Raw genomic sequence first — 70419 nt, 5'->3', positions numbered from 1 at the left:
TGGGGCTGGAATGAGCGGGAGTGGCGGGGCATCCGGCCAGGGCTCAAGCTCCTCCCCAGCTGCCTGCTGCTTTGTGCACTACTATATCTCTTGGGACTGCTGGTTTTGGCCAATCCCCGAAGGCCAGGCCGAGGGACCCCACCAGTGCACGAATGCGTGCACCGGGCCTCTAGTATATGAATAAAATAAGTGGGTTTAGGATAGTTAACAGTCAACAATTAACCGATAACAGTAACAATAAGGGAATTTGTGGTCGCCCTGGAGCATTGGTTGTGTTCTGAGGGATCCAGAAAAAGGGAAGTTTACAAGTTATCCCCACATTCCAAAAATGTGTTATCATAGATGCAAAAAGACAGTAGGCTCAGTAAATGTCAGAGTTGATCTTTGTCAGGGAAGATACCGGCCTAGGACATGACTACCCACCATAGACTGCTTTTTAATTAAAATGTTTTAATTCCAGGCCATCCTTGTGGTTACTTTAGGTCTCCACACAGTCCTCCCCTGAGCTAGTCAGGTTAGCACGTGACCCCTTTTCGTCCACAGATCCCTGTCCTTGAGAAGCTCATAGGGAGAGACATAGTAGGGGGTAATAGATGCTTTGGGAACCATAGAGCAGGAGAAGGGAACCAGGGATACTGATAAGAGAAGGGAGGGAGAGTGATTTTTAAATATGGTGGTCAAGGTGGTCTGAGGGAGCTAGCTACCTGGAGGACTGCAATGTAGTGAGGGGCTGTGGGAGCGGAGAGCAGTGCCCTCCCACCAGCAAGTGAGAATATATGGAGGGCTTCCCGGAGGAGGGCCCGGTGAAGTGATTCTTGAAGGGTAAGATGAGGAGTCAGCCGACTGAAGACAGGGAGAAGGGTCTTCCAGGCAGAGGAAGCAGCGTGGTCTTACGGAAAATTTCCCAGGGCCAAGAGATCAAAGAAAGAAGCTGACAACTCCATCATTACATCAAGAGTTTATTAGGGGAATTTATAAGGCACGTCTTGGGCAGCAGCAAGAAGCCATGTGGCAGGTGCTAAAGGATTGTGTAGAATAGGGCAGGATAGATGGGGTACTGGGGTGTGATGCGCCCCCCTCACCCCCCAATAAGGGGAAAACACCTTCATGCTCGCCCAGGGCAGGGCAAGGGTCTGTTCCAGGAGTCAGCATGCCTGGGGCAGGGAGGAGGGATCCATCAGATAGTCTCTAGGTGACTTACATGAGGCAATCTCTGATCTGGCCCAGATCTAGCTGCATCTAGCTTGGAACTCCTGCAGCGGTCACATCATGGAAGTGTCTCTCCACACATAATGGGCAACAGCCCAAAGGTGATGGAGAGAGTGGCTCCGTGGAGCACCACAGACAGGTCATCTGGTGGGAGAGCGGGGGAAGCATGAGTGAGAGGTGTCCCTCCCGAGGCCAGTGAGAGCTGCGTGACAATCACAGGATGTTAGGCCACAGGTGGCCCCTCAGTACCTGCATCTGCAACCCTGCTCTGCCCAGAGTGATCTTGTCCATCCAGGGCCCGAGCTGCCCCTCACCAAGCATCAAGCTGGCTGCCACTAAGCCTACCTCCTAAGACAGAGCCATCCCTTGGGAAAGGCTGGGAGTGGGGCAGTGGGCCTCGTGTGTCTCTGAAGCCAAGACTAGTCTGGGCAGTTGCTGAAACTGTGACTGTGGCTTCTGATCTCAGAAGAAGGCAGGAAGCTGTGGCCAAGGCCCCAGCAACAATATTTGCTCATATAAACTAAAGAAAGTGTGCGCCAGGAAACGTGTGCCGCAGCCCCTCCCTGGCACCAGTGCCTCAGTCCAGCGGAGCCCCGGGTTGAACCAGAGGCTCATGGTAGCAGCAGTGGAACAATGCCTCCCAGATGGCATCGCCTGCCATCAGGGCTGCAGGAGTCAAGGCAGTCACTGGCACCAGGGACTCTGGGCCCCAGCAGATGTGGAATCTGTGACCAGAAGCCTCAAGGTGATTCAAGACCTGCCCACACACAGCCCAACCCAGGGCTTCTCTGAATTGGGGCTTCCCATTGACTGTGGCCACAGAGGTTTCTCAGGCCCTTTTTCTCTGACGCTTTTTCTCTGAAGCTAGGGACTGATGTGAGCCAAGATCTGGAGCCACAGTACCCAAAAGCCTCATGGATTCTCCCCCACGCCTCTCATCTGCCCCTGCACTCTCTCTCTCTGCGCAGAAGTCTGACCGAGAACTCTGGCTTCCGTTGCCGTGGGGCAGAGAGTCCCACCGTGGTGAGGCCTCGACCAACCTCTGCTGCTGTGGTGGCCACAAACATTGCTGGAATGCACACTGGGTCCAGACGCAATGAATGTTAGGTCTCAGGATACAGCAGTAACAAAACTGTATCCACACAAGATAATTTCAGGCAGTGATAAGTGTCATTAAAAGAGTTAACTAGGTGGGCACCTGGAGCCTGAGTCCTCAGGGAGGGCCACCATGAGGAGGGGCCAGGCAACCATTGGAAGCGTGGGGATACAGAAGAGCAGTGCCGAAGCTTTCCATGGGGGCTGGGGGAGTCTTTAAGGAAGAGGAGGCCAGGTAGTTGGGGAGGGGGCAGTGGAAGGGTGTAAGCCAGGAAGGTAGGCTGGGCTAGATCGCATAAGAATTCTCAATCCTATTTCAAATGGGAAGGTTTTAAAGCAGGCTAAGGACATGATCTATTATAGGTTTCTCAAAGATTCGGCTAGCAGCTGGACAGCAGTGGGACAAGGGGAGGCATGGATGGACTCCTCCTATATTTTCAAAGTGAGGCTGAAAGAAGTTGCTGTCAGACAGGCCATGGCGGGTGAAAGTCTAAAAGGAGTCCGGGATGAGTTGAAGGATTTTGGCTGAGGCGCTGAATGGATAGGAGTGAACTGAAGTGGGGAGAGCACAGAAAAGCAGGTCTTATCGTCCTGGCTGCTCCAGGGAGACCTGGGCCTCAGCAGCCTGGGGAAGAGAGGATTGACTCACGGGAAATACACTGTAATAGGGGTCAGTATGATTTTTGTGGCAAAGGGTATTTCTTTTGCTTCCCTCCTGTTATCTGGATCCCACTTTTTTTTTTTTAATTTCTTTATTGATTAAGGGGTCACATATTTGTCCTCATCCCCCCATTCCCATCCCACACCCCTCCCCACGGATGCCCCAACCCCCTGTTGAACTTAACCATTGGATAGGCTCATATGCATGCACACAAGTCCTTTGGTTGATCTCTCCCCCCTCCCCCCACCCTCCCCTATCCTCCCTCTGAGGCCCGATAGTCCGATCGATGCCTCCTTGTTTCTGGTTCTGTTCTTGTTCCTCAGTCTATGTTGTTCATCATTTCCCCTAGATGAGCGAGATCATATGTCACTAGATATATACTTATAAGAACTGAATGTGAGACGAGCAATAATAGTTATGCTGACAGGCAAATGAATGAGTCTGTAGTGAGTTTCTTTCTGGACCAACAGTTCTTTTGAGACCCAATTTCAATGTCCACCAGTTCCTTATGTGTACGTGTCAGCACTGACCCCTCTGCTCTGGATGATGGACAAATGGTGGTAACGGAGGTCCGACTCCCTCTGGTTTGGTCTCGGCCGGACCCAGGGGCACGGCTTCACCCGGACTAAGGGGCACGTGGCCTCACCCAGACCCAAGGGGCGCGTGGCCTCACCCGGGCCCAGGACCCAGCCTCACCCGGATGGATCCAGGGGCACACGGCCTCACCCGGACCCAGGATCCGGCTTCACCCGTACCCAGGGGCGTAAGGCCTCACCCGGACCCAGGGGCACATGGCCTCACCCGGACCCAGGGGCGCGTGGCCTCTCCCAGACCCAGGGGCGTGTAGCCTCACCCGGACCTAGGTGCGTGAGGCCTCACCCGGATCCAGGGACACATGGCCTCACCCGGACCTGGGGGCGCGTGGCATCTCCCAGACCCAGGGGCACGTGGCCTCACCCTGGATCCCACTTCTGCTGATGGGGGAAGCCCTGTGCCCCCTCACCTCCATTCCCAGAGCCACAGCCCAACCTCATTCTGCCTGTCTTCTCTATGACAGTGGACAAAGCACTTACAAAAGAAAAAAAGTTCCTTTTTGAAAAGCCATATTACATATGTCTATTTGCATTCTTTGAGGGGAAAGAAAAGGGTGACATTTTGGTTTTCATTCTGGCCACAAATGTAGTATACATTTATTATAAAAAAAAAAAGTTGGAAAAGAGAAAAAATAAAGAAAGAACTATAAAATAAAAGTTTGGAAAACTCAGAAAAGCACCAAAAAAAAAAAAATAGTAACAATAATCATCCTGAGTCCCAAACTCAGAGGAAATCACCTTTTTTTGTAATCCTCACCTGAGGATGTATTATTTTCCTCATTGATTTTTAGAGAGAGTAGAAGGGAGGTAAGGGGGAGAGGGGAGAGAAAAGGGGGGGGGGGAGAGAGAGAGAGAGAGAGAGAGAGAGAGAGAGAGAGAGAGAGAAAGAAACATTGATGTGAGAGAGTTGCCTCCTGCACACATAGGGGTTGGGATCAGGCCTGTAACCCATGTATATGCCCTTGACTTGGAATTGAACCCGGAAGCTTCCGTTCACAGTCCATGGGCCGACACTCCAACCACTGAGCAAAATCGGCCAAGGTCAATCACTCACTTTTGACACATCAGTTTGTGTCTTTCCTGACGCTCTTCCAACTGAATTTACTTTTTTAAAAATTGGAACCATACCTTACATTTCAGTTTACAAAATTTATAATGGAATGTTCTATTCCATGAGAGCAGGAGTTTTATTTAGTTTGTTCACTGCTATTTACTAGCGTATGGTAGTCACTCAAATAAATATTTGTTAGAAGAATGGATTTTGTAACTTTTCATTTGATGCAATGTAACCATTTTCTGATATCATATGTCTTATCTTTGCCATCATTATTATTTTTTCACTTCAGACCAGTAATGTGGTGAAGTCGCAACAAGGTTTGAGGGAGGCACATCTCACACAAGAGCATGAGTACCCAATCATCACACTTATGAACTACAAAAGAATCTCTTTGCCATTATTTTTAATGGCTGCATAGTATTTTGTCCTATATGTATTTAACCCACTGCTGTTGATAATGAAGTTTCCTTGAATTTTTTATACTTTAGGTAACATCATGCTGAACATCACTGAATCCTTTATATTGTACTACAGGCCCGGTGCACAGATTTGTGCACTGGTGGGATCCCTGAGCCTGACTTGTGGGGATCAGTGGACCTCTGTGCAGCTGCAGCCTAGCCTTACCTGCCAGCTCCTCAGCGGGGAGGGACGTGCAGGGGGAGTATCTGCAGGGGAGGCTCGCTCCCCGCAGCTGTGCTCGCCAAATGAGCCAGGCATCTGGCACCTGTGGGTCAGCTGAGTGCGCTCCTGCTGTGAAAACGCACTGAGCACTAGGGGGCAGCTCCTGCGTTGAACCTCTGCCCTGTGGTGGTAAGTGAGCATCATAGCTACCTGCCGGTTGTCCGGTCGTCTGGTCGTCCAGTCGCTTAGGGTTTTATATATATAGATACTATTTCTGCACATTATTTCCTGAAGATAAATTCCTAGAAACAGAATTGCTGGATTGAATGTGCCCACTTAAAATGCTATACATTTTGCCAAATTGCCCTCCTCCCCCCTCACCCCCCAGAAAGGCTGATCAATACCTATGTCCTCAGTCCTTTCCAATAGAATCTATTATCATGTTTTCAACTTTGCTAATTGATAGAAAAAAATGTACCTTATTTTTATTGAATCATTTTGATTACTTGTAATATTGACTAATTTTTATGTTTATTAGCCATTTGTATTTTTTTCTGTATTGCTTAGCATCTTTTGGGGCAAGGATTAACCTTTTTGGGTGTGTTTTTCTTTTAGGATGTGTTTTTTTCTAATTGACTTGTAAGAGCTCATATAATAAATATTTGGGGGGTTGCAAAATTTTAAAATTTCATGTAGTATCTTCATTTAGTATTTGAGCTTCTAATGAATTGGCCTACTTCTGTGCTGGTACCACTTAAGTTTGTGTTATTTATTAATTATTTATTGTGGCATTTTAATTTTTAGTATTATTCTCCTTTCAAAAATATCTCTTGGCCAGTACTATACATGTATGTTCTTCAAATTAAATTTAAATCCATTTTTGTTAAGTTTAAAATTGAGATGGCATTAAATAGAAATAACTTTGGAGAGAATTGACCTTTTTTTTTGTTAATTCTCACCCAAGAATATTTTTTTCTTTCCCCGACCTGCGGGGTCTTCTAGCGGGGGTACCGAGGCGGCGCACCTAAGAGAATGAGAAACAGACAAGGGACGCAAAGAATGGAGGCAAGACAAAAGGGATTCTGATCAAGCCTCAAAATTTTATTTTTACAGCGTTCCTTATGTGTGATTTCTAGAAGGGTGGATGCCTAGGAGGGGTGGGGGCTGACCTAGATAATCGGCTAAAGTCGTAACTATAGATAAAGGGTGTGGCGGTTGAAGGGCGGCTACAGAAGAAATGCTTTGTCCTCAGGCAAGAGGAAGTGGGCCTAGTTTCAGTAACTTACTGAAGGTCAGAGTTAATCCTTTGACCGACTCTTGGTTCCTGACATTTTTCACTGGTTTTTAGAGAAAGTGGAAAGGAGGGAGGGAGGGGGAAAGAGAGATCTGAGAGAGAGAGAAACGTTGATGTCAGAGAGACACATTGATTAATTGCCTCCCATACTCACCCCCATTGTGGCTGGGGATTAAACTTGCAACCCAGGTACATGACCTTGACTGGAAATCAAACCCATGACCTGAATGGGATTAGAGTTGTACAGCACATGTATGGGGGATGCATTGGTATTTTGGGTGGATTCCCTGCTATCATCACCAAGAGCTTATGGTTAGTGTTATTCTATTTCCTTTGGTGGGTGGGCCAATGCTTTAACCACTGAGCATACCAAAAAAGAAAAATAATTGGGAATTAAGGTATGTGCAGGATCTATATGATGAACACTCTAAAACTTTATAGAAGATGTAAAAGGACACTGTGAATGGAGAAATGAACTATATCCTTGGATTAAAATACTAAATATTGGTCCTAGCCAGTGTGGCTCAGTTGCACTGAAAAGTCACTGGTTTGATTCCAAGTCGGGTCACCTGCCCAGGTTGCAGACTCGATCCCCAGCGGGGGTGCATGCAGGAGGCACGGGTCGATGTTTCTCTCTCTCCCTCTCTTTCTCAAAATCAATTTAAAAACATATTTTAAAAATGCTAAATATTACAAAAATGTCAATTCTCACCCTGGCACCATGGAAAGGAGTGGAGGAGGTGACGGCCATCAGGCCTCTCCTCCATGGAACAGGTGACCCTGTGGGTTTCGGTCTCACTATCCTCGGGTGTTGGTGGTTGAGTCACCTCCCTCACTCTTTACTCCTCGGTTCCTGGGAATTCACCCTCTGAAACTGTCCTCTCTTCCCCAAACACTTGGCCCAGCCTGTCTGTCCTGGGTGTTTTACATTCTATTACCTTTTCCTTTTTTTTTTTTTTTTTGGAAGATTTCATTCTACAGATTAAATATATAGTTTTTATATTCTTTTGAATGGGATTGGAGTTGTACAGCACATGTATGGGGGATGCACTGGTATTTTGGGTGGATTCCCTGCTATTATCACCAAGAGCTTGTGGTTGGTGTTATTCTATTTCCTTCCCTTCGGGGTTTGCCCCCCGCACAAACCACAGGGAGGCTTCAGGGAGGAGAGGAAAGACTCTGGTTGCTGGGCTCACTCACACTTGCCACCTTTACCCACTAAAAATAGACTGGCTCCTGAATTCAAATCTCTTCCCAAGAAATTAACTCTTGCTTTCCTTTCCTTTTTTTTTTTTTTTTTACATAAGAAATCCTCAACTCCTAATCTTAAGAGATTTTATTGAGAAACAGTGTTGACTTGTTGTGGATTCCTCTTTATATGATTTTTTTATTGTTTAAAGTATTATAAATAGTAGTACATATGTCTCCTTTTTCCCCCCATTGACCTTCCCCCAGTCTGGGGAGGGTTGTGGGGGGAGGTAAGAGATCAACCGAAGGACTTGTTTGCATGCATATAAGCATAACCAATGGATGCACGGCACTGCGGGAGGGGGGCGGAATGAGGGCATGTGCAGGGGGTAGGGGTGGCCCAGGGAAGGTCTTTATATGATTATTGCCAATTTTTCTATTAATAAGTAGAATGAAAAGAACACAGGCTTGGGAGTTGGATGGCTTTGGGTTCATATCTCAGACCTGAGGGATCTTCAGCTCTCTCAGCCCCAGTATCCTCATCTGAAAAATTATGTATATTACAAGTGACCACAAGCAATCGTAACCTACTCAAGCCAGCTACAGATTGATCAGAGGGTCACTGGGGAAGTATCTCATATGCTCCAGATGCAGGAACGCAGCGGGGCCTCTGCACACTGGGCTCAGGGATGTGGGTGCAGTCAGAAATGAGGGCCATCACAAGCTCAGGCTCCATCGTGGACTGGCTCAACGTCTCTACCTGGGACTTGTTTTGAGATGCAACGTAAGAGACCCAGGAGGTTAGCAGTCCAGTAGCACTGAGCCCTCTTCTAGTCTCGTTTATTTATTTATTTTTGTGCTGACTTCCTCCACCTCTCCCTGGCCCTATAGAGAACTCAACCATGAATTCCTCTGTTTCTCATCTCTGCATGCACCCTCGCTGGGATCAAGTCTGCAACCTGGGCAGGTGACCCGACTTGGAAACAAACCAGTGACTTTTCAGTGCAACTGAGCCACACTGACCGGGGCCAATATTTAGTATTTTAATCCAGGGATATAGTTCATTTCTCCATTCACAGTGTCCTTTTACATCTTCTATAAAGTTTTAGAGTGTTCTTCATGTAGATCCTGCACCTATCTTAATTCCCATATTTGCTTCATTTTTCATGTTCTCTGCACATGTGCCCTGACTGCATAAAAGGACTAAAATTCTAATTTCATATTCCCAGGGAAGAGCTCAGGTGGGTCAGCTCTTGGGCCAGTTATTGGTCACCCGGATGAATCATCAATGACCAGGGGACAGAGTCACATTGTGTGAATACGGCAGCTCCTATTGTAAAGCTGTGGATGGTGAAGGGATTCAGAACAGGCCTCCCCCAAATGTGCCACTTTGGCATGTGAATTATTTTGAGCTGAAGGCATTCGTGACCCTGTGGGCTCACAAGAAACTTGACCTCTCCCTTAAAGAACTTAAGTTAAGGGCCTTGCCCATAATAGGCATTATCACCATGAATAACTTAGGGCAGGACAAACTTCCTATCACCCGCAGTGACCTTCCTCCCACCTGAAGCCCCAAGGCACCATACCTCCTCCTCAGCTCAGAACGTCACAAGTATCTCATTTAACTCTGTCCCTGAACCTCTTGTGTATGTGGAGTTTCATGCACACATATGTAATTAAATTTGGTCATTTTTTATTAACCTGTCTTGTGTTGATTTAATTATTTCCTAGGGAAAAAAGAACCTAGTAATGTTTCTTCTTCCCCCTCAGCGGAGTGAAGGGCATAGTGAGGGCTGCTGCAGAGATAATCCTTACTACCTTAGATAATAATAAATAATGCTTATATCTTAGAGTTGCTGGGGGTAGAATATGCAATCCCACCTGGATCATGCTCAACAAATCTTTAGGTATTGCCCTGGTGCTTATTCCATATCATCCTGGCACCCTGGAGATAGCTTCTCCTTTATTTTAATGTAATTCATCTTACACATTTAATCCATTTGTTAAAATTTCATTGAAAATTGTGTGCGTATATTTATATCTGATATTGGCCTATGTTTTCAGTTTAAAATATTGATGTCACACCAAGTTTTGGAATTCTCTATATTTACCTCAGAAATAAATTGAATTGGATGACAAATAATGTTTCATATAGCTTTAAATAATTTATATAATACCGGGATTATTTATGTTTTCAAATTTTAAAAAATTCTCCCTAGGGGTAATGGATGGTACATTAGGCTGGGACTCAGAATGCCGGAGTTTCAGTTTGGTCTTCCTCTTAATTTGCTGTGAGACCTTGAACAAGTCCCTGCCCCTCCATGGGCCTCTGTAGGGTTAGGGAGGACAGGACAGCTGGCCTGGATGTCTCGGCCCCACCCAGCTGGCCTTTCCGGGTGATCAGCCTCTGGTCCTTGGGGTCATTTCTTTTAGGCAGAGGGCCTTCTGCACCTTTCTGGTGCCACCAGCAGATTTCTTTTTTATTCATTGATTTGAGAGAGAGAAAGAGGGAGGGGGAGAGAGAGAGAAAGAGAGACAGAGAAGGAGAGAGAGGGAGGGGGGAGAGAGAGAGAGAAAGAGAGAGAGAGAGAGAGAGAAATGTAGTTCCACTTATGTATGCATTCATTCATTGATTCTTATATGTGCCCTCACCGGGGATTGAGCCCAAATCCTTGGTGTATTGGGACAACACTCTAACCACTGAGCTACCGGGCCAGGGAAGGCCACCACCAGCAGATTTCTAGCCAGTGGTTTTCCCCACCTTTGAAGTGCTTTGGGTTGTGCTCTGTTTCTCTCTTAATTAACCCTGAGGATGCTCTTCCAAGCTCTGCTTTATTTCCCTCGTAGGTGATGTCCTAGGGATTGATGTTTTGGTTCCCTGTAATGAGCTCTGAGAATCGGAGGTGTCCCTCCTGTCTCCAGGGAACGCACCATGCTCTTCTGGACATTTTCTCCTTTGACTTCCCTGGCACCTGGCCCTCCTCCAGGGCTCCTCCTTCTACCAACTCTAAAAGGGTCTGCCTCTGCCCTGCTCCCCTCCTTCTCGAACACCTTCCTGAGGTACATGGGTCACTCTGAAGGTCCTCACAGCCCTGACCTCTCTGCTCAGGCCCAGCTCAATCATCTAATGGCCACGAGAGAAGGGGGAGCCTGGGGCAGATGCCAAGAGACCCAGGAGGTGAGGGTCCAGTAACACTGACCCTCTACTCAGACCCTGCAGTTCATGCCATGGGCAGGAACATCATTTTGACTTACCTAATGATCTTCCCATGACCTCTTTCTCCCTGTCCAGCACCCCAGCCCTTTCTGAACCAAGAGAGGGCTCTGGAAATGGCTTATTCTAGACTTTTGCTTGTTAAATGTCTGTTCATTTTAGAAAATTTGGAAAATACAATTAAATGCAAAAGAAAAAAACATACTCTCCCACCACTCAGTGATAACCACTATTAACTTTTTCCACGTTTCCATGAATATGTAAATGCTTGTAAACATAATTGGAATCACCTTGAATGTCCTGTTTTATAGCCTGTGTTTTTCAGTTGGCCACATGCCACAAACATCTCTCCGTGTCACTGTGCAATCTTCTGCATCATCATTTTTATGGGGAGCAGAGCATACACTATCCCATGAATATACAGAAGTGAATGCTGCTTTGTGATTGGACATTTGGGTTGTTTCCAACTTGGCACTATTGTAAGTAATATTGCAATGGCAATCCTTGTGAACAAGTAAATCCTGATTTTTTTTCTCCTTCGAGTGAATTCCTATGCAAACTGGCCAGTGGTAGTGAAAGGTTAAGAATTTGTTGAGGTTGTAACACACCTTGCCAAGCTGCCCTTCAAAAGGGTTTGCAGGTGGTCAGGTCCTCAGATGCTCACACATTCTCCTGACCTCTAACCTGCTTTTATTGTTGAGATCATCTGGCCAAGCCCTAGGCTGAGCTCTCTCGGTGGCCACCCTGAGAACTAGTCTGGATTCTGGGTAAATGAGGATAGTGATGGTGGGGCTTGGGGCTCCCAGGTGAGTGAGGTGGGTGTATGGAATGTTGGTCCTCCCTCCTCTAACAGGGATCAGCACCCCTGTGACATGTCTAGGAGTGGGGACTCCACCTCAGCCTTCGGAGGAAAGAGACACAAATCGGTGGTGATACTCAGGCAGTAGCTTCATCATTCCCCAGGTGGGCAGCCAGGCAGAGAAGGACAGCATGTCTCTCTCTCTTCTCTCTCTCTCTCTCTCTCTCTCTCTCTCTCTCTCTCTCTCTCTTTGGTTTTAATTGCCTGTCCATGTCCTTTGCTTATTTGTCTTCATCTTCTTGATTTGTTACATGTCAAAGCATTTTTCTGTGGCTGGTAGTATAAATCTTTTTTATACTATCAGCCACAGAATAGATACCAGCGAGTTATCTATTTATCTTTAAAATTTTTTAATGGTGGTTTTTAACATGCAGACATTTAAATAGTCAGATCTTTTAATCTACTTGTCTTTTCCTTTGTGGTTTCTGCCTTCTTTGTTGTGCTTAACAAGATTTGCCCTACCTGCAGATGGTATAAAACTCATCTGTTTTCTTCAAATTTTTGTGCATCATTTGCAAAGCCTTACAAATGTGGTATATTTCCCATTAAATCCTGACCTTGTGCTGGTGGGAGACACATGCACAGGTAGGTGTCTGTCTCCTCAGGGACCAGTGCTGGTGGCTTGGTCAGCCCTAACTCCCAACCCTGTGGCCTCAGGGCAAATTCCAAGGCCTTCATCTTTGTCCTTCTATGGCTCTGGGGAAATACCAGGAGCCCGCTAGTTGTTTTATTAACCTTTAAAAAAAAACACAACAAAAGACAAAAATAAAGTGGTTGCTTGTGTCTGTCTGGTTGGCTCATCAGAGAATTTTTAATTAAAAGAAATCTCACATAAGTGGGTTAATTCATGTCTGACAGCTGGGCAATGGAATTTCAATAGAGCAAGTGCACTCCACATGGGCAGGGCCTTCTTTGTTTGGTTGTTCACAGCTACATCCCCAGTACATACACAATCAAAAATTTATTTTCTCACAGTTTTAGAGCCTGGAAGTCTAAGATAAAGGCATTGGCAATATTGGGGTCTGCTGAGGCCTCTTTCCTTGGCTTGCAGATGGCCATCTTGCTTTGTCCTCACATGGCCTCTGCTCTGTGTGCACGCACTCCCCAGTGTCACTGTCTCTTTTTATGATGATACCAGTTCTCTTGGATTAGGACTCCACTCATAGGAGCTCATTTAACCTTAATTGCCTCCTTAAGACCTTATCTCCAAATATAGTCACATTGAGAGTTAGGTCTTCAACATATGAATGAGAAGACACAATTCAGTCCATAGCACATATGTAAAATCCTAGAAATAATGCCTGGCACACACTAAACACTGTGTAAATGTTTGATATTATTATTAGGAAATGCACAAAATTGCACTGGCCATTATCCTTGGGGAATGAAATTGCAAGTGATTTTAGTTGATGTTTTTTAAGTGATTTTAGCTTATATTTTTCTGTATTTTCAAACATTTCTACATTGAATAATTTTATTAATCGTGGGTGGGAGACACTACTATTCAATAAAAGACATGGGTTGAACGTTTGCTTATAACTCTTCAATCATTTCATCATATATTTAAAGACTTTGCTCTGGTAGTGTTTCAAGTTCTTGGCTCAGCTCTCCAGATTGGTGGTTGTCAGAGTAAAGAGAAACAAAGGCCTGGCTCAGCTCACCTAGGCACACCGGCCAGAGCTTCCATCTGTAGCACTGATGGGGGGGGGAGTGCAGCACGCTGTGTGCCCTGCCCATATTCACACCCTCTAGAGGGCTGGGAAGACGTTTAGCAGTAGGGTCATGAGTAGGTCAGTCTGAGTTCTTGGTTGCAAACAAAATCTATATTGACTATTTTAAGCAAAAAATGAACATATAAAAGAATGTTAGGTAGTTCTACAGTATTGTTGGGAGGGTTCCAGAAACAGGGTCAAACCTTGGTTTCCAGGAACAACTCCCCCAAACCATCCACTCTTCATAGCTTCTGCTACCAGCCTTGTGCCAGCAAGATGGAGACCACTTGCAGGACTTTCTTCTGTTCATTGCTGACTTTGGAATCAAAGGCTCATGGGGCTTTGTCTCATTGGTACTGTCTAAGTCACTTATCCACCTCTTCCTGCAAGGGAGGCTGGAAAAGAGAGTTTTCTGGGTTTTACCTTGGGAAGAAGGTACTTACAATGTGGGAAACTATCAAAATATAGGAGAGGGTTAAAAAATGTTGACAAGTTCAATAACAGAGGCTCCACCACTGTTAGAGAAGCATGGCACAGTGTCCTAACTGTAGGAGACCTGAGCCCAGAGTGGCTGAGGCCATCCTTGGCTGCCTCTTAGGGCCACTGGCAGACTGGATACTGGGCCTCATCGACCAGAGGGTGGTCACTTGTGGTGAAAAAGAGGCAGCAGAGTCATGGCAAGTTAGTCCTTACACTCAGAAGCCTCTAGATCTAACTTGTACCAGTGAACATAGAGAGAGGCAAGGGCTTGCCCAGGGTTGCACAGCATAACCGAATCAGAGCCAGGTCTGGGAGTGGTGTCCTTGGCCCACTTGAATATTTCTTCCTCCAGGAGGTCTTCTTTGGGTTAGGTTTGTGTGTCATCACCTTCACCACCCTGGGTTGCTGTTACTTCTGCTTTCTTTTTGTCTCCCCACATCCTAGATTAGCTTAATGAGTGTTTGGGGAAGGAAGGAACTTATTCCTATCCCTCTAGGTTCTTCCAGCTGGTCTAATCATGAAAACAATATAAAACAGATTAATAAGAGAAAATGACCAAATTTCATTGGAACCCCACATACGTGAGAGGTTCAGGAACAGGAAGTTAAAATGAGATATATGTGACATTCTGAGCTAAGGAGGAGGTCAGGTGCCTTGGGGTTTCAGAGGGGAAAAAGGTCATTGTAGAATGATAAGAAGAGCAGCTGTTCATTAAAAGTTTTCCCTGCCATAAAATAGGTCACGAGAAGTACTTCTGGTGATAACTCTTATCATGGGCAAGGCCCTTAATTTAAATTCTTTAAGGGAGAGATAAGTTTCTCGTGAGCCTGCAGGGTCTCCAATGGCTTCAGCTCAAAAAAGTTTACATGCCATAGTGGCACATCTTGTATTTATTTACTTATTTATTTTTTGGAGAGAGGAAGGGACAGAGAGAGAGGAAAAAACACTGATGTGAGAGAGAAACATTGATCATTGCCTCCCGTACACACCCTGACCAGGTAACGAACCCACAACATAGGTATATGCCCTGACCAGGATTGAATCTGCAACTTTTTCGTGTACAGGGTAACGCTTCAACTGACAGAGCCACCTGGCCCAGGTCTAAGCGGCACATCTTGAGGAAGTCCCTGGAACATGAGGGACTCCTTCAGGTGCATGAGTGAATGAATGAATGAATGAATGAATGAATGAAAGGGAGTCTGGAGGCCAGAACTGCTGGTGACCTGAGACAGATGCTCTTCTCTCTGGACTACAGTCTACAGCTCTGTTGAATGAATAATGTTCTCCAAATTCTCTGGGCAGACCCTGTGCTAGGGCTGAAAACATGGTCAGGATCAGCCTGCCCACCCTCTCAGAAGTGCTGATCTGGGAGGATATAGGTGTGAAAAGAGATACCACTACTGTGGCTGACCTTACTAAGAAGTTCAAGGACCCTCCAGCCTAGCCTCCATTTCTCTGGGCCCTGGGTTCTGTCCTGCTGGGTTCCATGGCTGCCATGCTCATGCAGTCTGTAGGCTTCAGAGTCACCACTGCCCAGGCCAACAGATGGTCCATAGATGGAGACCCACAGAGCGGAAGGAGACCTCAGGAGCCCAGGAAAGGAAAGAATAAGTCCCCTTACACTGGTAGTAACAGGCCTAGAGAGGACAGATACCTGGCCATGATCCCACAGCCAGACCCAGGGCTTTCCTGTCCCCATCTTTCAAGTGGGGCAAGCCAATGTCAGAGGAAAACAGAAATACTCCGTTAAGCTGTCATGTGTCACAGCTCCAGCACAGGTTTTTGAATTAAAATAATTACAAGTAGCAGAGACATCTGAGGAAGAGTAACTGGATGCATCCTTCTGCAGGAGGCCAGGCTAAATGTGTCCCATGACATCACTCTAGAGAGGAGGCTGCCAGGAGCCATGCAAGGGCCTGGAGCAGTTCTACGGCTGAGTGCTGCAGAGGAGGCCTGGGCCTGGGCCTTGCTGCTTGGCTCCTGGGCCTCCTGTTCTGTGAAGAAATGCTTTGCTGGATCCTGGCCTATGGAGAAATTGTCTGCCCACTTCTCTATTCCGATCTAGTCTGCGGAGATACCTTCTTTCTGCCCAGTCTTCTGGTTCCCCATGGGTCTCCTCCTGAGCACCAGCAGGTCTTCAGTTAATGTGCTGCTAGTGGGGGTGGAGGGGGCATTCTGACAGTCATGTGACACCCTCTTGGAAGAGCCCTGCCAAACCTGGAACATGAGGGACTCCATCCAGATCTTGACCCAGACTGTTAGAGATCCAGCAGGAGCAGCTTTCCCAGGTGTCCGGACCCTGGGACGGGGAAGTAGTGGAGGGTCCTGTTGTAATTACGGGAAGGGTCTCATAAGTGTACATCTGCATACTTGCACCTACAAGGTGGACACAGACAGCCCTGGGCACACACATGCCATGTACTGGCACTGCAGGCACAGGCCCCTTCACAAATTCGTGCCCCAGCTGTTGAGCTGTGAGCACACATGCACACGGGGTAGGTGGCCTCTGGTGGGTCTGAAGGGACCCCTGGCTCTTCCACCCTCTGATGCCCGACCTTTACTCTCTGGCCTCCTGGCCTCTTCTTCCTGAGTCCGTTGATGCCTGCGCGTTGGAGGACTGTAACATAGAGCTAGGATTGGGCTGCCTGAGCACTGTCCTTGGTGCTGGAGGCCTAGTGGACATGCATGTTTTGAGAACAAGCACAAGTGTAGGGAGGAGTGACCTTGAAATTCAGGTGTAGGTCGGGGCCCAGCAGAATATCTACACTTCATTCCGAATAATGTACAATTGGGCTTCCTCCTTTCAATCACAGACACTGGAACAGAAGGTATCCAACCCTTCAGCCAGCAGTGTGCCCGTCTGTGGTAGGGGATGACTGTGTGGCCATTCACTAGCTGTGAGGTACATATGATTGTGTATAAAGATCATGATTGCTTGTGTCCTCTGAGACACCTGTGGTGTGATTCCCTGTGGCTTCCTGTGACTACATGGAACCTCCTCTGACCTTGGGTGGCTTCAGATCTAATCTTCGCATAGGGGAGATGTAAGGACTCTGCCCCTTTCCTGGAGCCTAGATAGAACCTCAGCCCCTTTCTCCTCACTGCCTTGCAGTCTTGACACCCAGAGGATCCTGGTATCTGCAAATTCGGGTCCTCAGGTCTGCGTCAGCGGGCGCCGGCCCACAGGCATGTGTGCTTCCTAGGACAGGTGACCGCGACCCCTCTGCCACCCGATCCTGCCCAGCCATAAAAGCCAGGCTCGCGCGGGGTAAGATGCGCGCATCGGTGGGGTGGTGCGGCGTCACGCTCCCGCACTGGTCGCCCATGCGCTCCCCTCCTGCCCGTTTCCCCAGAACGCCGCCGGGCCCTGACGTTGGGGGCAGGGGCGGGGCGGAGACCGCAAGTCGGCGCTGCGGCCCTCCCCCGCCTGCCCGGGGCCTCGGCAGTTCGGCTGCGCCTGCGATCTCGGGGCGCCCTAGACCCCCCGCGGGCTGCGGGCAGGCAGCGGGCTCCCAGCGCAGCGCGCGGCGCCCTCCCGCACTGGGCTGCGGCGGCGCGGGGAGGGGGCGCTGTGGAGTAGGGGCGGGGGCTAAAAATACCCGGCGGCGGCGCGGGGAGGGGGCGCTGTGGAGCAGGGGCGGGGGCTAAAAATACCCGGCGGCGGCGCGGCGACTGCTGGGCTGCGGAGCTGCGGAGCTGTGGGCCAGGGAGGCTGCGCCGGGCCAGGCCGGCCCCGCGGACGGACATGCTGACCTTCTTCCTGGTCTCGGGGGGCTCTCTCTGGCTGTTCGCGGGTAAGCCCCTATCCTGTCCTTGTCCCTTACCCCCAGCCTCAGCTGCGAAGGCGTCCCTTCGCGCCCTCCCTCCCCCAGGCCTCCCAGGTTACCACCCCCCAAATTCTGGCGGGCGCCGGGCGGGTTTGGGAAGCAGCTGGGGTGGGTCTGCAGAAATTAGGGGCCTTGCTCTCTGCGACCCCACGACAACGTCCCTCCAGTTCTCGCGGTCCCCCCGCCTTATGGCGAGGACCATCAGACTAGGCCTTGAGCCCACTCGTCCCCCAAGGCCAAATCCAGGGACGGACCTAGTGCCTCCTTATCCATCTCTAGGGTCGGAAATCGAGGGTGTTGGTCCCAGAGGTCCTGCAGAAGGTCAGCAACGTAACCAGGACTGACCTGGGCCTTCCTGATCCCGGTAAGGGAGTCTCCTCACTACCCCTCCCTGCCCACCTTCAGCCAGAGTACAAGATTTCAGCAAAGCCGGATCCACTTGGCTCCTGAGTTTTTCCCAGGGCTTGTGTCCCCATCACCCCTCACAGGAGTCAGACCCTCACGCCTGCAGTCTCTCAGGAGGCTGTGAGGACCTCTTCTGTATCCCTGCTCACTCCTCCCCCTTCCCTCCGCACACACCTGGGGTCTCCCCACAGGCCCATTTATCCACCAGTTCTGCGGCCTGCACCAGCCCGCCCCACTGTGAGCCTTCTGTTGTATCACTAAAGGTCCCCCCACCCCCACCCCATCACCCTCCTGTGCAGATTCAGCCTGATAATGTATGTGAAATGCTTGAACCTCAAACTGGTCTTAAACCGGAGCTAACCCAGAGCAAATGCTCTATGAATTTTAGTGTTTATTATTTTTACATTCAAACAGCGGCATCAGAGGAGGTAAAAAGATTCCTTTTGAGCCAAAAAAGCGGGGGAGTCCACCCTTTGGAATTCTTACCTGAAACTTTGCATGTTATTTAATATTCATAGCAAATCCTAGGAGGTTGGTGGTGCTTTCTGCTTTTTACTGAGGTTCAGAGATTAATTGATTTGCCCAGTGTTCCACAGATAATATCTGAAAGACTGGGGTTCCATCTGAGGTTTTAACTGATCAATCATTGCTAAGTGTTTGGCCTGAAACTAGAACATTTTTGGCCCAAGTTCCTCCCACCCACTGACCACTGCCCCGAGTCAGACCACAGGGACACCTCCCCTGAGCTAGGGAGCTGGGGAGGCCTCTCTAATCCCCTTCTCTCCCTAAGCGCCTTCTGTCTGCCAGTGTCCATGCAGGGCCACTCTGGGCCTGATGTGCTCATCCAACAGGCAAGGTCAGGGCTGGAGCTGGGTCAGGGGTAAGGAGTAGGAGTTATCAAAAACGATGATGATAGTAACAGCCACCATTTATTGCCTGGGTGATAGTCTCAGAGCGTTTCCCAACATGGTCAGGTGCCTCCCCGAATGGGGAAACTGCCTCACTGAGGGACTGGACAGGACCATGGAGTGGTCAAGCAGGGCGACTCTTGGCACAAGTGGCAGCTGCCTCCATAGGGGCCAAACTTCTCAGTGGAAACAGGAATTTCCTCAGAGATGCCACACTTGGTCTAAGAGACAAGTGCACTCACTGGATAGAACACCCAGATGCACACTGGGGCATGCCCAGATCACGTGTCCACTTTGCTTGGGACTTCGGCCTTTCTCTGGGGGCAGAGGGGATTCCTAAGCTAAAACTGAGAACATATTCTGCCTTGCTGCTCTCACAATCCTTTGGCTCAGCCAGAAACAGGAGACTCCCAAGGTGATGTCATCTTTTAGAAGGATTATGTGCTTTTTTTTTTTTTTTTTTTTTGCCACAATCTGGCCCCAGGGAGACAAGACTGCCCGTACGGAACCACAGGGAGAGCATGATGGACAAAAAGGGTAGGGGGAGCCGCCAGAGGAGGAATGGACTATCTGGGAGAGGAAACCATGCGCTCTGAGCCCTGGAGAGCCAGGGCTGCATCTGTCCTGCTCCCACTGCGGACGCCAGCCCACATTTCACCTGTGCGTTGAGTAGTAAACAGGGAAACGGATGAAATAGATCCAGCATGAGTCATGCTGTGCCTGGTCTCTGTGCAGTCAGCACTCAGAGGACTATGGGAGCAATGGACGGACACTCCTGCCTGCCTATATGACACCACTGTGTAAAGTGGGTGAATTTCTGAGAGGGCTCCCCTTTCTCTAGGCTGATGAAGCCCCATGCCCTTGTACAGGGCCCGGTCTGCTCAGCAGTGACAGCTGAGTGGACTTTTGCAGCATCGAAGGGTGTTTGTCAGAGGCAGGGAGGCCAAACTCCAGGTGGAGAAAATCAGGCCATCGGAGGTGTGGAGTAAGAACCATGGTAGGGGATGGGTCTTCAGGGTCCCGTGACTGGGGAGCCTAGGTTGTAGGTGGAGGATGGAGTCTGGGTGGGAGGGGGGTTTGGAGGAGAGGCTTTCATTTAGGGGCAGAGAAACTCTCGATTAAGCTGTAGTGGCCAGGCTGAGCCAGCAAGGGGAGAGTGCAGCCTGGGAGAGCAGCGGGAGGCTGTTGTGATGTGTGTGAAAATAGAGGTGGCCCAAGGGTGGCCCATTTGAGGCTGAGCTCCAGGAAAGGGAAGGTGGGAGGCCTCAGCTGTGACCCTGGGGGTGGCCCTGGGGACAGAGTCTGGTGTGGAAGTCAGCTGGCTGTAGGTGTCCAGGGCAGGTGCAGACTTGCACAGCCTGGCTCAGCTCAGCCCTATCAGATCTCCCCCCCCCCCCGCCCCCCACTCCCCAATCCTGAGCTCCCATAAGGGTGGAGGATGGTATGAGGTCTGGGGCCATGCCAGAAGGCCCAAGAAGGCAGCTAGGACCTCGATAGGTGGTGGAACTCCAAGCAGAACAACTGAGAACAAACCTCACAAAAGAAAGCCTGGATTTGCACGTGGTATTACCACCATGTGGGAGAATTCTGACCTCAGCGCCTTCTCATCCTACCCAGCCTGTGGTAGGATACAGGGGTGGTTCCAGTGAGAGCTCACTGACACCAGGGGGCAGCAGAGCAGGCCATTTCTGCTCTCTGGATAGTTTTCTGTTCTTGTGATAAGGGCTCAGAGGTTGACCTTCAGAAGGCTGAATTTGGCTCAGCCGCAGTTGGGACCCAGGACTGTCCCATACACACAGCAAGCAGGATAAGTGAGCACGAAGCTCTGGCTTATTTGCAAAAAGTGGCAAAAGTTATAGGTGTTTGTATGCTAGAAGCTGCACTGCGTAACCAGCCAGTGCCTGGCACGTGGCAGGCACTCAGATACTTGCTGAATAAAGTACTATGGGTGGGGGGAGTTTTTTTTATGGGGGAAGTGTTGTTGCAGACATGCTGACTTAACTGCTGTTTCCCTGAGCACCTACCATGTGTCACACACTGCGTTCTACAATCCCCCAAGCTTTCCCTTCATCCTCCCCACAACACTGCAGTGCTGTTATCCCCATTTAATAGATGAGGCACTGAGATACAGGGAGTTTCACTGAGGAAGCAGCTCCTAAGAGCTGTGAGCCAGGCCCCACTGTCAGACTCCCAGTTCTGGGAGGGGCCACCAGGTATGATCAGACAGCATCTGAGCCCCTTCAGCAGGCTTGTCAGTGGGCACAGGCGAGGGAGCAGCGGTCCTTGGACAGGGGAAGGTTTAAGAGAAGACAGGTGTGAAGTGACAAGAGCAGTGGCTGGCACACAGGAAAGGACTCATTGGTGTTAGCTAAACTTATAGCAACGTGAATCAGGCCTTCTTGAAAGGGGGTATAGGCTGCCCAGAAAGGAAAGGGAAGAAAAGGCATTCCGGGCAGACAGACCCTTGTGAGGAAAGATTGGCAATAGGAATGAGGGACATACTCAGGGTGGTCACCAGGGCTGGTCTCTACAGGCCCTAGAATGCTAGGCCAGGCAGCATGGACTTCCTTCTGTGTAGTGAGTGCATCAAGGACATACAACCCAAACTGGGCACGTGGATGGCTAAGGTGACACTGTCCCTGCACCCCATGAGCCATATGCATCCCTGGTGGCACACGTCCCACTGAACTACAGCCTTTGGCCTCCTCCACCAGCCCTTTGAGCTTCTTGAGGGCAGGGCCAAGGTGTCTCCTCTCTATGCCCCAACCGAGGGCTGGGCACATGGTGTGCATCAGCATAATTGTATACATGACTAATATGAGAAGTTCCCTGAGAATAGCTTATTTTAATAACCAAAGGCCTGGTGCATGAGATTTTTGCATGGCGGGGGGGGGGGTGGGGGGGAGTCCCTCAGCCGGGCCTGTACCCTTTCGCAGTCCAGGACCCCTTGGGGGATATCCCCCTGCCGGCTTAGGTTCAATCCCTGGTGGAATCAGGTCTAAGCCAGCAGTCAGACATCCCTCTCGCAGTCTGGGGCTCTCGAAGATCGGGACCCCTCACTCCTTACCGCCCGCCTGTAATGGAGGCAGGAGAGGCTCCCACCGACGACCACCGCTGCACTCACCAGCCATGAGCCTGGCTTCTGGCTGAGCAGTGCTCCCCCTGTGTGAACGCAGTGACCACCAGGGGGCAGCCCCTGCGTTGAGCGTCTGTCCCCTGGTGGTCAGTGTGTGTCATAGCGACCGGTTGTTCTGCCGTTAGGTCGATTTACATATTATGCTTTTATTATATAGGATTATATAGGATAGGATTATGTATTTTATAAGCTGTTTTCTCACCACAAGTTGATTAACAAACAACAAACCTTGAGTGTGCTCCTCCTAAGGGCCAGGCTCTGTGCCAGATGGGTGCCGATGCCCGTATGCTAGAAGCAGTAGGGGAAAGCAGGTGTGAACTCCTGGCAGGTCAGCCTTCACTGGACAACTCTTAGTGCTGAGAACCCAGAACAGAGGAGGAGCTGTTTGATGAATGAATGAATGATGGAACCTGCAGCTGCAGGGTGACTGGTTTCATCATTCATAGTGTCTCTGAGGACAAGATCCTGTTGTTTCCTTAGAGCTCCAAGTTTCCAGTCTCCCCGTAGGCTGGGAGCTCTGGCCAAGCAGAGCTGAAAGGAGGCCCCAGTCAAGGTCTACAGCTCACTGGATGGTCTGGTGGGATGACTGCACTCCCTGCCTTGGCCTGACCAGAGCTCCTCCTAACCACCCCTTGGGCCCAGGATGGGAGCACTGTGGGTGAGATGCTACTTTGGGCCCCGGGAGTTACTTCAGCATGCACAGGGGTGGTCACCATCATCTCCCAGCTACTCTCGGAGCCCATGGTCGGTGTGGTCATTCCCAGACCTGGTTCCTTTGTATGGCTTCTGATTCATGTGAGGCTTGGGGTCTGTGACAGGCCGAAGAGGGAAGATGGGAAGTGGGCTGGGACAAATTCTGAGCCAAGCTGAGCTAGCTATTTTGAGACCCAATCTGTAATCTCAGAGCCTGAAGGATTTCAAATTCCAAGAAGTCCCACCTGTGTCTCTTCACCTGCTCTTCCTGGAGACACCTTTATTTTAGCAACGGCTACTCCAAGCATTTTGCTAGGGGTGTCTGTGGAGAGTTGGGGGTGGCTGGCTTCCGGTTTGCCATCTGCCCATTCAGGCATGCATTCTGAGATAGCTATCTCCCGGGGCTTTAGAGCAGGAAGCCAGGCCAGGATGGTGCCAGTGAGGGAACAATCAGCATCTCAGTTTCAGATCCTGGGATAAGCAAATCTGGGTTGGCACCTGTTGGGCCAGGAACAGACCTAGTGATTGATGGCTATTGGAGGAATGAAGAGAGCACAGGTTGAATGAGCAGCTCTGGGACAGATCCCACTAACGAACCCTGCCAGGAACCCTGCCTTACTCCCAGGACCCTGCAGCCTGGCCCACTCCCAGGACCCTGCGGCCTGGAGGTGGGGCCCAGCAGCATTTGGTCCTGTGTCAAAGTCCTGTTTTTGCCTCCATTGTTGGGTCTAAGATTCCCCTGTGGGGCTCCTCCTGACCACCAACCCCTGTCCCAGCCGTGGCAATAAACAATCCTTGGCAGATCCTGCCAAGTAGGCAGAAGGGCACTGGGAGGGACAGTGAAGTCAACCAGAGATAGAACAGCAAGGCAGCTAGAGGCTACACGGCACTGACGGAGATGGGGATGAGAAAGCAGTCAGAGCTTGGACAGAGAGAGCAGCAAGACTGGATGTGGGCCAGCCAGTGAGACTGGACAGGGAGATGGCTAGAGGGTGGGATGGCGAGGCCCTAGAGTCCGAAGAGAGGTAGACAGCCATCAGCACAGACAAAGGGCCCTCAGCTGGGACCCACCCAGGCCTGCAGTGACCCCTTCACTTTGGAAGGGGCAGTGCTCTGGCCCCTAGAACTTGGCCTGCATGAAGCCACCTAGACCCAAGGACCCTGTTTAGTGGCTGGAGAACTGCAGTATTAATGGTGAACTTTAGTACCTTCCAGCAGGTTGGATGTGGTTCTCAGGGGACACCTTCGACTCACCTATCCTCAGCCCCCTCCCTGCCTGCAGGCTGTCTCCCAAAGCCTGGCTCTGTCTGGGGTGGCAGAGGGAAGGGGATGTGGTTGTAGGGGGGGGGGGGGGCGGTCTTCCCCTGGCCAGTGGGCTGGTGGAAGAATTGGGTCCATGTGTCTCCGATATCCTTGCCATAGGTCAGACAGCAGGGGAGCCTGTGACCTGTGAAGCCCCCTTTCTGTCTAAAGTGTCCTTTCTCCTCCTCCCCGGGGCATGAACTCTCTGCACACAGCGTGGCCCCAACTAGTAATAGGAAGATCCGAGGAGAGGAGCAACTGGCTGGTCATCAGAGATGGGCACTTTTTTGGGCGGAGAGGCTGATGAGGCCGTTTCTCCTGGATTGCAGGTCTGTGGTGTCCGACCCTCCTGTTGGTTCAGAATTCCCTCTTAAGTGGTTTTGTCCTAGATTGCCTCTCAGACTGAATGGTCTTGCTGTGTCCGTGCCTCCTATTAACCGGAGTCAGCAGCATGCTCCGTTGGGTACAAGATTGTGGCTAATGGACAGCTCCTGGTGACCCAGGGTGTCAGCAAGGCAGCACTTCTGAATGAGATTGACATCTGACCTTGTCGTGCTGTCTCTGTTGGGGATGGAGGGTTCCAGAAGCTGGTGATGGCACACACAGGGCTCTGGGTTACCACAAACCCCACCCATGTCGCAAGGGCACTGGTGGCAGCAGCACTGTGAGTGGCAGGCGGAGGATACATGTGGCCTCCATCCTAGAGCCCTCTCTGTGCACTGCAAGGCCTCGTGTTTAACATCACACTTTCCTTCCCAATTCCCTCTCCCCATTTACCATCAACACCATGAGACTTACCCGAGTTTCCTCACATAAAAATAAAGGTTGCTCCCTCAGACCCATCCAGCCTTATTTCTGAAAAGGACAGAACCAACAGAGCGTCCGAATGGGGCCCTCCCATTTCCTGGTCCCACTGCCCTGTCCTGACGGGGTGCTTTCCTCGGAGGCCACAGAGCCTCCAGCTCCCTCCGGTAAATAGTGGGCCAGTGAGAATCCAAGTGATGGGTGCTCTCGGCGGGTCAGCGGGAGCAACGCCTAACAGCCTTCGCGGGCCAGCCAGGGCCTCATTTTGCTTTGGTCTGAAAGAGATTTTTGTTTTCCGGTGAGAACAGCCCAGCCTGGACGGGCCGGAGCCAGTGGCAGGAATACAAACCCTTTCATGTGACAGGCCCAGAGTGGAGAGACGCAGGCCTGCCAGCATCAGGCCCTCCCCTGCCTCTCCTTCCTTTCACCCTGGCCTGGAAAAGGAGGCCCGAGTCCTCAGTGCTCCCTGCCCAGCTTAGGGCTGGGCTGCTTGAGCCTGGCATTAACCCTGTGGATGCCATGGGTTCCTACCGGCCAACAGCAGGACCCGGCAGCCGGAGGGCAGTGAAGGGGGCAGCAGCTACTGTGTGGCTCTGACCTGCTGAGGGGTGAACCAGGAGGTGGCAGAGCCTCATCCACCAGCACAGTGTTCGCTGAACTGAGTGAGATTCACACTTGTTTCTGCTTGTGGCATTCAGGAGAGGAACTTCCCCCTTGGGGAAGTCAGAAAATGAAGCTGTATCAAATGTGCAGAAAATTTACCTTTAACCAAAAGCAAAACTCTCTTTCCTCTGCTCATTGCCTAGTCTATGAAAAAACGACGATACCTGGGATGGTGGGTATAGGACCCTTGTTGGCTTCTGGCTGCAGCAGCCGTCCCTTAGGCAAGGATCTAAGGGCACAGCTTGCCTAGGGCACGCTTGCATCCTGAAAGCCCAGGGTACGAGGTCAGGTGAGTGCCATTAGCTTGTGGCTCTGATTTCAAAGGCATGAGGCGCATAGACAGCACCCACCATAACCTTTTTCCTTCTGCAGCTAAATGGCATCCTCCCGGCCTCAGCTTCCTACCCCGGTTCTTAGTACAGCCAGACCTCTGCCTCCTTCCCAGGAGCCCACCATTTTACAGGCTCTTCCTGTGACTGAACAGCCCACTTCTGTCACTCTGTCCATTTCTCAGAACTCTCCTTCCTACCCTGCTCCTCATCCTCTCTTTGCTCCCCGTCTCTGACTGGGGATGGGCTTCAGGTTTTGTCCTGTGTGTGTTTCTCCTCAAACAGGGCATTTCCAGATGCTCCTGAGTGAAAAAGTGAGCAAGCAAAGCCCTCCCTTGCTCCCCCAGCTCAACGGCCCCAACCATATCTGAACAGGACTCTCCCTGCCTTAAGGAGCTTCCCACCAGCTGGAGGAGGTCACATCCTGTACCCTGCGGCCTGGCCACCTGCAGTTGAGCTCTGAGAGCCTGGCCCTGCCCGGAGCAGCCCCGTGTTCCCTTTACTGAGCTTCTACTTGTAAGGGCCTGCAGTGTGTCATCAGTCTGGCCCAGTGGTGGAAACGGATCGCTGCTCCTGAGGCCAGGACCCTGGCAGCCCTAACGTGGACCAGCTGGTGGGAAAGAGGATCACGTTGCAGCCCAGGATTTGGCTGTCCGCATAGTGGGGCCTGGCCAGGGGGTTCCCGCCTGCTTGTGTGGTGCCATGGCCCTCGATAGTACCCCAGGGGCTTGGAGTGGAAAGAAGGGCCATGAGGCCGACACTCGTCTACACCCATCAATCCTGGTCATCGGACCCTGAAAAAATTTCCAGAGGGAGTGCTGCCACTGTCAGCCTCTGCTGCTCATCTTTGCTCTGAGAATTGTGTTGGGCCTGATTTGTAGTAACGTTTGTCCCAGAGCTTATGAAAGACGCTGTGTTTCCCTTTGCTCCTCTGTTCTCAAGGCTGTTTATGCTTTTCCATTCCTGAAAGTGAGCCTGGCTTCCCAGTGCTGTGCTCATGTGGGCTCCTGGTCCCTGACCAGGTAGGTGTTAGGGTGAGTGAGAGTCTGGAGTCGTGCTCGTATGAGGATGTGGGGATGGGACGAGGCCGTGGAGGCTGCTTCCCACGGCGAGTGAATTGCTATGAGGAGGCATGTTCCCAGAGAGTTCGAGCTGGCTGGGACAGTGGCCCTGCACAATGGTCAGATACAGCCAACCTCAGTTGGGCCTTTCCACACTCAAGAGGCTTAATTGAACCTTCAGAGCTATAATCAGGCTCCTCGGGGAGGATCTGTGGGTGAGCCACCCTGTAACCCGGCAACCCTGGAATCATGGGCCCATCTCTCCTGGGGAATGTGAGTGGGGCTCAGGGAGGCTCTCAGCCCAGCTCTGCCCCAATCATTTGTGGTTCTGCGACTCTAATTAAAACCCAAGAGGAAGGTGGAGGGAAAGCCCCTCTCACAGCTTAGATGGGTGTGAGTCCCGTGTGGACAGGGTGGATGCTGGGCCAAGGTCAGGATGTGATGGTGAGATTCGTGCTTTTTTTTTTTTTTTAACCTAGCAACTGGGTCACACACTTCCTGGTGCAGAATTGCTGTAGCTCTATGGCCCTGGCATCCTGTGTAGTTTTCTGTCAGCCAGGACTTTGGTTGTGGGCACTGGATTTTCTATCCGAAAAGCAGCCCTGAGAAGCATTAAAGGAAGCTTTTGTCTTATTTGAAGACATCTCTGAATGGAGACCTGCCAAGGGGAAAGGGCTTTGTGGACCAAAGGTGGGTCCTCAGGCATTTGTGAGTTTAAAGCTTCCTCCAGGTGATTGGGGAGGCTGGGTCCGGGGGCCTAGTTCCCAGTGAGGGCAGCCGGTGCAGGAATCTCTCCTCAGGCCATGGGTTGAGCAATAGAAACTGCATCAGCCCCAGGGAAGGGGTTGTACGGTCTATGGGCTCTAAAGTTGCTAGGCAGGTTGTACAAACCGCTCTCAGGAGGGAGCTCAGAGCACTGGGATGCTGGGATGGTCTGGGTTGGTCTTGATACAGAGGAGGTGAGCTGGATTTGGGTGGACGACAGTGGCTGGTCCTGGAAGGCTCAGAAGAACCCATTGTGAGTAGGGCCTGGAGAGGGTGGGGGTGAGCTGAGCCCTGTAGCCTGGACTTGCCTTTTCCTCTCTAGCAGTGGCCATCACGTGCCTACTGTGTGCGTAGCCACACGCTGGCCATGGAAATAGGCTTGAGAATAGGCCATACCGGATCCTACCCCCATCCCTTACTCTGTGGAAACAGACCTTGCAGGAGTGACGCCCTGAGAGTCCCTGGGACCTCAGTGTCCCAGTCTGTCTGCCAGAAGTGCCCAGGGAGCTCAGAACTTAGTTTTGGTTCCAGCAGGCCCAGGTGTGGATTTCCAGCTCCAGGATGGCCATCGCCCTAGCAAGCCAGGAAAATCTCTCCAGGCGGGTGTTAGGAGGACCGCTGTGCTGCCTGGGGTCTCTGAGCAGGTGTTTTATCTGCGACTGTGCCCAGGTTCCTTCCTCTCCCCAAGTAGACTGGTGTGACCTTGTGGGGGTGGAGAGAGAAGAAGCCGCTGGGAGGGGCTCGCGGTGGAGTCTCCTAGACAAGATGCAGGCCTTCTTCAGCACCGGAGACCTGGCATCCCCACCCCTTTCCCACTCCTTTCCACCCTTGCCACTCCTGCTGGCTGCAGGTCCCCAGCCCGTGGCTCAGGCCCTGCCCCTAGTCGGTGTCACAGATGGATGTGTAAAGAGGCTTTGTCCTAAGCAACCCATTTGGCAGACTCCAGGACTGAAGGGGGTAGGTGGCATGCAGAGGGGTGTGAATTGAGACTCCTGCAACCTGGCAGAGTGGGGGTTAAGGCTGGGCTGCTTGGCTCTGAGTTGATCTGAGCTAGCGCCGCCCAGTGTGCAGATGAAGGGGGGGCCAGAGGGGCCCTTGAGGGACCAGAATCTTCTCATAGACCTGCTCTCTGCCCCAGGCCCTGCCAGATCTGCTCCCACGGCTGCCAGGGAGCCTCTGCCACCACTGCTAACGCCTCCAATACCACCCAGCTTCTCAGAGCGGGCAGCCATTGCTGTCAGCCATCCCCAGGAGGGCAGACTTGGGGCAGGGCCTTCGCCACTTTTGTGCTTTGATCAAGATGTGGTAAGCTCTCCCCCTGGGCCCCACACGTCCTTTATAAATGGAGGCGGGTACTAGTGGGACCAGCTGAGCCGCCTCCCCAGGAGCCCGCTGAAAAGGTAGGGTGTGAATGCAAGTGCTTCTGCAAGTTGTGTTTGTGCCCTGATGGCTGGCAAAGGGATGGAGGGACCCCTTCAGCTAACCACTGTCTACTTAGTGTTTCCCTTTCTGTGTGCCTGGTGCCGCACTCTCTGTCCATAGCGTGTTTGAGGTGAGGCCCAGAGGGTGAAATGACTTGTCCAAAGTCATACAGCTATCAAGAGTCTGAGTCAGGATTTGGACCCAGGTCAGTCCAGCACCAGAACTCCCTTGGGGCCCTTTCCCTAGCTCATTTGATGGGGACCCTCAGCCCTGGGAGAGATGGTGATTCCCCCCGCCCCCTCCACCGGCTAGTCATGGGGAGTTGGGCAGGTTCTTTGATGACCTGGTGGCTTGCCTTGTGCTTCCCCACCCTTTCTGAAGACCTCAGAGGTTTGCAGAGACCCTGGGCCACGTCATAATACCCCTCTCCACTGTAGGCTGACACAGAGGTGAAGTTGTGGTCATTCTGAGCGGAGGGAAGAATCTGAGGATCATAGAGGACCTCAGTGCCAGCATGAGGAGTTTAGACTTTTGTCCTATTGCAGTGGGGAGCCAGATGAGGTTTTTGAGCAGTGGCATGATATAGGATCACATCTGTGTATCGGGGAAGTAACTTTGGGATCGGTGTAAGCACTGATCAGAGTTAGGAGACGGGTGAGGAGGCTGGTGTGGGAGTTTGGACTGCGTTCAGTGGTGGCTGCACCAGGCAGGGGCTGTGGGGGTGGAGAGAATCGTCAGTTTGAGAGGTTTAGGAGGTAGTGCTGATGGAGCCATTGAGCTAGATTGTGAAGGTCTAGAGCAGTGGTTCTCAACCTTCCTAATGCCGCGACCCTTTAATACAGCTCCTCATGTTGTGGTGACCCCCAACCATAAAATTATTTTCGTTGCTACTTCATAACTGTAATTGTGCTACTGTTAATGAATCGTAATGTAAACATCTGTGTTTTCCGATGGTCTTAGGCGACCCTGCTAGCGGTTCTCAACCCACAGGTTGAGAATCGCTGCTGTAGAGCCTAAGACCATCGGAAAACACAGATATTTACATTACGATTCATTAACAGTAGCACAATTACAGTTATGAAGTAGCAACGAAAATAATTTTATGGTTGGGGGTCACCACAACATGAGGAGCTGTATTAAAGGGTCGCGGCATTAGAAAGGTTGAGAACCACTGGTCTAGAGTGTTGGGCTTAGTAGGCTAGACCAGCAGAGGATTCTTGAAGCTCAGCCATGGGCCCCAGGGCCATCTCCACAGGGAGGTGCTCTGAGTGGGGCTTTGCCTCGGTCACTTGGAGCTACCATGCTTTCTGCCAGGGCTCCCTTCTTCCCATGCCCTCCCTCCCTGGATTTTGAGAGCTATGACTTCACCACCCACCTTCCATGTGCCCTGAGTCAGCAGAGGACATGGTGAGTGGGGGAGTCCTAGGTCCCCCCAACCTGTTGACACCACTTGGTTTTTGGACTGGTCTGTGTTGTAGAAGAGGAGGCTAGTTCCTACCTAGGGCTGGGTACTCCTGCCAGGTAAATATTTACAAACACTCACAGCCGCTCACTTGGCAACACCAGCACCACTGAGGGTCCCTTGGGTGCCCCCCCAACCGTGCCCCAGGCTGCTGCAACCAGGATCCCCTCCTGGGCATGGAAGGAGGCAGCCATGGCTGGACCCCAGGGACCACCAAGCCCCACTGCAGGTGGACAGAGTGGGTGTGGAGGTCAGAGCAGGCAAAGGCCCTGTGATATAATGAGATGAGACCAGACTCCCAGGCCTAGATTTGCCCTGCTCCTTGCCAACGGCTTGGTGGCTCAGGCTGGCTCTGAGGCCCATGTCCTCAGAGGACCTGAATTTTCAGCTCTGCCCTAAAATATCTCCCAGGTCTGAAGGGAATCTCAGGGTAAATGCAAGCAGTCCTGACTGTCTGAAAAGACCAGTGAGCCTGGGAGAATGACACCCTCTGATCTCTGCCCAGCCAAAGAGGGGTACGGGGCCAGCCTCAGGGTAGAGGAGCTGCTGCCACTCGGAGATCTCCTTAGTGGTGGGCACTAAGTAAGAGCCTGGGGAAGAGTGGGTGGCCAAACCCTTTCCATCACCTGCCATCACCCCAGGTGAGTGGGCTGGGGTGAGAGGGATCCAGCCTTGAGAAGACAGCAAGTTCTTGATGTGAGGCCAGGAGGGAGCCCACCCACAGAGTGTGCATGCCCAAGAACAGTGACTGGCCTGACCGGCTTGGTCCTACTTACAGGCTCTGATGGCCCAGTGCGGCCCACTCCCTCCTATAACCTGGGCCTGGGCTCTTCTGAGCAGAACTGGAGCTGGGTTTTTGTTGGTTCAGCACTACTGCAAAGGGGAGCATGGGTTGTGGGTATGGATGGTGCAGTGTTGGCAGGGGTGGGGTGGCAGTACAATGCAAGGCAGTGGTTTGGGAGGCTGTTATCTGGGGCTTGAGTCCTGGCTCCCTCACTGGCTGACTGTGTACCTGTAAATGGTAGGTAATTTCTTCAGTGGAGTCTCTGTGTTCCCCACTTTATAATAAGTCCAGGGAGCTATTGTGAGGATCCAGCAGTGCAGTGTGTAGGCAAGGGCTTTCCAAGCCCTAGGAATTCAGGAAGTTTAGACAAGTTCTGTTCTTCCCTCTCCTGGGGACTGTGACACTTTGGTGACTTCTGAAAGCTCAGTACATCTGGGAGACCACCTTCAGACTTGTGGCACTGACCCTTGTATAAGATCTCATGTGTTCAGGACTTTTTCCTGAATAGAAAATTGAGTCTGTTAAGTGTTCAATGAACTCTCTCAACTCCAGCCTTTGTATATTTGCTTCCCTCTGCTTAGGACACCCTTCTCTTTTGATCCTTCCGTCTCTGCCAAAAGCCTGCCGTGAGTCCCCACACCTGAACTGGGCACCTCCTCTGGCTCCTCATGCTTGATCACAACCCAGATCACACTGCACAGCACTGCCCGCTTCCTCATGTATCTTCCCCAGGGGCCTGAAAGCAGGCCCACATCTGGCTTATCCCAGTGCCTAACACTGAGCTAGATGAGAGTGCGGACTCTAGGTGAATGCATGGGTGGGAGAGTGGATGGGTAGGTAAGTGGGTAGGTGAATGAGTGGATGGGAGGTAGGTAGGGAGATGGATGGGTGGATGAATGGGTGAATGGGTGGGGGAATGAGTAGATGGGTGGGGGAATGGGTAGGTGAGTGGATGAATGGGTGGATAGGTGGGTGGATGGATTGATGAGTGAGGGGGTGGATGGGTGGTGAGTGGGTAGGTGAAAGAGTGTATGGACAATGGGTGGATGGATGACTTTGGCCATTCTGGGCTGTACTCTGTGAAAACCCCAGCATTGCAGCAGATGCCACAAATGCCCATGTTCAGCTGTAGCTTACAGTCTGTGAGCAACTGCCAAGGACCAGGGACTGGTGATAGAGAGGTTCCAGGATTTTCTCTAAAACTTTTGGAACCATATAGCTGACCTTTTAGGGGCTTGGCAGGGACTTCTTGGGGCTTGGCTTCCCAGCCCATTGAGTTAGTTTCGCCGCTAGGTAAAACGTCAGTCAGCTCAGGGTCCAACCCGAGTGCTTGTGGGATATCTGGATTATCCACTGTATAGTAAATCATTCACCTGGTGGGCCTGGCTGTGACTTGCTCTCTTCATCTGCATCTTAAGGAAGTAAATGTCCCAAGGAAGCAAAGTGGCCAACTGGCCAGGATCCTCTGCAGAGCAGTTTGCCTTGATGCATTCACTGTGGTCCATAGCTGAGCCTCTGCTTTGCTGAGGAAGAACCTTGATTTGATCATATGCCAGGAGAGGTTCATTCCTCAGCACTGATCTAGCTCAAGGAGGCTGCTGGTAAAACTGGATTTCTGGCTCAGGAACTCAGAGAGGTTCTCTGGCTGGCTAGGGGCTCACTTTCTCTGCTCTCTAGGAGCACCCAGAGCCTCTGGGCACCCAGGACTCAGGCAGCCTGCTGTACCATCGGTAGAGCATAAACTCCTGTGGGACCACAGTGCCTGGGCCCAGCCACCTCTGCCCAGTGTTTGGACCAGCCTGCTGAGCAGCCTCCTTGGTCTGACAGGCACCCCTTAGCCATCTCTTTAGTCCCAGCATGCCTCTAACTATGCCAGATACAGTTTAAGAAACTTGACATGCCTGAGCGATCCTACCTGTTTTAAAGAAGAGGAAGTGGAAGTCCAGAGAGGTGGAATATGCTGAACCTTGCGTAGCTTCTAAGTGAAGGAGGAGGGATTTGAACCGAGGAGCTTTACTCACTTTCTCTGCAATGACTTTGCACGTCGCTGACTTCATCTCTGGTGTGGTGATGTTACCATTTAGCACAAATACCATTTATTGGTGTTCAGCAGATCTCTGTTCCCTCATGGGTCAAGCAATTGCTGTTTGGCTTGTATCCCATGGCTGCAGAGTGGCTGCTGGGTTTCTTATTGTTTCCCAAGAAGGGAAACCACAGCCATGCTTCCAAAGGTCAAGGGACAGTGCGGAGGGTGCCTGTGGATGGTGCATGGCAGCCTGGAGCCACCTCCTCCCTCCCCTTCACCCCCCACCCCCGGCCCCTGCTAGGCCTCGCAGGGCTGGTAGACCTGTATGTAGATGTCATGCAACTATACCTCTCTGTCACCTCCTTTTTCCTCTGGACATTAGCTGATGGGATCCAGGGGAGGACAGCACAGGTGGGGACAGCTGTGCCTCCTGGTGTTTGGTCTAAGGTAGTACAGAGCCCCAGTGCATAGTGGTCAGCAGCCTGGGGCTAGCAGAGCAGTGTCTGGGCCCCACCCCAGCTTCTCATGATGCTGGATGCCAGCATCACCTCTAGCCCTGGTAGGTCTTTGGCTCCAACTTTTCTTCAAGGGGAGTCCATGGTGGGCCAGGGCATGGGCCTGGGGAGACCCTGTTTTGTGTCACCCATAAGACCCTTGGCAGGTAGGTGTCAGGGCTAATCTGTGGGCTCTGGCCCTTATCTTCTCTATCTTCCTCAGGTCAGGGCCTGGGGCTAGGAGCTTTGAGATGGAGTGGAAGGACTCTGTACCCCTTCAATCTGGGCACTATACCAGGTGTACTCACAGCCATCTGCCCTCTCCACACCCCAGGAGCAAAGATAAGCAGAACACTGTGACCACACAGCAGAGGCAGAGCACCTGGGTCCTTGGGCTCAGAAAGTATTGACTCCAGAGCTGTTAGAACCTCTGGAAGATATGGAAGCAGCTATCAGCGTGGCCCAGGGCCTGAGCATATGGTTCTCAGGAAAACTGGCTGGATGACTGACTATCAGGTGTGACTGCTAAGTGTCCCAGCCTGTCGCCTTCCAGGCATCCAGCTTCTGGGATATACTGTGCTGCACCAGGAGACTGTACACCCCACTAGCCCAGGGCCTGCCCCACAGTATATTTGGCCAAGATCATTGTGTCACTTGTGATCCAAGACAGGTGGGAGGACACACCCAGGCCTTCTCCCTCACCCGCCTCTTGTTTCCTGCAGAATTCATTCTCTTGCTTCTGGAGAAGATGCAGACACAAGAGATTCTGAGGATGCTGCGGCTGTCCGAGCTGGGCGACTTGGGCCAGTTCTTCCACAGCCTTTCAGCCACCACCCTCATGAGTATGGGCGCGCTGGCCGCCATCCTTGCCTACTGGTTCACTCACCGGCCCAAGGCCTTGCAACCACCATGCAATCTCCTGATGCAGTCAGAGGAAGTGGAGGTGAGCAGGGTTCCACCAGTCAGCTGTGGAAAATAGTGGGCAGAGGACAGGCATCTCAAAGGTAGAAGCCAAAATTGTGGCTTCTTGGACCTGAGATGGCTCCGAGAATCTTGATTTTCCCTGGTAGCCAGCCAGTATAAGCCTCATTGGCCTTGGGCAGGGTCTCCAACTAGATGCTCCTCTGCCTCTCCCAGACTTTCAGCCCTGGGCAGAGCCTTGACCTCGGCTTCTAGTTTGCCTCGGCTTCTTGCATGGGGGCCTTGGCTCATTGGTGCCTCAGTAGGAGGCCTAAGCAAGTTCTCAAGTGGCTGGCAGGTCTGTTCCCTTCCAGACTCTCCCTGTGCCCAGCCCTGGTCTGCTGCTACGACCCAGAGCTGAGCCCACCCCAGCACCCTGCCCTCCCGGGACACACGAGAGGAAGAAGGTGCAGTGGCCCACCCTGGACAAGGGTGTTCTCAGCTAAGTCCAGAAGGACCAGTGATATTTATTTTCCTATTAAGCTTACGGAATTTATTTTGCCTTTTAAAAAATTGCCTTTTTCTGAACTTAAATTCTATTCATTTTGAAAAGGTAAGATATTCACACATTTCAAGAGGAACAAAGAGACACAAACTGAGAAGTTTCCCCTGTCTTCCCCTAGCCTCCCAGTTCTCCTCTCCTGAGAACCATGTTAACAATTGTCCATGAGAGAATGTATAGGTAGCCACTCCCTTTTTAATGATACCATGCTGCGTCCACCGGCTTTTTTTCTCTTGATGGTGCATATTGGTGAGCATAAACATGGCAGAGTTTTGCCTGGTGGGAGAGGGCAGAGATAGGGCCGGGTCCTCTGGGCACTTTTCTAGCAGAAGGAATGATGTGTGCAAAGGTACAGGTGTGTGATAATGCAGCTGGGGGCTGTGGGAAGTGGCGATTCTTATGGGATGGCTGGGCAGTGGAGAGAGGCTGCAGATGGGCTAGCAGAGTGGTGATAAGAATGGCCTTTGGTGACCTTGGGTTTGAAGGCTGACTGTACCTCTCACTAGCCATATGGTCTTGGCAGTGTGTTAACTCTCTGAGCCTCAGTTTCTTCCACAGTCAAGTGAGTAATAAAAAGAGCATTGCTTCCTAAGGCTGAGGTAGGATTTGCTGAGATGATACAGAGAAATCACTAAAACGAGTTGTTTTGGGTAAGTTTAGAATGACATCTCACCTGGACAGGCCAGCAAGGCCAAAGTCACATGAACTGGGCAGGGAACGGGCGGGGGGGCGGGGGGGGAGGGCAGCTGCATGGATTTGTTTTGGGTCTTCAGTAGTAGGGACAGTTTGTGCCGTAGCAGGGTAACTGTGGCAGAGGCAGGTGTGAGGTGGCAAGTGGGGTGTCTGGGCTAGAGGTGACAGTGATCTGGATAGGGTCTGGATGGGGAGTGGCCCTGGTTCAGTGTGGGGGAGCCACATGGGCACAGTGTGTAGAAGGCCACCCTTTCTGGAAGACTGAGCCCTCCCTTGCCTCTCACCCAGGAGCTCAGAAAGCTAGAGTGGCTGCAGTGGAGTAGGCAGAGGAGAGAGTAGGAAATGAGGTAAGGGGGTCCCAGATCATACAGGGCCTGGTAGCATTTACTGTGTGCTACAGAGTGAGAAACATAATTTGGATCGTGTCACTCAGCCCATCTTAGAATCCTCCCCTGTTCCCCAGTGCCCTCAACCCAAAGGCCAGACTCCTTGCCTTGATCTGCGGTCTCTCTGGCCTCCACTTATCACTTGGAGCTCCACGAATTGCCCAGTTTCCCAAATGCACTTGTGTCTTCTGCCCCCTGCATTTGCATTTGCACTTGCTCTTGCTCTGGCAAGACTACCATTTCCCGCTCCTCATTCTGCCTCCTATGCCTCCTTCCAAACCCAGCTCAGCAGCCATTCCCTGACACACACACCTGAACCTCTTCTTCCCTGGCATGCTCTCCTGCTCTGTCCTTTTTGTCACCCTGATTGCTGTCCAGGTCTGATGGTCCCCAGCTTCCCTCATTGGTGGGCCTGATGCTCAGGAAGCAGACACCGACCAAGCAGAACTTTCCTTTACAAAACAGTTGAGAGCTGCCTGTGGTTTTGAGTTTGGCTGTTTTATGGCTCTCACGGACATTGTTCCTGAGACCTGATGTTTCAAGAGATGGCGGGCCACAGGCCAGCCCAGTGGAGCCCAAATCGTGCTCAGAGAAGAGATGGAGCTGTGGCACTGGAGAGTTCTGGGTTTGGGGAGTCTGAGGAGGGGTGGCAGGATGGCAGGGGAGCAGGCACGAGAGGCCAACTCCTCTCCCTAGTTCAGGGCATAGACCGTGTTTGCTGCCTTCTCACTCTGGATCCACTCCACTGAGGGCCCAGGACCTCACTGCTCTGTGCTCTCCACAGCCTCCTAGGCCTCTCTGTTCCTGGAAAAGTACCTTTAGCTAGTCCTCAGAAAATGATGGATGGCATTCAAATGATTCTCAACCTAGGGGAATAGCAGCAGCAAATGATGGATGGGCTGAGGGGGATACCTTGGCAGGTTTGATTATAAAGTCAGGGATTGTCTAACTCTAGCCAACACTCTCTGCTCCATTGTATGAATGGAATATAGGTGGTATGAGCAGCCAGTGAAATTCTGGACATTTGTATATGCTGACCTGGTGTGCGGATTCTGTGTGTGTGTGTGTGTGTGTGTGTGTGTGAGAGAGAGAGAGAGAGAGAGAGAGAGAGAGAGAGAGAGAGAGAAAGAGATATCAGTGTACTGGGCCTGTGTGCATGAGCTTGTGTTTGTGTGTGGGTGCATACAGGTCAAATGTGTACAAGCCATGTGTACATGAACTTGTGTATAGGTTGTGTGTATACAGTGTATAGGCTATGTGTATGAGTGCACACAGCATGTCCCAGCCCCAACTGGATGTGTATCCAAGCTGTGTACAGATTGGTGCATGCTGGTGCCTTCTCCTCAAGCCTCTGCCTGCCTCAGCCAGCTTCTCTGGCCTGTGCTTGCTTGTAGGGCAGTGGTGGGGCCCGGCGATCCGTGATTGGGGATGGCCCTCAGCTGCTCACCCACTACTACGATGATGCCAGGACCATGTACCAGGTGTTCCGTCGTGGGCTTAGCATCTCAGGTGAGAGGGACCATTGGGGTATGGAGGAGCTGCGGCAGGTGGGGGGTGAGCCAGCATGGTGCCAGGGGCATGGCAGATGAATGGTGCCCAGGTTCAGAGAAGAGAAGCCACTCTTGGCCCTCTGCCCATCCAATCAGAGAAGTAGCTGCATTATGTGGCCAAAGGGTTGACCTCAGCTTTGTTCCAGCCCTAGGACTAACTGACCTTAAGTGGTCTCTCAGCCCTTACTCTGTATCTTCCATTGGCAGCCCCTGGGGAGCCTTGAACTGCCAGGCCACTGGCTGGGCATGATTCTGAACCTGAGCCTCTGAGATGTCTGGATGACCCAGGGTATGAGCCAAAGGGAGGTGGCTGCAGAGAGGCAAACTGCCACCTCTGCCTGGTGGCCGTAGGTCTCCATGTTCTCTGGGGCTGCGTCACACAGGTCATGGTAGGAACCAGCCCTGTGCCAGCCCCCATTCCTGGACCTCCCTGATCCCTGGGGTGATGCCACGCTTGTGTACTTTAGGCCTTCTGGGGGTTCAGCAGGTCTGATAGGCAGCTGTGGGGGGGGGCATTCACTTGGCCCATGGACCACCCCACACTATGGGGTGTCCATTTAGGTGTTTGCTGGCACCTCCACCCTACCCTCCTCCTTTGCACAAGGCCTGTTTCTCTCTCTGCAGGGAATGGACCGTGTCTTGGCTTCAGGAAGCCCAAGCAGCCTTATCAGTGGCTGTCCTACCAGGAGGTGAGTGATAGAGGACAGGCTCCACTCTGTCTGTCCTCGCAGGCCTGGCACTTGAGGGGCTTGCAGGCACCCTACTGGGTCTCAGAAGGTCGTATTTTCCTTTCCTGGCCTGTCTGCCAAACTCCTGGCAGCAGCTCACATGGCTGCCAGACACCTGCATGGGGAGTTGGGGAGGTCTCCCAATCTGTAGGAGTCCTACCTGGGGGTCTCCCTCCCCTGCTGAAGGCTCCTTGCTTTCTCATCTCTTCCCCACATCCATGTGCAGGTGGCCAACAGGGCTGAATTTCTAGGGTCTGGACTTCTCCAGCACAATTGTAAAGCATGTACAGATCAGTTTATTGGTGTTTTTGCACAGAATCGACCAGAGGTGAGTATCTGCCTTGACTGGTTTTAAAAGTATCAATGGAGTAGGGGGTTGGGCCCTTTTCCCACTGTTTGTAGGGCCACACCCTCCTGCTCCCTTGGCTTTATCCCTAATCAGGAATGGACATCCCAGCCAAGCTCCACCCACACCCCACCCAGTCCAACACACAGCTGCTCCCTGAGCCAGGGGAAAGGAAGAACCTGGGGAAGAAGCCCAGGCTAGCCCTGGAAATTGGCATGGGGCTGTTTGGAGTCCCAGAATTCCCTGGAGCAAGCATGGTCTAGAAGACTGTGCATGAGCAGGCACAACCCATTGGCCTCACAGATTCCTTGCCACATGCAGAGGGCCAGAAAAGAGCCCTCTCATCACAGGATCTAGAGCAAGGACCCTGGCTGCCAGGGTTCCAGGGCAGTACAGCCCTCCTATCTGCTCTCTGTTCTCCCACTCCCCGACCCACTTGTCTCCACAGTGGATCATCGCAGAGCTTGCCTGCTATACGTATTCTATGGTGGTGGTCCCGCTCTATGATACCCTGGGCCCTGGGGCTATCCGCTACATCATCAACACAGGTGAGCCCACCACTGCCCCGCCCTGCCACTGGCATCCAGCCCCTGGCTTCGGCCTCTCAGGTTATGCCAGCCGTCTAACACTAGTCAGAAGCGCTTTGCTTCCGCTCTCAGAGAGCACCAGGGGCTTCCACGTTGGCCCCTGAGTGGCTTCCTGAGTCCAGTCGCCCCCAGTTAGACTTCACCACCAGGCTCCTTCCATAGGGCCTAGCTGCCAAGAAGGAGCCTCTGCACCAGCCCCCACACGAGCTGCCCGCCTCTGTGGGTCACTGCAGCTTGGGGCAGATGCTGGTGGTGGGAAGTATCTCAAGCTGACCCAGGATGATAGGGGCTGAGCCAGCAGCAAAGGGCTGTTTGCTGGGCCAACGTAGGCCTCCCCACTGCCCTCAGGCCCTGCTTGGAAACCGCTCCAGGACATGCCTTGGCCTTCTGCCCTTGGCTCCATCCAGCCTCCATGCACTTTCCTCTGTGCACAACACATAACGCAGAGGGCCTGTCTTGCCTATTTCCTTACACACCAGCTGTGGCACCCACAGTCCCTGGTTCTGGTGCCCGGCATGTGCTGCCGGCCCACAGTCACATCCTGACTCTCCTGGATGGTCCCTGCAGCTGACATCAGCACCGTGATAGTGGACAAACCTCAGAAGGCCCAGCTCCTGCTGGAGCACGTGGAGAGGAAGACGATTCCAGGACTCAAGATGATCATCCTCATGGACCCGTTTGAGGAAGCTCTGAAAGACAGAGGGCAGGCGTGCGGAGTGGTCATTAAGTCCATGCAGGCTGTGGAGGTGAGGGCTGCTTCTGTCTGAGCTGTTTGCTGGGCTGTTTGCTGGGCCAGCGTAGGCCTCCCCACTCCCCTCAGGCCCTGCGCTGTAGCAGCTGAGCCCAATTCTGCCCTATGGGCTCTAGGCCCCTGGGTCCTTCATTTGGCCACCAAGCCAGAGTTGCCGATTATCTGCCCCTCGGGTAGATGCCATGGGCTGTCAGGCCACGTGAGGGTTGAGACAGAGCAGGCTGCACGGGGCTGGTGGTGGTTGGTGTGGTCCGTGCCCACAGGCATCCTATGGGAGACAGGCTCAGTGGCTGGCACAGTTAATGACACAGGCGCCAGCAGGGGAGTGGTGGTGTCAGCCTCCCCATTTCCAGCTAGCCACAGTCATAGTCTGCCTGAGCCTGAAGACTGTAGACCTGAGGTCTAGGAGTCATGGAGAGGTTCTTGCAAATGTGTCCCAGACCCCGAGCAAGCAGCAGAATTGATTTTTCTGTGCATGGCCTCCTCAAAGATATCAGGTTAGTGGCAGCTGGTGCCCGCTGGAGTAGCACAGGGAATCCTGGCCTCCAGGGCCTCAGGCCTTGTGCTGTAGCAGCTGGCCCCAATTCTGCCCTATGGGATCTAGGCCCCTGGGCAGTTCCCCTCCTTTCTCCCTGATCCTAACTCTACCTGTGTACTTGCACCCTCCTTGGCTTAGGGGCCACACCTATGCTGGCAACCCCTATCCACCCCTCCAGGCCTGAATAATCTGGAAGCCCAGGCCACCCAGCCACTCTGTCCTGAGCATGTGTTCAGATGTACCATGGGCACCTCAAGCTGTCTGCCCCACTGCATGTGCACAGCGCCTGGCCTCTCCCTGGGCCTCAGGCCCCATCTGTAACGTGGCGGGTAGCCTAGGCCTGGATGTGTATCTAAGGAGAGGCCACTCAGGTGGTGACATGGGCCGCGTCCAGGCAGAGAATCCTGAACTTCAGGGCTTGGTGCAGGAGCAAGGCATACTGTGCAGTTTGTTTGTTTGTTTGTTTATTTTATTATCAGTGACAACTTTTGAGCACTTAAAATCAGTATTTTCCTCCTCTAGGAGTGCGGCCAACAGAATCCTCACGTTCCTGTGGTGAGCTCACCTGCCAGCCGGTCTTGGTTGGGCAGCATGGTGTGTGGGGCCTGTGCGCAGGGCTCAGTAGACAGGCCAGAGCAGCCACCCCGCGGTGATAAGCAATGCCTTCGAGCAACTCGGGAAATGCCACTCGGAGTGCCCAGGACTTCTGTGGGCGAGGGTCCACAGAGGGCCCTGGAACAGGAACCCGGTGTTTGGGAGGAAGAAGCAAGGGCAGCCAGCCCTGGCCACCCTTAGTTCTCCAGGAACTTCTTCCTTCTGACGTCTTCCTTTTCCCTTTGAGTGTAGTGAACTCCCCAGAGGATGGGATGGACAGAAGCAGTAGTGGACCCTGGGGCCGAGTGGCCTAGTGGCCTCTGCTGTCTTTGTTCATCTTTTCTGTGTGCCATCCGCAGTGATATTGTCTAGGGTCAAGTCACCAGGGAGGCTCGCTGCTCCCTGGGAGGGGCCATTCAGGGGTTTCCAGCTTCCTAACAAGGCCTCCTTCCTCCAGCCCTCCCTCCCACGAAGGCCTCCCCACCCCCTTCAGCACCCAGGAGCTTTCTCTTCCACAGGCCTGAGCAGGTCACAGCCCCATGTCCCAGGGCCCTTCACCAGTAGCCTCTGGTGTGTGTCCACCTCGAAGCCATCATGCCCCACCTTAGAGAACTGCTCTAAGAACAGCCCCCCGGCCTCTCGTGCCTCCGCCGGTTTGGGCTAGTTCCTCACCCTCCCTTCATCTGGAAAGACCTTGCTCGTCTTTCCATCTCTACTTATGTCACCTTCTCTGGGAATCCATCCTCTGTGTGTAAGCAGTTGTAGTGGGCTCTTCCCAGTGAGTCCAGGACTCTGTGCCCAGGGCCAGGGCCAGGGCCTGATGCAGAGCAGTGTTGCTGACACAGTGGGCAGCTTAGTTCCTTGGACTATACGTTCCATTCTCAAGCCTAGCCTCAGCCACTGGGGAGAAAGTAGGAAGGAAGGAGGGAACTGGGTCTCATCCACTAGAAAGGTCAGATCTTTGGTTGAGGCTTAGATGCAGCCACTGCAGCCCCATTCCACCTAGATTTCACCCCAGACTCCAGGCAGCAGGACCGGGTGTGAGGTGGTGGGACAGGTGGATGTCCATGCCCCAGCCTCTTTCCCTCTTTCCTGGGGACTTGCCTGCCTGCAGGACACAGGCACACAGATGTGCCGACACACACAGCACACAGAGGGGCTGGCTGGTGGAGGGGCCCAGGGCTCTTAGTCCCTGGCTGGCCACATCCGGTCTCTTTAACACACGTCTCTTCTCACCTCTGCAGCCCCCAAATCCCAGTGACCTGTCCATTGTGTGTTTCACAAGCGGCACAACAGGTAAGCAGAAGCACCCAGGTCGCCAGCCAGGGCCACCTGCACCCTTCCCTGGCAGCCTTGTCAGGTGACTGCTGAAGTCTCTGGTGCCCTCTGGAGTGGGCTGAGCCTTGTTCTGTGCCTGGCTCCAGATGTTGGGTCCCTCCTGCTACTCCCAGTGCTTTCTCACACATGGGCCCAGCGCAGGGCAGCACAGGATGGCTGGATGCAGATGGGCAGGTGTGGACTGGGAGGTCCAGGGTGGGGCTTGCCACTTCCCGGAGCTGGAGCCAGAGGAGGCTGGGCTGCTGGGTCACGTCATTCCTCTGTGAGAAGCAGCTCTTACCCTTCGCTTCCTGGTCTTTGTGTCAGGGACGGCGGGAGAAGTGTGGGGTGTGGTGTCTGAGAGCCACTTCCCGGGCGGGGGGGAGGGGGGGCTATAAGTCAGTCATGTAACCCTCTGCCACCACTGTCCCTGGTTTCTCATCTGTGCTGAGGGTGGTTAAAGGTGCCAAGTAGAAGGTGGGAAGGTGTGTGAAAGGGAGTGCAGGCGCTCTGCAGGCTGGAGCTGGTGCCACGGTCAAGGCTGTCAGGAAGAGGACAAGGGAGATGAATGCACTGCGTGCCTGGTGCTGACAGAGGGGCACACGTAACAGCATCAGGGGGAACAGACAGCGAAGGCTTCCCAGGGGAGGCAGAGTGCGCACAGGCACGGTCTTTCGCAGTCTGCAGTGCCCCGTTCACCCGCTCACTGCGCCCCTGGCGCCCCAGCATGGCCTGTGAGATGAGCAGGTATGGGACTGTCCCAGCAGACGCACCAGCAAATGGAAGCACTGGACCTGTGCCCTGCTCTGCCAACTCCAGCCCAGTGTTCTTCCCATCGCTGCCTCCATCTCATCGGATGACGTGAGGAGTTACTGGCCCCGCCCTAAATGGGCAAGAAGTTTCCAGCCATCTCTCTCCTCCCTGCAGACTGGCCCACCTCGTTGTTAGCTCTTGGTGGGCAGTGAACTGGGGACCCCCATGCCTTCTACAGACACAGCCCTAAGGCTTGCTGCCCACATGGATAATTGTGATCAACATAACTTTATTGAATCGAGATGAATTTTTTTAAAATATGTTTTCTATTGATTTTGGAGAGAGAGGGAGAAACATCGATGTGAGAAACATCAATCGATTGCCTCCTGTATGCTCCTGGACTGGGGATGGAACCTGCAACCTGGGCATGTGCCCTGACCAGGAATCGAACCAGCGACCTTTTGGTGCATGGGACGACGCTCAACCAAGTGAGCCACATGGGCCAGGGCTCGAGGTGGTTTTTTGCCATTAACTCAAGTGGGTTTGAGAATTCCAACACACTGCTAAGCCCTGTTAGAGAAAACGTAACACAGCACTCGCTCACCAGGAGCTGACATCCAGAGCCAACCCAGAATTCAGAAATGCCCTTCAGGTTTATGTTGCTTTGTGTCATGAGTTTCACAACCTGAAATTTTGGTGACATGTCCCTCTGCGCTGCCTGGGTTAGGGAGCAGGTCACTGCTGTGGCCTTCAGCTTTGGGCCCTTGCCATTCAAGATGCCCTCAGGCTTTTAACAGGTCACTCGGTCACAGAGGCTGCCCCTGTACCTGGAAAAGAACTTATGATGCATAAATGTGCTGTTGCCCATCTGGAGATGACACGCCTCCCATCCAGTGGTTTCCCAGACGATGGAATCAATCAAAAGCTGAGCCGTGCTGCCCAGGCTTTGTGTCTGCAATGTAGTGGGGATTGGTGGGAGCGGGGGAGAGCAGTGGGGGGGAGAGTGGGATATACAGAGCTGGAAAGTAGGTGGTGATTAGTGCCACACCTCCCACTCCAGTGGTGTGGCTGGTGCCAGGACAGAGCTGGGCAGTGAGCAGGCCTCTTGCCTGATGTCACCCTGCCTGGCCGCACACTTGGATTTCCTTGACGTTGGTCTAAGCCTGTGCTGTGCCTCTGGTCATCATCTCCCTGTTAAGCACATGAGCCATGCGTGTCCTTGGCATCACAGCCCCGGGTGTGGCTTCCCTTCCACGCCCAGTGTCCCAGCTCCCAGCTTCATCAAGAGCTATGTTCTTTCAGTGGGGAGAGATGGAAAATATGATCAGAACCTGACGTGTGGCTCGTGGTTTTTGGTGATGGAATCATTCTGGAAAGATTTTCTTCTCGGCCATGATGGGACTTAATTCAGAATTACAAGTATTCCAAGCTATGACTCAGTCTGCTTGCCTGCGACCTCTCCCCTCCCGGCTGGGCTGGCTGCTGGCTTGGCGAGGAAGGCGTGTTCCGCCCTTCCTCTCTTCCTGTCTGGTGTTCCTCCTTCTCCCTTGCTAGTGAAGGTTCCTACCTTCTCGTACCACGTGGAAGCGGGGAGGGTGAATAAGTGAGAAGGGGCAGCCGGGAGATGGTTTGAGGCAGATGTTTCAAACGTGCTCTTTGTTTCATGGATGATTGCTGATTCAGTGTAATGCTGTTCATTTCTACTCACTAGCCCCTGATTACAGCTTTCTGGTGAGGGTTGCAAAAACCATATTGGTTTACTTGATATTTTGGGGGGAATTCTGCACATGGCCTGGCCACTCTCTTTTACAGCTATTGTATCTGCTGGCTCAGGGGAAACTTCTAGTTTAACATCTTTTGTGCATGGACTATGTCCTTAAAGCATATAGAAGTCCTCTGAGGTGGGTATCACTGTCCCTATTTTCCAGGTAAGGAAAGTGAGGAGGGACGGCTTGTTGGCAGTGAGAGGCCAGGCTGGGATTTGAGCCCAGTCAGACCTTCCAGCAGCACACCAGTGTTGCGTCCTCCCTGACATAACATGGTGGCCAAGCCAGCCCCCCTCCCCAGCTTGCTGGGCCTGGGTCCCCACCAGGCCTCTGGTCCTCTGAGTCAGCCCTGGCTTCCCCATAAGTAGTAGTGAAAGGTCATGCCATGAGAAAGCACGGCCATCCATGTCCCATCCTGCCCAGGAGCAGGCAGGAGGGCTGCTTCAGCCCTCTGGGCCTCCAGCTTGGCCCGCACCTGGGCCTTCCAGGTACCAGATGCAGCAAGGAAGTCTCCCGCCAGCAGAGTTGGCTGCAGGTTTCTGGAGACAAGACCTGCTCCGGCCCAGAGAGGAGCGTAGGGTGCTGGGAGTATAGGAGGAGACCGGGGGCCCGAAGCCTGTGCTCCCTGAGGGAGGCAGGAGGGTGAGGCTCAGGTCACAAGTGGCCACTCCCTTGAGGCACCCCACCTGTGACACTGTGTCACTTGCCTTCTGGGCCTAAGCTGCTGGGAGCCTCCAGGTGGGCTTCAAGTACAGGATAAAGGTGCCTGAAGCAGCATTCATCTGCCTACGACCCCGGAGCATTGTGGACGGAAGCCAGAGGCGTGGGTGGACAGCGCTGGGTGTCTGGGACTGCGGACTTGGGTGCTGTTCTTACGGAGTCGCCCTTGAGCTTCCAAATAATTTGCCTTCTTGCTTTCTCTTTTCAGGGAACCCAAAAGGTGCAATGCTAACCCATGGGAACGTGGTGGCTGATTTCTCAGGCTTTCTGAAAGTGACAGAGGTGAATAAAGTAGACTTACTAATGCAGGGGTCCCAAGGAAATCCTCAAACCTCAGAGGTTTTTTGGGTTTGTTTTCTCCCCCCCCCCACCACACCCCCACTCACCCTCCACCTAATATAATCTGGGCTGCCTTTCACAGGCAGGAGTTTCTATTCTCTTTAGAGCAACCCCACTTTTATAGATGTTTTTAACCCCCAACCCTGAAATGATCCACACCTGATACATAATCAATTGATTTCTAAGAGTGCTGAGATCCCAGAAGGAAAAACACATAAATCTGTTTTTGCATTTTGAACTTCAAAAACTGTTCTACCTCTAGTTTTGTGCGTACCTTTATTTACAAAGTAATCTTTAATAAGTTGTTGTTCAGGTAGGTCAGGGTTTCATTCAGTCATTTTGTGTATAAGGACTACTAGAGTCTGAGAAACAATATCGACTGCTGATTTATAAGGCTGTCCTTGAAGAGCTAAAATTTAAAAGCTTGATATCTTGGCCTGATTGGCTAAGAAAGAAGGACCTTTTTTCCACAAGTGGTGAGTATCTGAATGTCCTGCCGTTTGCTTCAGGAGCAAGGAATGTACCTTTTCCTGTAAGTGAGGCCTTTGCACCACTGTGGAGGAAAATCACCACCCACACCGTGGCAGATGGCAGCAGGGAGCACATTCCCCAAACAGTTAGCTATTTGATAGAGCCCTGGTCAGGAGCCAGGAGCCAGATTCCAGGTTCCCAGATCTCGTCCAAGCTTGTCCAAAAGCCAGCCCAGGTGTCTGCAGAAGGACAGAGAGGGGAAGTCCAGCAAAGGAAAGCCAAAGGCACGCTCATCCCTGAGCTCAGACCCGCTCGCCCAGCCCCGTCCCTGAGGTCAGCCCATCTGTGAGCCGTGGGCTCAGGGACACAGCAGCGCTCCCTGTCCGCCTTCCCCTTGACGGCCCTGTTTCCAGGCCGTGGCTTGTGAGGCCTGACTCAACCATCAGTTTGGGTCTTGGCCTTGCCCCTCCTTTGTTCAGGGCGTGTACCCCAGCCATAGCTGGTGTCAATCTAGGGCAGTGGTTCTCAACCTTTCTAATGCCGCGACCCTTTCATACAGTTCCTCATGTTGTGGTGACCCCCAGTCATAAAATTATTTTCGTTGCTACTTCATAACTGTAATTGTGCTACTGTTATGAATCGTAATGTAAATATCTGTGTTTTCCCATGGTCTTAGGCTCTATAGCAGCGGTTCTCAATCTGTGGGTCGCAACCCACAGATTGAGAACCGCTAGCAGGGTCGCCTAAGACCGTTGGAAAACACAGATATTTACATTACGATTCATAACAGTAGCAAAATTACAGTTATGAAGTAGCAACGAAAATAATTTTATGTTGGGGGTCACCACAACATGAGGAACTGTATTAAAGGGTTGCGGCATTAGAAAGGTTGAGAACCACTGATCTAGGGTTTTCTGGGCCCCTTTCTCTGGGAGGACTAGAAAGTGCTGACAAGCCGAGACCTCTGAATGGCTGCCCAGGTGGCCCAGGGAGACGGGTGACACGGGGCCCAGGGCAGACCCTGCAGCTGTGGGGAGGGGGAAGAGGCTGTCGGGCGCCGACTGACTGGAGTGAGGTACAGGCCCTTCCCAAAAGGAGACTTCCCTGCGGAGCTCGGCTCTGCTGGTTTACATGTGCTTCATTTGACTCCTTGCTTCGGCAGATAACCTAGACGCATTGGCGCTGTGACCTAACACTCCGCTTCCTATGCTGCCCTGTCCCTGTCTCTCTTTCTCTTTCTCCTCTCTCTCTTCTTCACCCTCTCTCTCTCTCTCTCTCTCTCTCTCTCTCTCTCTCTCTCTCTCCCCTTCTCTCTCTCTCTCTCTCCTTTCTTTCTCTTTTCTCTCTCTCTCTCTCTCTCTCTCCCTCTCCTCTCTCTCATTTTTTTCCTCTCTCATCTCACCTTTCTCTGTGCCCCCCACCTCCCCACTGCCCTCCCCCTCCAGGACCATTTTCTCTTTATTGTTTTATGACTCTCTTGTTGTCTTCCTGTCAGTGTTTCTTTCCTTTCTGTCTCCCATGCCCATCACCTGCAGAAAGTGATCTTTCCGAGACAGGACGATGTGCTCATCTCCTTCCTGCCTCTGGCTCACATGTTTGAGAGAGTGATCCAGGTAAGACGCCCACCTGACTGACCGGACCTTGCCTGGGCTCCTTCTGTTTTCTTACAGAGTCAGTGGGCTCCCACTTGTGCGGATGTGCACATTTCCTATTTGCCTTTAGCACACATGTTTGAGCGAATGGTGCAGGTAAGGCCCTGGCTTTAGGGAGGCACAATCCATACCCAGAACCCAGAGCCCTAGCAGGGTGTCACTTGTCACTGGTGCCAGGAAGTAGACCTAACCGGCCCTATTCTCAGAAGTTACCACAGGGGTCACAGGGGTCAGAGGATCTTGGCCACCTCACCTGTCCCTCCTGGGAGCATTGCTCCAGGGAAGACCCCAGGTCTGCCCTGTCTTACCTGTGGACACACTGGGGCTGAGAGAGGCGGCCCCAGCTGATGGCATTGCTCAGGGAGCATTGCAGTTCTTTGCAGAAGTGCTTTATCACTGCAGCTCGATGCAGTATGGCTCCGTTTATGGCCAAAACACGTATATTCTATAATTTCCATTACTCAGGAATCCCTAAAAAAGAAAACAAGGCAGTAAAGGTAGGCAATCAAACTGTCATGACACCTCAGGCTGTAGATGGGACTGGCGCTACGATTGGCCCTGAGACAGGCCTTGTGGGGGGTAGAGGTATTGGTGGGGTGGGGGTCCACAAAGAATTCTCCCACGTGTGTCACTCCAGGGGCCATCCTGTGAATAAATTGTCTTCTAAGCCTCTCCCATCTTGCCTTGGGGGAGATATGGCATATCAGGGCATGTTTTTCAGCTTTCCAGACCTAGATTAGAATGCCAGCAGTACCGTGAACTAGTTTTGTGACTGGGCAGGTCCCTTTACCTCTCTCAGCTTTGCATTTTTCGCCTATAAAATGGCAATATAAAATATTGTCTCCCTTATAGGTTTGCTGTGAGCATTAAAAAAAGGAACATAGCCCTAGCTGGTTTGGCTCAGTGGATAGAGCATCGGCCTGTGGACTGAAGGGTCTGGGTTCAATTCCAAGGGCACATGCCTGGGTTATGGGCTCGATTCCCAGTAGGGGGTGTGCTCGGGGCAGCCGATCAATGATTCTCTCTCATCATTGATGTTTCTGTCTCTCTCTCCCTCTCCCTTCCTCACTGAAATCAATAAAAATATATTTTTTAAAGGAGCATATATTAGGCCGCTGGCACACTGCTAGTCCCACTAGCAACCAGCAGGCTCCCCCTTGGCCTCCCCGCCAACATCAGCAGCATGTCCAGTTCTCACGGACAATGATCACCCTTCCAGAGTCGCTGAGGTGTCCCAGGGAAACTACTGGCTCTCTGAGACCTGAAGCAGACCCAGCCACAGGGTGTAGTGCAACTCAGAGACCTGAGTCCCCTGGGAAGCTCCGCCCAGGGTGTGGGAATGAGCAGGAGGGGCAGGCACAGTGGAATCCGCTGCTCTGATATCTCCCAAAGGCTCCAACCCGTCTCCTGCTGCTTCTCCCCGTGCCTGAGCGGGACCATGTGGGAAGGTGGAGAGGTGAGGGAGGGAGGGTGTCACCTCAGATGGTATTCAGTGTCTCATGGCAGCAGCCAGAGCTGGGGTAGGGGGTCATGGGCACCCTCCATGTAGGGCAGAACTGTGGATGGCTCTGTAGTGCAGCCAGGAGTGCCCGCCCTGAGGGACTCCTCCCTTCCTGTCCTCCCCTTCCAGTCTGTTGTCTACTGCCACGGAGGGCGCGTCGGCTTCTTCCAGGGAGACATCCGTCTCCTCTCGGATGACATGAAGGCTCTACGCCCCACCATCTTCCCTGTGGTCCCACGACTGCTGAACCGGATGTACGACAAGGTGAGCCCACATGGAGTCTCTGGCCAGGCTGAGGGGTAGATATATGCCTATGGGGGTCTGAAGCCCTAGGCAGGCTTTCCAAGCTTCTACCTCCAGGTCCTGGACATGGCCTGTTCTCTTGTATTCCCTGACCCTCACCTGTTTCCTTCCTATTTTCAGGAATTACTAGCCCCGCAATATGCTCACACCTCGGTAGCATTGACCTTGGGCTGGATATCATACATTCAGTGACCTCTTATAGGGGCCCAGTGGAGTGTGGCTTCTCTGTTGGCTAGTCTGGACCTTCTTCCTGGAGGGGGTGTCTAGAGGTGGGACAGGCCCAGCAGCTGTTTCCAACTTGTGCTCCTCAGATCTTCAGCCAGGCAAACACACCACTGAAGCGCTGGCTCCTGGAGTTTGCAGCAAAGCGTAAACAGGCTGAAGTCCGGAGTGGAATCATCAGGAATGATAGTATCTGGGATGAACTCTTCTTTAATAAGATTCAGGTAAGAGAATGAACAAGTGATTCTAGACACGCAAGTGTCTAATGGGTGACTTTACAGAAGAATTAGAGAAGTTCATCCCAGTGGCCTATAATCTTATCCTATCTAATAAAAGGGTAATATGCAAATTGACCATACCTCTGCTACACCCACAAGCCCTGGCCACCAGCCAATCAGGAGCAAGTATGCAAATTAACCCAACCAAGATGGCTGTGGCCATGGAGCAAGCAGGAGGCTTGGATTTCCCCGGCAATGGAGGAAGCCAAGCTTTCCACACACCCTGGCCAGCCCTGAACTCCACTCAAGGCTACAAAGTTTCAATTATAGAAGATAAATAAATCCCAACAAAAATGGTGGCAGCCTCGGAGCTGGAGAGAGCAGGAGGCTTGAGTTGCCCCCGGCGATGGAGGAAGCCAAGCTTCCGCAGCCCTGGCATGCCTTGGCCTCCGCTCAAGGCTACAAAGTTTCAATTATAGAAGATAAATAAATTCCAACAAAAATGGCTGCAGCCACAGAGCAAGCAGGAGGCTTGGCTCTGCTCTAGGCTACAAAGTTTCAATTATAGAGGATAAATAAATCCCAGATACCAGGGCCTCCACTTGGGTCGCCGGGGGGCGTGGCCAGCCTGCAAACCACCACAGACCCCACGCCCCAAGGGAACCCCCACCCTGATCTGGGACACCCTTCAGGGCAAATCAGCTGGCCCCCACCCGTGCACCAGGCCTCTATCTCCTATCTAATAAAAGAGTAATATGCAAATTGACCCATCACTCCAACACACAAGATGGCTGCCCCCTGTGGTCAAAGATGGCTGCCCCCATGTGGACACAATATGGCTGCCACAAGATGGCCACCAGGGGAGGGCAGTTGGGGGTGACCAGGCTGGCAGAGGAGGAAAGTTGGGGGCAACCGGGCCTGCAGGGAAGGGCAGTTGGTGGGGACCCAGGCCTGTAGGGGAGAGCAGTTGGGGGTGACCAGGCCTGTAGGGGAGGGCAGTTAGGGGTGACCAGGCCTGCAGGGGAGGGCAGTTAGGGGCAAACAGGCTGGCAGGGGAGCAGTTAGGCATCAATCAGGCTGGCAGGGGAGTGGTTAGGGGGTGATCAGGCTGGCAGGCAGAAACGGTTAGGGGCAATCAGGAAGGCAGGCAGGCAAGCAGTTGGGAGCCAGCAGTCCTGGATTGTGAGAGGGATGTCCGACTGCCAGGATCAGGCCTAAACGGGCAGTTGGACATCCCTCAAGGGGTCCTGGATTGGAGAAGGTGCAGGCTGGGCTGAGGGACACACACCCCCCCACCCCCGTGCATGAATTTTGTGCACCGGGCCTCTAGTAAAATAATAACTCATTTGGTCATGAAATCAAAGCTTAAGCTACTGTTGAAATCTTAAAGGACTCAGTTTTGTTATTTGGAGATGTGTTGTATTGGTCAAAAGGCAAACAGCAGGAAGGACTCCTAGAAAGTAGGTCCCTTGACTTCCATAGGTATTGGGGCAGCTTTGCCTTGGTGGTCAGGCCCACCAAAGAGCTCCTGGGGCCTGAAGGTTCTCTTGGTCCTTTTTGTAGCTCTGGCCATGGTGGCTTTCCAGCAGCATTAGGTTCTTGGATAGCCAAGAATCTTCCTTTTAAAAAAATATATTTTATTAATTTCAGAGCGGGAGAAATAGATAGAAACATCAATGATAAGAGAGAATCATTGATTGGCTGCCTCTTGCATGCCCCACACTGGGGATTGAGCCTGCAACCTGAGTATGTGCCCTGACCTGGAATTGAACTGTGACCTCCTGGTTCATAGGTCAACACCCAATCACTGAGCCATTTGGCTAAGCCTAAGAATCTTCCTTTGCTTTTCCTCTGTCCTGTCCCTTTAGCTTCTCCCAAATCAGCTGATCATGAATTGCTCATCTCTGGATCCCCACTAAAGTTTCCAAGTCCTGCATTATCCAAGGAATGTGTAGTTAATTAGTATCATTGCTCAGTTTTCCTTACTATATTTTTAGCTATGAAAATTAATATTTAAACTCTCTTGGCTCAACTTCCATAAACATATTTAAAGACCTCTTTGTCCATTGAATAGTAAATAGAGCAGTATTGATTTATAAATGAAAAAAGGCTAGGCCGTTAATGTGGAAGTGGAAAGGAATTGTCCTAAGTAATTGTTTTTGGATGGTGGCAAATGATAGGAGAGTAAGGGAATAGCTGTGTATTTTAAGGAAAGTAGAACCAAAATTATAGAATGCCACATAGATTAATGGCACTTATCTCAAAATACATAATAGAGTTGGCCATATTGTACAGCTGATTGGGTTGTTCATTTTGAAGAACAGACTTCCTCAGCTCATGTTGAGGCCTTCTCTCTGATCCCTACCCTAGGGTACAAGTAGGGTCCAATTATTGAATGTTGACCTTGGCTGAGGCACAAACTTTGGCAGATTCTTCTCGCCCACAGGCCAGCCTCGGTGGGTGTGTGCGGATGATTGTGACTGGAGCAGCCCCCGCGTCACCAACAGTCCTGGGATTCCTTCGGGCAGCTTTGGGGTGCCAGGTATTACCTTCATGTGGCCTTCCCGGGGGGCAATAAGATGTGTGTAAGGACAGGGAAAGACCCTAGAGGCAAGATTTTAGTGGGATAGAAACTCAATTCCTCTGAGGATGAAAACATCCCAGTGCCACTGAAAGCCAGTATGACCTTTTGACATACTGGAAAGCCCAGGTGCATCCAGTCTGGGAAAAGGGGGCTGATAGACTGTATGTGGAGCAGCAGCGTGCTGGGGAATCTGTAGCACGCCTGTAACAGCATCTCTGCATTCTTCAGCCTGTAAAATATCGCCCAACCCAGAAAAGGAGCACAGGGGAGGGGATGCTGAAAGTCCATTTGTGTTTTGTCATTTGATTCAATAGGTTTTGTCATCGCTAAAAATTCCATTCCTTCATTGACCCATTTGATTAAAATTTATTAAGTTTTTACATATGCTGGGTATAGTAACATGGCTGTGACTGAAGAGATTTAAGTAAAGTAGGCACATCTATTTCATCGATGTGCATGCTTCACTTTTTATACTTTCAAAGCCACTGGCCTCTTCTACCCCAACATGGCCTGATCACTTACTTCTAAGAGCAGACTCTCCCACGTGGTTTATTCCTGCAAACACACGAGGCTCTGGAGGAGAATGTCTTACAGAGACAAAATAAACCATACAGTAGATTTTAAAGTACTTGCCTTTAATACATATTATCCAAATAAAAAATAGAGTCAGTAGCTGAAAATAGGTCAGAAATCTTTACCCCAAACCACTTAAGCTTATCAACTAAGTGTGGTAAAAGTAGCACTTCTTCCAAGCCAAGTAGCCACACCTGTTATCTGTGTTCAGCTTCACCTGGATTTACCTGCCTCTAGAGCACCTCCCTCCCACCACGCCCAGCATGGAGCAGCAGGTGTCAGGGTGGGAGCTTAGTTGGCTGAGGCGGGCAGCCAGCCGGCTGCAAGCGGCTGTGTGCCTACAGTGTGGTTTCCATGTTTTGCTTGAAGGTTTATGAAGGTTACGGCCAAACTGAGTGCACTGCTGGATGTACCTTCACCACACCCGGGGACTGGACCTCAGGTAGGATGGACAGGAGATGTGGGGGATGGTTCACCAGGCACTGCTGAGTTAAAACAGCTACAAAATTTTCTCATGGAAAGTAAATTTACAAGGGCACATCAGAAAAAAGCAGAAATAGAAGAAAGACACGAATGGTGGTTATGTCTAGGTTGTACCATTATGGGTATGTTGTTCTCTTTGTTACATATTTTTGTATTTTCTTACTTTGCATTTTTCCATTTCTTTTATAAATAAATAGAAGTTGTATTTTAAAAAATAAAGAAGTGATAGATCCCAAAACATAGCTCAGGAAAAATGATTATGTCAGTATACTAGATTTCATAGATTCTGAATACCACACAGGCTTGCTTATAATCATTTTTTATTTTTTTAAAATATATTTTTATTGATTTCAGAGAGGGACAGATAGAAACATCAATGATAAGAGAGAATCATTAATCGGCTGCCTCCTGCACACCCCCGATTGGGGATTCACCAGGAATCAAGCTGTGACCTCCTGGTTCATAGGTCTATGCTCAACAACTGAACCCACATCAGCCAGGCACTTGTAGTGGTTTTATTTTATTTTATTTTTAATTTATTTTTAGTGATTTCAGAGAGGAAGGGAGAGGGAGAGAGAGATAGGAACATCAGTGATGAGAATCACTGATTGGCTGCCTCCTGCACGCCCTCTACTGGGGATCGCGCCCACAGCCCGGGCATGTGCCCTGATCTGGAATTGAACCATGATCTCCTGGTTCATAGGTCGATGCTCTACCACTGAGCCACACTGGCTGGGCATAGAATGAAGGAAGCAGGCTATGAATTGGATATGATTACAATCAGGATTTTTTACAATCATGCCCTTATTGAAAGATTACAATTATGAATTGGGGAGGCAACTTCCTAATGGCCAGAGCACTATTTCTTAAAGGGCCATTTCCAAGGCCCTTGGGAACTACAGTCTTCTATGACATTAGTGTCTAGAAGGCAGTGGCAGCCTCAGGAAGGAGCAGATCCCATCCACTGCCTCATTCTGAAGAGACTCATCTTTCAGGGTAAGGAGGAAGCAGCAGGTAGTCCCTGTATTGTCCATCACAAATTTCGACCAGATGCTGGAAGACTAAAAGCCATCCAGCAAAAGAATCCTTTAGGCCACCAACTTCCTCTGTGCTTCCACTCTCATGCTTTAGTTTGCTCAACTGCAAACTAGAAAAACTTGGGATGATGTGCATGCACAAGAAATATGCCCAGTAATGAAATCCTGTTTTTAGGGCACCTTGAGGTAGTCAGCAGAAACATGATAGGTGGAGTCTAAATCAAAATCCGATTTGGCCAAGTCGAGTACAGAAGCATTTTTTCCCTGAGTTTTATCTTTTAAATTCTAGCTGAATAAAGCCTTTGGTGTATACATTCTTTGATCTTTCTACCACGGGAAAAATCTACAAGGACTGTCTTCTGGGGTCCTGGTTCACTAACTTTTTTCTTATTGTTGTCATCATATTTGCCCATCACTCTCACGTATGCCCTTCCTTTTGGATACTTACTTCCCTCTCTGTCATTCTCTACATTTTCCTACGTGAGACTTTTGAGTTTTGCCTTTTTTATTCATCCTTACCATAAAAACTTGCAAAGGCTATTGAGTATGAGAAGACAGATGTCTTTGTACGAATCGTGGAAGATTTTTCAACCTCTCCTTTAAAAGAGAAAACAAAGTGTCACCACCTCACTTTTTATCTCCATGGCTCTGTCGCTCACTGTCCCTTCAGGACCTTGGCCAGCACCTTATTAAAGTGAATTCTGTAACAACCACACACACAAATTACTAGAAAATGACAGCAGTGTAATTTTGTGGCTGGAATGTATAAGATCAAGAAAATTAGAAGCTGTTTTTTAGGGTCGAGTTACCTCGCCCTGGTTTCCGTTCCTCTGTTACTCAGTGTAGTGTGGGGACCCGAAGCATCATCCCCCGCGTGCCTGTATGACACGCAGAATCTCAGGGTTCATCCCAGACCCACCGAATCGGAATCTGCAGTTTAACAAGATTTCTAGATGATTCCTGGGCACATTGGTCAACAGTCTGGTGACTGGAGGAAAAGCAACGATGACCTTATTTTATGAACCCCAAACCAAGCCTTGTGATCTGACAAAGGGGAACGTCTCTCAATAGGGGCACGATTGTAAAAAAACCCTGGCCGTGTGGTTGGTGTGGGTGCGAGCCCCACAGACCCTGCAGGTCGGTGCCAGGCTGGTGTGCCTGTCCAGCTCTTTAACACTCAGATGTAAAACAAAGGCCCGCAAAGGCTGGCCTCTCCTTTCTCCAGAACTTTGTTTTATTGTCAGCGCTTGCCTATGACACATGCCTGTCTAAATGTGCTTTGCTTTTCGTCCATAATTCCCTACTTGGACCACTTGGGGGGTTTACATGGCATGGAGCATCTTCAGTGCTGAAATGGACCTGGGCACTGACCAAGGCCACATTGCTCTGGTGTTCTAGGGCACGTGGGGGCGCCTCTGCCCTGCAATCACATCAAGCTCATCGACGTCATGGAACTGAACTACTGGACCAGCAAAGGAGAGGGAGAGGTAAACTTCAGCATTTAGCCATTCGTGCCTGTGGAGGCTGCATGTAATGAGTGAAGGAAAAAAATGGAATTATTTTTCTTTTACCCTCTGTGTAAAGTCACTTTAAATGACTGCTTAATTTGACTCAACTGAATTCAGTATTTCCTCCCTCTTCTGTTTATAAAACAAGGCTACGGCAGGGCAGGTCTAACTCAAGATTTGTAATTTTCAAACTTTAAAAAAAAAATCTGATTTTCTCCCTAAGTGGCATGGCCTGCTGCTGTGGATCTGTCCCAGCAGAGACAGCCATTTGCAGACAGGCCAGGTGGGGTAGATACTCATTCATTCATCCCATGCGAGTGGGTAGAAGCTGAGTGGCTGCCTGGTGAGGCAGGGGCTGAGCCTCTCTGGTGGAATCAGCCAGCCATCAGCATCTGATGTGACCCCATCCAGTGTCACAAAGCAGAACCTGCCGAAGGCCAGGGGGTTCCCAAGGAAGAAGCGATGGTGGAGGGAGGCCTGGGGTGGCCAGGGCAGAGAGGAAAGATGGAGAGGATGCTGCTTGAGCGAAAGCAGGATACAGCTCCGACAGCTGGTGGCTGTCGCTGTCCTCTGTTGTCATCACTGCCGTCGGCACAGTGGATTTCCTGGGGGATAGCGTACAGCCTTCTACACTTGCCCCCTGACAGCCTCACATCAGGAATCCTTACGCTGTGGGCTGAGAGAAACCGGTGTTTGTCCCTGCAGATATGTGTGAGAGGACCAAATGTGTTCAAAGGTTACTTGAAAGATCCAGACAAGACAAAGGAGGCCCTGGACAGCGACGGCTGGCTCCACACCGGAGACATCGGGCAGTGGCTGCCGGTGCGTGTGTTGGGAAGCCTGGAGCTCCAGGCACTTGGGTGGTGGGTGTAAATCTGATGCGCTCTGAGGCAGGGGTCTTCTCCATGTCCTGCCTGACAGCTAGTCATTCAGGAACACCTCCAGGGATTAAGGGGTTTGTCTGTACCTCGCCCCCAACGCTTTCTCCTCCACCCTCCTGAGGCAGGAGATAGGGATCTTTGTGGGAGGGCACAGCTGGAGTGTGCCTACCCTTCATGGTTTCCAGAAAGACCTGCAGTGCTGTGGAGTCTGGGAGGTGGAGCACAAGGAGCAGGAGTTCATAGTGCTGGGAGGCCTGAGAAAGGCAGCGGTGGGAGCCCGGACGCTGGCCCCAGCTGAGAGGTGGCCCTGAGCCGGAGGAAAAGCTAGACGCTGGGCCCGAAAACGGCTGCGTTCCTGTGGTTCTGACAGCAGTGGCTCTCGTGACCATGAGCAAAGCCTCATCCCTCTCTGGGACTCTGGGACTCACTTGCAGAATAAGAGTGTGAGGCTACGGGAAACTCTTTGGCTGTGGCCCCCAACTTGCAGCCCAAATCAGCTATTGTGCCTCATTCTGTCATTTATAAAATGGGGATAACACCATTGCTTACCTGCACATTATTGTGAGGAATAAGTGAGATTATACATGCAAAGCAATTAGCACAAAGCCTGGCACATAGGAGATGCTTAGATGAAAGCTATGAGCAGAAAAGGGCTCTGTTGCTGAAACCGGGAGCCCTTGCCTGACGCAGCCCGCCCAAGGAGTCTCTCTAAGGTTCTGGTGGGCGTTCTGAGATGCTGCGTTTATTGGTCATGTGAGGGGTGTTGAGCTCTCTCCAGGGCTGGCGAGCTGTTTGCCCCTGCTTGGGTCTGTGTGCTTCCCTTTGAGAAACGCTCAATCCTGCAGCAGTTGAGGATGTATCCTTGATGTGTGCCCTGGGCCAGGGACTCTGCTCAGGGGAGGGACAGGTCTTTAGACAGCGTCCAATCTCTAGACAGTGCTCAGAGCAGTTGCATGAACCGAGGGCCACGCTCACCTGGGGAAAGGCAGAGGAGGACACATGCCTGCTGGGTCTGAGTCTCGGAATATGCCCTGAGTGAGAGGAGAGACTGGGGAGGACAGTCGGGGCAGGAGTAATAGCACGTGCTGAGTGGAGAGACACTAGTGGAGTGAAGCAATCAGTTCTAATTGAGGGCCCACAGGTGTGGAAGAGGCAGATGGGAGAAGGCAGCGGCGCGCTGGACACTGATGGAGGGTAGATTGTCCCATCAACTAAGAAAGCTTAGGCTTCAGGTCCCTTCACTTGCATAGGCCCCTTCCAAGGTTCTGTACTTCATTTTATATTATTTTTTTTAAAGCGGATCCTCAAAGTTGGAAAAAGCTTAAAGCCTCACAAAGCCTTGGCTCTGCCACGGATGCCCCATAACTTGGATGAAACCACCTACCCTGCAGGGTGTTGTGAGAAGCATGTAAATTAATTCATGTAAAGTACCTAGTGTTTTGCTTGAACTCAAAACCCAAGACAACAGGCAGGCAGTCTGTGGGAGTTAAATTTTTTAAAGTAGTGTTTTGAAATAGTATTAGATACAAGGAAAAGGTATATGTTTCTGACCCAGAAAGACCTGATTAAAATCCTGGTTCCCCTACCTCCTAGCTGTGTGGCTTTGAAGAAGTTAAGTAACCTCTCTGATTCTCCTTTCCTTATCTATGCAATGGAGGTGATGACACCCAGTGCCTAGAGTACCATGACTACCAAAGAAGCCAGTGTAGGGAAAGTGTGTGTTGTCCAGCCTGGGTTTTGAGTAAAGCAGGGCCTCCTTGTTTTTCTCTTCTGGAGAGATCGCTCTGGTTCTGGTGGCTCGGACAGATGGGGCCTGAACGGAGTGTGTGCAAAGGGCTGGCCGGTCAGGAAGTGGTTTGATGGAGAGAGGTTTGTGAGCGAGGGTGGATGAGCCTGACTGCCGGAAGTCCCAGGAGAGGCAAATGGCAAGGCCATCTCCAGTGTTAGGGCTTGGGGGCTGGGACAGGCGTGAGGAGGGCAGTGAGGAGCTTCCTTTGGGGGCCTGTTGCATATGCAACCACCCTTGTTTCTGACGAGTCCCGAGGAGAGTTAAGTTCTGGGTCTGGCACTCAGTGACAGGTCTGGCTGGCAGCTTAGACCGACGTGGGAGTGGCCAATGAAGAGATAAAAGGTGGTTAACCTCAAGGGGCATGTCAGTGGTGGTGAGGAATGGGCAACATTCAAGGTTGAGCCAAAGGAGAGAGACCCACTTAGGGAACTCAAACAAGGTTGAGGGGGGGCAGGGAGGTAAGGGGGGTCCTGGAGACCAGGAGCACAGGCACTCACTGCCCAAGGGTGGCCTGCCCGCTGCAGAGGCCCTGGCCATCCGGCTGGTCAGGAGGGACTCACTGGGGGCTGTGTGCTGTGGGTGGAGAGGCACTCTTTGGGGTTGGGGCCGTAGCTGGGGCGAGAGTCCTAAGCATGACTTAAGGGGGAAAATCTGAAGATGCCATGAGAAAAGGGACAGCTGGAGCAAGGGCCTGGGCGATAGGGAAGCCCTGGTGGGGGTAAATGCTGAGTTCATTCAGGGCAGAGCTTGAGCCATCAATCTGTGTGCACGGTGGCTGTCAAGAGCAGAGAAGTCACAGAGGAGCAGATCTGGGTGGAGTTTGCAGGGTCGGGCAGGACAGGAGGGAAGGACTATGGCACTACGGAGTGATGGGTTGAGGCTCAGAGGATGCCATCTTTTTATGAAGCTGTTTGTCCAACTCCACAGGCGGGAACTCTTAAAATTATTGATCGGAAGAAGCACATATTTAAACTTGCTCAGGGAGAGTATGTTGCGCCTGAGAAGATTGAGAACATCTATACCCGGAGTGAGCCTGTGGCACAAACCTATGTCCATGGGGACAGTTTACAGGTGAGTCCCCTGCGCTCCAGCCCTCCCACAGGTGCTGGGCCTGCTGAATAACCTAGAGTTAGCTCAGAATGATTTCCTAAGTATTTGGTATTTTATTAAGTAGTAAACATTAATTTCTAATCAGACACCGTATTCATCTACATATTAGATTATGAGAGAAAATTCCTTGTTAAAGAAGAAATCTTAATTATTTAGGGTTTGATAAATTGCAACTAGGTGATAAGTTGCTTGAAGTTATAGTAACGGACACTCCCACTACTTTTAACTTCATGTGTGTGTTTTTTTAATTTTTTTATTTTTCAATTAGAGTTGACGTACAGTATTATATTAGTTTCAGGTGTACAGCTCAGTGATTTGATATTTGCATAACTTGCAACGTGATTACCCTAGTAAGCCTAGTACCCATCTGTCACCATACATAGTTATTACAATATTGACTATATGCCCTGTGCTGTACCCATTACTTTTTTTGTTGTTGCTGTTGTTAATACTCACCCGAGGATATTTTTCTTTTTAAATATATTTTTATTGGTTTCAGAGAGGAAGGGAGAGGAAGGGAGAGAGAGGGAGAGAATCATTGATCAGCTGCCTCCTGCACACCCCCTACTGGGGATGGAGCCTGCAACCCAGGCATGTGCCCTTGAGAGGAATTGAACCCGAGACCCAACAGTCTGGGGGGCCAGTGCTCTAATCATTGAGAAAACTGGCTAGGGCTCTACCCACTGCATGTATGTATGTATGTATTTATTTATTTATTTAAGAGAGAGAGAAACAAGTTGTTGTTCCACCCATCCTTGCACTCACTGGTTGCTTCTTGCATGTCCCCTGACTGGCAACCAACTGAGCTACCTGGCCAGGGCTTGTATCCACTACTTTTAACTAATGTTCTACCTATTTCCAAGAGGAATTTTGAAATAAGTTGAAGTAAAGTTCACAATTTCTACTGTTTTGATTTTGAAATATGCAAATTAACTTTACAGATTAATAGGTATAATATTGCAACAATGGCACTGATGATGATATAGCCTAATATATTAAGCTAATATGTTAATTAATGTGGTTTAGGATTAAATTATTTGGAGAAGATTTATTATTATTCTGTTTTCCACATCATTTAGATTTAAAGTCAGAAAGATCACTATGAATATAGTCTTTGCATTAATTGGATTGCTATAATTAAATATTATGAAATTATTTTTAATAATTTAATGAACCATATTAATGAAATGAAAGGCCATATTAATTAAACAATTTTAAAATGTCAGGAAAGCCTGAGAAACATATTTTGGTTCATAGAGTTGTTTGTTTACCATCCTAAAGATGTACTCATTTGAGTTTAGCTTGAGAAATAAAGGTACATGTAGGTCTAACTTTATTGATGCTTAATCTCCTTAGGTTTATTCTTTATTAATTTTTTTACAAAGTTAGGTAAATATCAGAAAATAAATAGTCAAGAATCTGTGCTATATTGGTGGAAACGTTTCATAACATAGCCATATACTTATTTTTACTGTTGGACTACAGATGACCACTTTAAAAACTTTTTTCATTAATATAATATTATATGTCAAGTATACTTTAATAAATGTTTAAAAGTAATATAAAGGCTTTTGTGATTATAAAAAGCTTTTGTCAATTTTGGAGATTGTTTTATTTTGGCGATTGGTATACCTTGTACTAGTATCTTTAATTTTGTATCTATTTCAAAAATGTTATAATGTTTTTAGAAAAAAATCAAAATAAATATGGTGACTAGGGAATAAAGTGCTTTTGTCATGACTTGCTTTTCTTTGGTGGGATTGCAGGCCTTTTTAGTGGGCATTGTTGTGCCTGACCCTGAAGTCATGCCCATCTGGGCACAGAAGAGAGGAATTGAAGGGACATACGCAGAGCTCTGTGTAAATAAGGTCTGTACAGTGGGGCTGTTTCCTAAAAGGTTGCTGGACCTTTTTTGATACTGCATTATGAGAGAACAGGAAAACAGCGGACTGGCGAAATTCGAACACGTAGGGAAATTTCTAACTTTATACATGGCGGGAATTCTAAACCAGGTTCACATTTCTTCTTAGAAAGTTTGATAAAACTATTGAATTTTCGAGCCAGAAGACATCACAGGAAGCTTGTACAGGCCTCTTGTTTTGAAGCGTGCAAGGGAGTCCACAGAGGATGGAGGCTTGCCCACGGCCACACAGCTGCTTAACAGCAGTGTCAGATGTGACATAGGCCTGCCTCCTGGCCAAGCTCTCTCCAAGTGTGAGGTGGATTATGTATCTACTGGGCTTAGAGAGACAGTCATGGAATTGAAAAAGTAACACAGTTCTTCCTGCTTAGAGCATTAGCCACTCCCACCTTACAGAAACCTCGTGTACATGGAGGGACCTCTGGAAGAGGATCTCTGTGCTCCGTCTCAGCCTCAGCCCCTCCAGTCACATGGTCCATTCCTCAGCAGCAACCACAGGCCCTGTTGATTCCACTAGGCCCTGGGCTCTTCTGGGGGTTACGGGGCCCCTGGGACTCACCAGGCTGACCAGAGGGCCACTTAAAAGCATCATGTTGACTTGGGGTGCTGAGCACACAATACAATATACAGATGATGTATTATAGAATTGTACACCTGAAACCTATATAATTGTATTAACCAACGTCACCCCAATAAATTCAGTTAGAAAAAAATCAAGTGGTCCCTTAGCCTGTCACTCCTTTGGGCATGCCTGGTACTTACTTGCCAGATGAGAGGTGGTGTTGGCATGCTCCCAGGGAGAGTCAGCCCCAGCTGGAGGTGTGGGAGGGAGAGCGTGTTGGTATGAAATGTGTTTTGATATTGTAATTTTACCTATATGATTCAATTCAGGAGCTGAAGAAAGCCATTTTGGAAGATATGGTGAGGTTAGGAAAAGAAAGTGGACTCCATTCTTTTGAACAGGTAACTGTAACCTTCCCCATACTTGTTTCAGCCCTTCACACCGTGATGAAAATTGAACTAGCCCACAGGGACCCTGACCTGGATTCCGCACCCTCCATGCTGTGGCCTGCAGGCAGGCTTAGCACCAACAGACCCCTGAAGGCCTGTTCCATCCTGACTGCAGCAGCCTGCGTCCAAACTAAAATAGGTCATATATCGAGTGAGACTGCTCGTTGTGCTCGTAATCACAAATGTCCATAAAGCTGAAATATTACCCTGGCCTTCACCACCGGATCATGTGTACATGATCTGTCTCCAAGATGCCTGCAACTGCCCAGACCACAGCTCTGTGTTATTTTTACTTTTATGGGGACACTCTTCTTGACTACCACAGGCAAGCTTTCTTGCTAGGACATCGGAAAAACTGTGCTCCTTGGGCCAATGATCTATTAGCCCAGCATGCCCTCTACCAAGAGGAAGAAACAAAGAATATATTAGGCGAGGACACAGTAGTCCTCTAAGACCTTTTGTCTTTGCTAGGTTGGGGTTCTTACTGTAACTGAGTTCATAAGCATACTTGGTCCTACTTACATATACCATTTATACACCCTCTTTAGTTAGAAATCCAAAAAGAAAAATTTATCAAGCAGAAAAATATTAATATACTGATTTTTAATGTTTCCTAGTATGTAATTAACATAATTGTTTTTCATAAAACTTTGCTTCTCCAATAGGGTACACCTGGAACCTATATAACTTTACTAACTAATGTCACCCCAATAAATTCAATTTTAAAAAATCGAGTGGTCCCTTAGCCTGTCACTCCTTTGGGCATGCCCGGTACTTATTTGCCACATAAAAGGTGGTGATTGGCATGCTCCCAGGCAGTATCAGTACTAGCCCAGTGTAGTATTAGGGATCTGCAAGGCTTATGAGATTTTTAAATTTTATATGCTCATTTTGATGATAATGTAAAAACATTTTTAAAACCAGTTTTAAATATAAAACTCTTGGAGCAATTACTTGCAATTAAAAAACATTTCCACAGTTTAAGACTATTTTTTTTTTTTAAGTTTCAAACTAAGGGAATCTAAACACAGTTATAGGGTCTGAGAATAGTTGTTGTTTTTTTAAAATAGATCTTTACATTAACCTAACTTGAGAAACATTGCATTACTCTCATCTAACAACATGTTTTAGGGCAAATAAGACCTGGATGAATAAATCTTCATAAAATTATAAAAATAAAAATTACAGAATCTGAGATACTCAGCAAGTTATATTTATATTTCTGAATGAAAGGTCAGTTCTGGCATAATAATTATTTAAATTTCTAAATTTGGTAGAACTGACTTTATTGCCCTTCCATAAGGCAGCTGTTGACCAGATCGAGCAGGAGTCACAGACTGGTGGTCGGAGGCCTCTCTGGTCCGGCCCATGTGCTGGCCTCAAGGGCTGGCTCTGAGGGCACTGGGGCTGCAGGAGGACTGGGACAGGATTACTAAAGGGATTAGTTCCTGTGACTCCTAAGGCCTTGCACGCCCCCTTCTGGGTTTGGGATGTATGACCTACCCCAGGGCATGTGGGGAATCGTGACATCTAGAATCCTCTTCCTGGAAAAGACTACCAACTCTTAAGCTTATGCTAAAAAGGTACCTTTGGCTATGTTTCCAGTGTTAACCAGTGTGCAAGTTAGAGCTTTCATTGAGAGGAGACATGTTCTTGACTTTCCATAAGCCTTAAGCAGAGTTACTGCTCTACTAATCTGCCTTCACCATGGTAACGTCAAATACAGAGAAGTCATGTGGCACCTGAGAGGCCCGAGTTTTATTGCCAAGTCTATCACCTCTTTGTTGGTCTGTGGCATCCTCCCCACCACAGCCAGTGTGTGCCCTCAGCTGACCACAGGAGAGCAAACACCAGGCCGCATGCCAGAGGAGGGTCCACTGTTGTTACAGAGTTCAACAGAAATTGAGTTAACCCATATTCCATCGTCAGCCTGTTCTGTCCCCTTTCCCGAAAATATGAATGATCAATTAAGGCTTAACACACAAAAAATTTACATACACACAGATAGGTATCCAAGTCCAAGGCTTAAATCATTCAATAAAAACTTTTAAGAGTTCAGAATTACTGGGCAGGATTGATAGGAATTAAACTTTGAATTAGATAAAATATTAATGTACTTTAATTTCCAGAAACAGTTCCTGGAACTAAGCCAACCATTATTACTTTATGGAGATCTTTGTAAGATATATTTTAATGAGTAGGTAGGAAGCATTTAAAATAACTATAATCAATGATTTTTTAATGTAGGTACTTGGGGAAGTATTTGAGCATACTTAACTCTGGTTTAACCATTTTTCTTGACTTTTATATGCTTTATTAGTTTGGATAGGTAACACAAAGTAAACTTCTACACTTAATAGATTTTTCAAATTCTGACTGGGAAGCTCTTATGAAAAATATTTTATTGTATTTCCTATCATTGAAATGAATACTTACCTAATGAAAGTGCCTTTAAATTAGAAAGGAATTTAGCATTTTCCTATTTAATTTAAATATTTTTCTACTCTATTCTCTGTCCTAAATTATTCACTCTGTGTTCATTATCTATAAGCAATATTGTATGTTATAAGTATTTCATTATAAATTATGAAAAGTCCTGTGCTTTAATGAGTTAGCATAAATTGACACTTTTCAGATATTTTATTCCAATACAATATTTAAATGTATAGTACTTTTTTTTTTAATCCTCAAACAAGTATATTTTTTCCATTGCTTTTTTAGAGAAAGAAGGGAGGGATGAAGGGGGAAGGAGAGAGAGAGAAAGAGAGAGAGAGAGAAACATCAATGTGAGAGACACATTGATTGGTTGCCTCCCCCATGAACCCCAACCAGAGCCGGAGATCAAACCTGCAACGCAGGTATGTGCCCTTGACCGGGAATCAAACCCATGACCTTTCGGTGCGTGGGCTGACACTCTAACCACTGAGCAACATTCGCCAGGACATATATTGAGTTTTTTATCTGAAAAATCAGTGAATGTAAGGGAGAGTTTTCTCAGCAAAGAATTCTTTGCCATCTCAAAATACCTGCCTGCCAGGGCACTAAGCTGTTAGCATCAGAGATTTTGAAAACTATCGGTGACATATTGAATTTTTTCAACTATTTGCATACATTGATTCTTTTCCTCTTTTTATGGTAAAATACACATAAAAAATTTATCATCTTAGCTGTTTTTATGTATACAGTTGAGTGGTGTTAGGCACACTTGTAATATTGTACAAACATCACCACCATCCATCTCAGTAATTCTTTTCATCTTGTAAAACTGAAACTCTATAGTGTCATTAAGCAATAACTCCCAATTCCACCCCCCCTCCCAGCTCCTGGCAACCACTATTTTACTTTCTGTCTCTATGACTTTGATTACTCTAAGTACTTCATATATTTGTATTTGTCTTTTTGCCACTTGCTTATTTCACTTAGCATAATGTTCTTAAGGTTCATCTGTGTTGTAACATATGTCAGAATTTCCTTCCTTTTTAAGGTGAATAATGTTCCACATTTTGCTTATCCATTCATCCACTGATGGACATTTGGGTTGCTTCCACTATTTAGCTATCCTATATAATGAAGATGTAACATGCAAATGGCCGTTACTCCGTGAAGTGTAACAACCGAACGTGTAATGACCTGATCATGGATCAGCAGGAGGGTGGGGCAGCGAGCTACAAGCGGGCAGCAAAGAGCTACAGGAGGGGGCAGGGCAGCAAGCTATGAGGGGAAGTGGGGTAGAGGGAGGCGGGGGGAGCTACAGGAGGGCGGGGCAGCAGGCAGAGAGCTACTGGAGGGTGGCAGCGAGCTACTGGTGAGCTACCGGCACACGGATTTGTGCGCAGGGCTACTAGTTGTGAATAATGCTGCTGTGAACATGGCCATACAATTGTCTTTTGGAAACCCTGCTTTCAATTCCACTCCTGGGAAATACACAGAAGTGGAATTACTTGGGTCATAAGGTAATTCTATTTTTAAAAATTTGAGGAACTGCCATACTGGCTTCCATAGTGGCTGCGCCATTTTACATTTCCACTAACAATGCACAAGGGTTCCAATTTCTCTGTCTCTTCACCTACACTTTTTATTCTCCGTTTTTTTATGATGGCCATCCTAATGGGGATAAGGTGGTGTATACATTGATTTTTGAAGTAACATTTCCTAATTGTGCCCATTGATTTTATTAACAGTTCTTACAGGACAGTAGCACCTGAAGCAGTGACCTCTCTCTCTTGTTTTCCTGGCTTTTGTAACCCACATTCCAGTTCCTTTCTTCTTCACTCACTCCTCCCTGTCTCAAGTCTAGGCTGCAGTTCTGTCCTTCATGCTAATACTTACATGGCCAGTGTCCAAAGACTACTTGGTGTCTCAGAAGCATTTCAACTTTACATGAATACTTGATCTCCCACCTCCAAAGAATCTTTCTGCTCCTCCAGTTTTTCTGCCCAAGCAGAAACCTAGAACCATCATCATCTCTTCTTCTTTACCACTTACCCAACCAATTCTAAGACCTGTCCTTTCTACCCCTGAAATCTATTTCTGTCTCCACAGCAAACTCGTGGCCCAAATCACCAGCAATCTTGCTTCTTGGCTGGTCTTCCAACTTCAACTTTTACCTCACTTCAATCCATTCGTAGCAGGTTAATCAATCGAAAGAGCCATTCTGGTTCTGTCTCTCGCTGTTTAGCTTAAAAATTATTTAGAGTATTATTTCCAAACTCCCTACCTTGGCATATTAGTCCTTTATAATTCGGTCTACCTCTCCAGCCCTCTCTCTCTCCTTCATTTGCACTACTAGTATGTGCTTCAGCCTACACTTGCCATGTCCCAAGTGTGTTTTGGCACATGCTTTCTCTGCCTAGCCCAGTGGTCGGCAAACTCATTAGTCAACAGAGCCCAATATCAACAGTACGATTGAAATTTCTTTTGAGAGCCAAATTTTTTAAACTTAAACTTCTTCTAACGCCACTTCTTCAAAATAGACTCGCCCAGGCCGTGGTATTTTGTGGAAGAGCCACATCAAGGGGCCAAAGAACCGCATGTGGCTCGCGAGCCGCGGTATGCCGACCACTGGCCTAGAGCACCCTCCTTCTACTCAGACCATATGGCAGCAACCACTCCCCCTACCCTTTGCTATCTTCATCTGGCTAAAGCCTATTTATCCTTCAGAGTTCAACTCGGCATCTTTTTTCAATGAATCCTGCCCAAGCCTGGGTTGGGTGCTCTATCAGAAATACATTCAACTCTAACAGAAAACCCGACAGTGTCTTAGGTTGCACACATAGGATGCATTTCTGTGTGTTTTTTTCTCTCACATAAGAAGCCCAAAGATAGGCCATCCAAGGTAGGTACAGGTCCTCAAAGACCTAGGCTCTGCCTGTCTTCCTACTCTCCATTCTTAGTGTGTTGGCTCATCACCTAATGGTCACAAGGTAGCTGCTACAGCTGTGGGCATGGCTCATATTCAAGGAAGGAATAAAGGAGATCGACCCATGACTGCCCAGTGTGTCTGCTGTACTGGGTGTGACTGCACTCCCTGAGGGCAGGGGCACCCATGGTTACTCTTTGTGTCCTCAATGCCTGGCTCAGAGTAAGCAACCAATTCATTTCTGTTGACTGGCTAAATGAAGGAGTAAGAAAGAAAAGAAGGCAGCTTTCAGACATGTCAAATAGGCTGACATGTTATTAACATAGTTTTGCGTTTTAAAAAGGCATAGTGTTTTTTATTGATATAGCTATTCCCATGTGCCTGTTTACTTTTGCCATGTATGCTATAAATGTTGTGTTATATTCCTGATAAAGATGTATTCTGCCTTTGGTTTTTAGGTAAAAGCCATTCACATCCATTCTGACATGTTCTCAGTTCAAAATGGCTTGCTGACGCCAACACTAAAGGCTAAGAGACCTGAGCTGAGAGAGTACTTCAAAACACAAATACAAGCGCTTTACTCAACCTCCATGTGAAGTTCAAGGCAAGTTCTGCTCAGTACAATGGACTGTGTAGCAATATTATAGTTATTCATGAAAGTAATGAGTCAGAATGATGCAGCTGAAAATGAATAAGCACGTGACTTTATGACTGAGCCTTTTCCTGCCCCAAGAGGTCTTTAACAATATTTTCTCTATCATCACCGAGTACACTTTATTTTTATTAAAATGATATTGTAGCAAGCTGCTAAAAATATTGCAAATGGCAATGTAAAAATCAAGACTTTTCTTAAGAACTATGTACCACTAAAAGAAATATATTCTCAATGTTCATAGCACTCCTATTAAACATAAAGAAAAAAACATAACTGATATGTTGTACTTAATTACTTGTGGACTAGAAACCAGATACAGCAAATATCCAGGCAATGTGGACTACCTCATTCAATAACCGGTTGTCAAAAATCATAATTAAATCAGATTTAAAAATTAAAAGTAGGTGTGCGGAATCATACTAAAGTAAAATGTGATAACTCACATTCTACATAACTTTAGATTCTTCAAACATGACAATCCTTGTTGATGTGAAAAAAAGTTTTCTCTCTAATTTTTGTTTATTCGTGAAAAATGCAAATTCAGATA

General features: G+C 50.0%; 1 protein-coding gene and 1 non-coding gene across 3 annotated transcripts; one reads left to right on the top strand and one right to left on the bottom strand.

Moving 5' to 3' along the window:
* Window positions 1-4898: 4898 nt before the first annotated feature.
* LOC114233467 (small nucleolar RNA U13) lies at window positions 4899-5002 on the bottom strand. Its single transcript, XR_003619607.1, has one exon. It is a non-coding gene; the product is annotated as a small nucleolar RNA U13 (small nucleolar RNA).
* Window positions 5003-17660: 12658 nt separating this feature from the next.
* On the top strand, window positions 17661-70150 carry ACSL6 (acyl-CoA synthetase long chain family member 6). Of its 2 annotated transcripts, none has more exons than XM_054717802.1 (22): window positions 17661-17777; window positions 34787-35007; window positions 38000-38114; window positions 38780-38844; window positions 39110-39211; window positions 39678-39777; window positions 40384-40562; window positions 41628-41660; window positions 42944-42995; window positions 46464-46537; window positions 48601-48678; window positions 48736-48813; window positions 50348-50482; window positions 50833-50967; window positions 53408-53503; window positions 54488-54560; window positions 57037-57125; window positions 57852-57968; window positions 60744-60887; window positions 62693-62794; window positions 63739-63810; window positions 69676-70150. In XM_054717802.1, exons 1-22 carry the CDS (start codon window positions 17729-17731, stop codon window positions 69811-69813), a joined length of 2247 nt encoding a protein of 748 aa, XP_054573777.1. In that variant the 5' UTR covers window positions 17661-17728; the 3' UTR covers window positions 69814-70150. The 2 variants fall into 2 exon arrangements, with proteins under 2 accessions (XP_054573777.1, XP_054573776.1); XM_054717801.1 differs by lacking the exon at window positions 48601-48678 and adding an exon at window positions 18090-18174 and having other exon boundaries at window positions 17676-17777; window positions 69676-70149.
* Window positions 70151-70419: the final 269 nt, after the last annotated feature.

This window comes from Eptesicus fuscus, chromosome 6, assembly GCF_027574615.1.
Source record: "Eptesicus fuscus isolate TK198812 chromosome 6, DD_ASM_mEF_20220401, whole genome shotgun sequence".
Classification (NCBI taxonomy): Eukaryota; Metazoa; Chordata; class Mammalia; order Chiroptera; family Vespertilionidae; genus Eptesicus; species Eptesicus fuscus.
Note: the sequence above shows the minus strand (reverse complement) of the source record. Positions and strands in the feature narration are given on the sequence as shown.

What these genes read in the sequence shown, in the direction of transcription:
- ACSL6 (XM_054717802.1), top strand. Translation starts at nt 17,729, where the DNA reads ATGCTGACCTTCTTCCTGGTCTCGGGGGGCTCTCTCTGGCTGTTCGCG. An exon ending in TGAACCGGATGTACGACAAG is followed by an intron (nt 50,483 to 50,832) that starts GTGAGCCCACAT and finishes TGTGCTCCTCAG; the next exon opens with ATCTTCAGCCAGGCAAACAC. An exon ending in GGGCAGCTTTGGGGTGCCAG is followed by an intron (nt 53,504 to 54,487) that starts GTATTACCTTCA and finishes TTTTGCTTGAAG; the next exon opens with GTTTATGAAGGTTACGGCCA.